At 39.9% G+C, this 72,089-nt stretch overlaps 1 protein-coding gene across 1 annotated transcript; it reads left to right on the top strand.

Annotated features, from left to right (window-relative positions):
- The first annotated feature begins 12,483 nt into the window (after nucleotides 1-12,483).
- Nucleotides 12,484-52,681, top strand: LOC127644782 (cadherin-10-like). Its single transcript, XM_052128161.1, has 12 exons — nucleotides 12,484-12,619; nucleotides 16,576-16,930; nucleotides 21,093-21,387; nucleotides 40,228-40,347; nucleotides 41,127-41,294; nucleotides 48,032-48,219; nucleotides 48,309-48,562; nucleotides 48,903-49,039; nucleotides 49,179-49,300; nucleotides 49,732-49,840; nucleotides 50,043-50,294; nucleotides 51,010-52,681. The coding sequence occupies exons 2-12, from the start codon at nucleotides 16,709-16,711 to the stop codon at nucleotides 51,498-51,500; spliced, it is 2,358 nt and encodes a 785-aa protein (XP_051984121.1). The 5' UTR covers nucleotides 12,484-12,619; nucleotides 16,576-16,708; the 3' UTR covers nucleotides 51,501-52,681.
- Nucleotides 52,682-72,089: the final 19,408 nt, after the last annotated feature.

The raw sequence follows: 72,089 nt of genomic DNA, 5'->3' as shown, positions 1-72,089 counted from the left end.
AGTCACATCCATGTGACACACTGCTGAAGTTTCATCGAGATCAGTTAATGTTTGCAGAAGTTATAACACACTTCCTTGCTATTTGCTCCCTTTATATGCTACCTTTATGAGGTTTTTGGAGCTTCAAAGATTCATTTGCAATGTGTTCCACATTCAAACCAAAATATCAGACTTTCTGTTGGACTAATGACTGTAAATTTGGAAAGTTGTCCGGCTCCCTCCCCCCCCCCCCCCACACACACACACAGACAGAATGGCAGGGGGCACTTTGCCAGAGAGAGACAGAGAGAGAGAAAAAACACAGAACGGGAGGGGTTACTCTGTCTGTCAGAGAGAGAAAAATTCCAAGAATCCACATTCAAACCACAATATCTGACTTTCTGTTGGTCGGAGCTAATGACTGTAAATTAGAAAGTTGTTTGGCTTGACGAGAACAATATACACGCCGAGTTTTGTAACTGTAGATAGAACTAACTAAGTTATAACACACTTTATGTGTCCTTTTTTAGTCCTAAATCAATTTCCTCGCCACGGCCAAACCGTTCGAGATATCAATAATCCGTCTGGAATGTAGCATCCTCAATGTCTTGACTTCATGCCGACCGAGTTTGGTGGCGATTGGATTAATTCTCTAGGAGGAATATATATAATTCCAGAGCATGTGTTTCCAAACAACCCATAATAGCCGACTTCCTGTTGGGCTGGCGTAAAACTTAGAGCACGAAAGTTGTTCGGCCCGATGAGATCTACAAGTGTACCAAGTTTCATATTATTACATGCAAGCATGTTTGATATATGGACAAGTGTTCGAATCCCATTCCAGGGGGCGCTGTCGAGCCCCCCTGCCACTCCCGGGTACCATCTTCGGCCCGGCCCCGATGGCCGCGGGTTCTGAACCGTGTGCAAAGTTTCAAGAGTTTTCGAGCACGTTAAAGGCCCCAAAACCTTGAAAAACAAAAATAAAAGCATTCTCACTCAACAGCCAAATCATCCCCCTCCCCCCAGACACAGAGAGACGTAGGGTCAGTGGGAGAGGCAGAGAAAATTCTCCAAAACATCCACATTCAAACCACAATATCTGACTTTCTGTTGGTCTGAGCTAATAACTGTAAATTAGAAAGTTGTCCGGCTCGATGAGAACAATATAATTGCTGAGTTTTGTGACTGTGGGTCAAAGTGTAAAGCAACCCCCTCACTTTTGTCAAAAGGTGGCGCTACTGAGCCCCTGCACCATGCCCGTTTCTGAAACTTTGCACATGTCTACTGGCTAATAAATGTGATGTGTCTGTCGAGTTTCATGCAATTTCAAGTATGCTAAGAGTCTCAAAAGCATCAAAAAAGAATATTCGAGTTAGAAGCGTTGCCGCGGCAACAGTATCGAAGATATCAATAATCCTTTCACATGTCTACATCTGCCGTGTGTTTACATTCTACACCTAAAGTTTTAAGTAAATCGGGTAAAAATAAGAGGGTGATTTCAAAGCATTTTGAAAGTGACACACTTCCTTCTGCCAGTTGGTGGCGCTATAACTTTGACTCACAATAGTCACATCCATGCGATCGGCCTCTTACAGCGAACACACTGCTGAAGTTTCATCGAGATCAATTAATGTCTGCAGAAGTTATAACACACTTCCTGTTTCTCTTTTCGTGCCATCATTTCGTTTCCTCGCCACGGCCAAACCATTCGACATATCAAAAATCCGCCAGCAATTTTTCATCCTCAATGTCTTGACTTCATGCTGACCGAGTTTCGTGGTGATTGGTGGAATTCTGTAGGAGGAGTATTTCAAATTCCATTGCATGCGTTTTCCAAAAAACCCTAAATAGACAATTTCCTGTTGGGCTGAGGTAAAAAGTAAAAGTATGAAGGATATATGAAACGATGAGATCTATATGTGTACCGAGTTTCATATTATTACATGCAAGCGTGTTTGATTTATGGACCAAGTTTTCGGACCCCGTTCCAGGGGGCGCCGTCGAGCCCCCCTGCCACGCCCCGGTACCAGCTTCAGCCCGGCCCTAATGGCCGCAGGTTCTGACCCGCGTGCAAAGTTTCAAGAGTTTTCGAGCACGTTAAGAGCCCCAAAAGTGCCCCAAATAGTCGTAAGAAAAATACAGCGATAAAGCTGCGAGCAGCGATGACGGGCCCAAGCCGGTGGCACCGCCACCCCTGGGCCTTTAGGGTCGCCGCGCACGACGGGCAATAACGTAAGCTCGCTTCGACCGTCGAGAAGATGTGTGCAAATTCCAAGAAATCCACATTCAAACCAAAATATCTGACTTTCTGTTGGTCTGTTTGTTCACTTGAGACATAAGGGGGTGATTTAAAAGCATTTTGAAAGTGACACACTTCCTTCTGCCAGTTGGTGGCGCTATAACTGACTCACAATAGCAACATCCATGCGATCGGCCTCTTACAGCGAACACACTGCTGAAGTTTCGTCGAGATCAATTAATGTATGCAGAAGTTATAACAGACTTCCTGTTTCTCTTACTGCCTTCTGCCAGTTATTATAGGCTTTGTACTTTACTCACGCTGCAATACAGACGTAGAAAATCATCCTCTTTACATGCGCAAAAATATGCTTGGAAACATCACAGTGGAGCGGTGCTTACTGTGAATGATACGAATTGTACTACTGACTATTTAAACAGAGTAATTTTTATATGGTAGGTTTACTATTTTATTATTATATTTTATTGCGGCTATAATGAACAGGCTGCAATGTCAAGATTGCAATGATGGAGTGTGTGTGTGTGTGTGTGTGTGTGTATATTTGTAACCTTAAAGGGGTCATATAATGCCATTTTTGTACAAGTTAATATGAATCTTTAGGGTCTAAATGAAAACTTTGTAATATACTTTTATTAAAAATTCTCATTAGTATTTTAAGAAAACACTAATTTTAACTGCTGAAAAACAGCTCCGTTTTCAGCACGCCGTTTCAGTGCATATGACTTTAAATGATAATGAGGTTTGGTCACCCCGCCCCTCCCTCCGTTCTGGGGGAATTGTAGTCTTGAATCATATGCATTTGCGAGATGTAAACAGTATTTTGCCAGTATTGTGTTACCATTCATCTTCATGCAGTTATAACTGTTTTTTTTACATTACTTCTTAATCAGTAACATACAAGTAAACCAGGTGTAACTTAGTGTTACCATGTTAACTGTAACACCTGCGTACACAGTTTTTAATAACACAATAACCATAACGCGTTGTTCATAATAAACGTGTGATTATGAATTATATTGAGAACGTCGTAACGTTATGGAAAACATGCCGTAATGTACCCTGAGTGTAAACATTAGCCACATGCAGTTTAGCGTTGTTTTGGTTGAACTCACCTCTGTGTGCTGCTTTACCTGCAGTTGAGCGTTGTTAAACTCACCGATGAATGGTGTTGTACCCACAATGAGCGTTGTTAAACTCACCGATGAATGCGGTTGCCTATGAACGCGCTAAACCTTTGCTGAGAGGGCACTTTGATATCAGATTGTGAGGGTTTTTAAAAATAAAAAAACTGTTGGAGGGCCAGATAAAGATGATCTGGGGGCCACCATTATACTAGCCCTGCCATAGATCATTCATTGTAGCCTATTCCTTTTTATTTTTATTTATTGCAGTCTCGACCCATTCGCAGCAGACGAAAAGCGTACGTGCAGGTCCAGCTGTTTCGTTTTGGTGGTGCGATGAAGACTTTCGTCGAACATCAGCACGAACGGTCCCGTGATTTTGGAAATTAGTCATCATCCGCTATTCCAAAGCGCGTAATGGCTGATGGCTGTAGTTTGCTGGAGACCCTTGACAGCAGTTAGATATTTTTCACTTTTTGAATGAGACTCCAGCGCCCGTACACCCAACATTCCCAATTTAATAGCTTTCTTGCATAAGCAGTAGGCTTCAAATGCGTTATTTGCAACTGGCTTTAACCAAGCACGAAATTCAGATTTTTCAAGCCAAGTATCGCTAAACTTGCACTTCCTCATAGCTGAATAAAATCCGTTTAACGTCTTTCTGTTGTATCCGAGAGACTCGCGCCAATAACACGAAAGCTCAAAGCTGGCTGTTGCATGTTGGTCTATTTTGTAGTCATAATACAGCGAATTATATTTGGACTAGCGAAATAAGAAACTACAACAGCACGGAAGTAAAAAAAAGAAACATTCCAAAGCGCTGCGGGAGCATTTAAATTAGATTTATAGGGACGTAGGAAAATTAAGACCTGTTAAAAATTATTTAAGACCTAGAACACAATACTTCAGCAAATTTAAGACTTTTTAAGGCCTTAAATTGTGATTTTGAAATTTTAGACTTTTTAAGACCCCGCGGAAACCCTGTTTTTTTTTTTTTTTGTAGAGTATTTTTTATTGTATCACCAAAGCAATGACGCTCACGACTCCCGTTGAAGTATCCAGCATCTCTAAGGTCTGCAAATAACTCCATCCAGAACTGAGACCTATATACATTTTGAAGAGTCCTCAAGCTGATGCTTACACCGTGTACAGCGTCACGAGTGGCCCTCGTTAAAATATTGAACGCAATGATGCAGTATGTCTTGTTTTTCCGTCTGGTCCGCGTCTTTTAAAATCTCCAAACACCGTTCTCAACAGTCAACACGTACAAGTGTTCTTCTTACGTTAAAACAACGAGAATACAGAAAATGTGCTTAGACCTCCATCTAGTGGTTATATTATAGAATTAAAGGAGAAATTACATATGAGACAGCTTTATAACTGAAATAGACAAGTTTAATATAACTATTCTGATAAGTGTATATTTCCAACGTCATGTTTGTGTTATCCGTTTCTGTAAGTTTTTGTGACGTGTTTCAGAAAGATAATCGCTTAGACAGAGTAATAGTTTATTTTCATCTTAACCGGACATCACAGTTGATCAGTGAAATAATTAATAATTCAATATATTGATACCGATTTCTTTATCAACTGTTTGTTCAATTGAGACATAAGGGGTGATTTCAAAGCATTTTGAAAGTGACACACTTCCTTCTGCCAGTTGGTGGCGCTATAACTTTGACTCACAATAGTCACATCCACGCGACCGGCCTCTTCAAGTGAAGAAACTGCTTAAGTTTCATCGAGATCAAGTAATGTATGCAGAAGTTATAACACACTTCCTTGCTGTTTAAGCTTCATTTATGTGCTTTTTTGAGCTTCAAAGTTCTTGTGCAATGTGTTCCACATTCAAACCAAAATATCTGACTCTAGGTCAAAGTATGAAACCAATACCCCACTTTTGTCTGAAGGTGGCGCTACTGAGCCCCAGCACCAGGCATCAAAAAAGAAAATTCAAGTTTGAAGAGCTGCCGCGACAGCAGTATTTAAGATATCAATAATTCTTTCACACGTCTACATCTGCCGTGTGTTTACATTATACACCTAAAGTTTGAAGTAAATCGTGTAACAATAAGTGGGTGATTTTAAAGCATTTTGAAAGTGACACACTTCCTTCTGCCAGTTGGTGGCGCTATAACTTTGACTCACAATAGTCACATCCATGCGATCGGCCTCTTACAGCGAACACACCGCTGAAGTTTCATCGAGATCAATTAATGTATGTAGAAGTTATAACACTCTGACTGTTTCTCGTTTCTCGCCATCATTTCGTTTCCTCGCCACGGCCAAACCGTTGGAGATATCAAAAATCTGCCGGCAATTTTTCATGGTCAATGTCTTGACATCATGCTGACCGAGTTTGGTGGCGATTGGTGGAGTTCTCTGGGAGGAGTATTCCAAATTCCATTGCGTGCGTTTTCAAACAACCCTAAATAGACGGTTTCCTGTTGGTCTGGGGTAAAAAGTGAAAGTATGAAGGATATATGAAATGATGAGATCTATATGTGTACCGAGTTTCATATTATTACATGCAAGCGTGTTTGAGTTATAGACCAAGTTTTCGGCCCCTGTTCCAGGGGCGCTGTCGAGCCCCTGCCACGCCCGGGTACCAGCTTCAGGCCGGCCCTAATGACCGCAGGTTCTGACCCGTGTGCAAAGTTTCACGAGTTTTTGAGCATGTTAAGAGCCCCAAAAGTGCCCGTAAGTCGTAAAAAAAATAATAATAATAATAATAATAATTAAAGCTGCGAGCAGCGATGACGGGCCCAAGCCGGTGGCACCGCCACCCTGGGCCTTTAGGGTCGCCAGCGCACGACGGGCAATAACGTAAGCTCGCCTCGACCGTCGAGAAGATGTGTGCAAATTCCAAGAAATCCACATTCAAACCAAAATATCTGACTTTCTGTTGGTCTGTTTGTTCACTTGAGACATAAGGGGGTGATTTAAAAGCATTTTGAAAGTGACACACTTCCTTCTGCCAGTTGGTGGCGCTATAACTGACTCACAATAGCAACATCCATGCGATCGGCCTCTTACAGCGAACACACTGCTGAAGTTTCAGTCGAGATCAATTAATGTATGCAGAAGTTATAACAGACTTCCTGTTTCTCTTACTGCCTTCTGCCAGTTATTATAGGCTTTGTACTTTACTCACGCTCCAATACCGACGTAGAAAATCATCCTCTTTGCATGCTCAAAAATATGCTTGGAAACATCACAGTGGAGCGGTGCTTACTGTGAATGATACTGAATTGTACTACTGACTATTTAAACAGAGTAATTTTTATATGGTAGGTTTACTATTTTATTATTATATTTTATTGCGGCTATAATGAACAGGCTGCAATGTCAAGATTGCAATGATGGAGTGTGTGTGTGTGTGTGTGTATTTGTAACCTTAAAGGGGTCATATAATGCCATTTTTGTACAAGTTAATATGAATCTTTAGGGTCTAAATGAAAACTTTGTAATATACTTTTATTAAAAATTCTCATTAGTGTTTTAAGAAAACACAAATTTTAACTGCTCAAAAACAGCTCCGTTTTCAGCACGCCGTTTCAGTGCATATGACTTTAAATGATAATGAGGTTTGGTCACCCGCCCCTCCCTCCGTTCTGGGGGAATTGTAGTCTTGAATCATATGCATTTGCAAGATGTAAACAGTATTTTGCCAGTATTGTGTTACCATTCATCTTCATGCAGTTATAACTGTTTTTTTTTACATTACTTCTTAATCAGTAACATACAAGTAAACCAGGTGTAACTTAGTGTTACCATGTTAACTGTAACACCTGCGTACACAGTTTTTAATAACACAATAACCATAACGCGTTGTTCATTATAAACGTGTGATTATGAATTATATTGAGAACGTCGTAACGTTATGGAAAACATGCCGTAATGTACCCTGAGTGTAAACATTAGCCACATGCAGTTTAGCGTTGTTTTGGTTGAACTCACCTCTGAGTGCTGCTTTACCTGCAGTTGAGCGTTGTTAAACTCACCGATGAATGGTGTTGTACGCCACAATGAGCGTTGTTAAACTCACCGATGAATGCGGTTGCCTATGAACGCGCTAAACCTTTGCTGAGAGGGCACTTTGATATCAGATTGTGAGGGTTTTTAAAAATAAAAAAACTGTTGGAGGGTCAGATAAAGATGATCTGGGGGCCACCATTATACTAGCCCTGCCATAGATCATTCATTGTAGCCTATTCCTTTTTATTTTTATTTATTGCAGTCTCGACCCATTCGCAGCAGACCAAAAACGTACGTGCAGGTCCAGCTGTTTCGTTTTGGTGGTGCGATGAAGACTTTCGTCGAACATCAGCACGAACGGTCCCGTGATTTTGGAAATTAGTCATCATCCGCTATTCCAAAGCGCGTAATGGCTGATGGCTGTAGTTTGCTGGAGACCCTTGACAGCAGTTAGATATTTTTCACTTTTGAATGAGACTCCAGCGCCCGTACACCCAACATTCCCAATTTAATAGCTTTCTTGCATAAGCAGTAGGCTTCAAATGCGTTATTTGCAACTGGGTTGAACCAAGCACGAAATTCAGATTTTTCAAGCCAAGTATCGCTAAACTTGCACTTCCTCATAGCTGAATAAAATCCGTTTAACGTCTTTCTGTTGTATCCGAGAGACTCGCGCCAATAACACGAAAGCTCAAAGCTGGCTGTTGCATGTTGGTCTATTTTGTAGTCATAATACAGCGAATTATATTTGGACTAGCGAAATAAGAAACTACAACACCACGGAAGTAAAAAAGAAACATTCCAAAGCGCTATGGGAGCATTTAAATGAGATTTACATGGACGTATAGGAAAATTAAGACCTGTTAAAAATTATTTAAGACCTAGAACACAATACTTCAGCAAATTTAAGACTTTTTAAGGCCTTAAATTGTGATTTTGAAATTTTAGACTTTTTAAGACTTTTTAAGACCCCGTGGAAACCCTGTTTTTTTTTTTTTATTTTTTTTTTTTTGTAGAGTATTTTTTTATTGTATCACCAAAGCAATGACGCTCACGACTCCCGTTGAAGTATCCAGCATCTCTAAGGTCTGCAAATAACTCCATCCAGAACTGAGACCTATATACATTTTGAAGAGTCCTCAAGCTGATGCTTACACCGTGTACAGCGTCACGAGTGGCCCTCGTTAAAATATTGAACGCAATGATGCAGTATGTCTTGTTTTTCCGTCTGGTCCGCGTCTTTTAAAATCTCCAAACACCGTTCTCAACAGTCAACACGTACAAGTGTTCTTCTTACGTTAAAACAACGAGAATACAGAAAATGTGCTTAGACCTCCATCTAGTGGTTATATTATAGAATTAAAGGAGAAATTACATATGAGACAGCTTTATAACTGAAATAGACAAGTTTAATATAACTATACTGATAAGTGTATATTTCCAACGTCATGTTTGTGTTATCCGTTTCTGTAAGTTTTTGTGACGTGTTTCAGAAAGATAATCGCTTAGACAGAGTAATAGTTTATTTTCATCTTAACCGGACATCACAGTTGATCAGTGAAATAATTCATAATTCAATATATTGATACCGATTTCTTTATCAACTGTTTGTTCAATTGAGACATAAGGGGTGAATTCAAAGCATTTTGAAAGTGACACACTTCCTTCTGCCAGTTGGTGGCGCTATAACTTTGACTCACAATAGTCACATCCACGCGACCGGCCTCTTCAAGTGAAGAAACTGCTTAAGTTTCATCGAGATCAAGTAATGTATGCAGAAGTTATAACACACTTCCTTGCTGTTTAAGCTTCATTTATGTGCTTTTTGAGCTTCAAAGTTCTTGTGCAATGTGTTCCACATTCAAACCAAAATATCTGACTGTAGGTCAAAGTATGAAACCAATACCCCACTTTTGTCTGAAGGTGGCGCTACTGAGCCCCTGCACCAGGCATCAAAAAGAAAATTCAAGTTTGAAGAGCTGCCGCGACAGCAGTATTTAAGATATCAATAATTCTTTCACACGTCTACATCTGCCGTGTGTTTACATTATACACCTAAAGTTTGAAGTAAATCGTGTAACAATAAGTGGGTGATTTTAAAGCATTTTGAAAGTGACACACTTCCTTCTGCCAGTTGGTGGCGCTATAGCTTTGACTCACAATAGTCACATCCATGCGATCGGCCTCTTACAGCGAACACACCGCTGAAGTTTCATCGAGATCAATTAATGTATGTAGAAGTTATAACACTCTGACTGTTTCTCGTTTCTCTCCATCATTTCGTTTCCTCGCCACGGCCAAACCGTTGGAGATATCAATAATCTGCCGGCAATTTTTCATGGTCAATGTCTTGACATCATGCTGACCGAGTTTGTTGGCGATTGGTGGAGTTCTCTGGGAGGAGTATTCCAAATTCCATTGCGTGCGTTTTCAAACAACCCTAAATAGACGGTTTCCTGTTGGTCTGGGGTAAAAAGTGAAAGTATGAAGGATATATGAAATGATGAGATCTATATGTGTACCGAGTTTCATATTATTACATGCAAGCGTGTTTGAGTTATAGACCAAGTTTTCGGCCCCTGTTCCAGGGGGCGCTGTCGAGCCCCCCTGCCACGCCCGGGTACCAGCTTCAGGCCGGCCCTAATGACCGCAGGTTCTGACCCGTGTGCAAAGTTTCAAGAGTTTTTGAGCATGTTAAGAGCCCCAAAAGTGCCCCGTAAGTCGTAAAAAAAATAAATAAATAATAATAATAATAATAATATTAATAATAATAATAATCCTAACGAAAACAATAGGGTCCTACGCACTTTGTGCTTGGGCCCTAATAATATTAATCCTAACGAAAACAATAGGGCCTTGCCTTTTCAAGGCTTGGGCCCTAATAAACAAAACAAAACAAAACAAACATCTTGGCTCATGTGGTACATTACAAACATTCGTATTACATTGACTAGAACTTCTCCCAACATCTGTGCCTTAGGAAAGGCACATCAATGTGGTCTTTGATCCACCTCATATAGCACATCAAAGCAGGACTCAAATGAAAAGCTGTATTTGCCATCCCCACCTTGGCTCTTTCTCACTTTGAGAGAGTTAGAATCTATTCAATGCACTCACATCTCCACCACTTATCCATGGTGACACTTATCTCGAAACTGCATACTGTACATACAGTAGAAACCTTGTATGTAAATTGTATGCAGTTTTTTTATACAAAGAGAATGAAATGTATGGATCCGTATGGACTGAATATTTTTTTTTATATAGTAAAGGGACATAATACACTGTTAAATGCGAAAATGTGCAGTAATTTCTTCTACATCTAACCTTCAAAAAAGTCCTTTTGTTGGTGCAACTTAATGTTGTCAGGTTGATTTAGTAACGTAAAACACAGTAAAATAGTTTAATTAAATGTAGAAGGGTTAGTAGAATCCAAAATGAAAATTATGAAAATCTTTTACCCTCGTTTCTTTACAAACATTTAGACTTTAGAAACTGAAAGTCTCAGTCCACATTAATTTTCATTGACTACGTTGGTATGGACACCAGAAAGAGATAGCTGCTTAAGGCTCAAAATCGATATATAGGTTTACATGAGCTGTGTTCGTGGCTTTCTCTTTACTCCTGTATACATGTGGCTCAGTTAAGAAACAGCGTTCTCCAAGGCAATGTAATTTTCCTTCGACACTTGTGTAAATAAACATGGGATCCGAGGAAGACTTTGCTATTTTATTATCTGTTTCTTTGCTTTATTTCCAGATTTTCTGGAGTTGTTGCTGTGGTTGTTCCATTAACTTTCCATCATGACCTGCAGTGGAATTGCACGGCAGTAGTGGGGTTTTCCTTTTACATAAATCTCTGGGATTCCCCCTATATACAATCCTAAACACACAAACATAAGGGACAGTCTGTATTTACATTGGTGTGTCTAAATGGGTATAATTTATAGTTTATGTGATTTTTCCACTGTTCTTCCAGAAATGCTGTATTCTTTCTGCTGTGTTGACATGTTGTTGGGTTCCATCCTATGATGTTTGTTATCCAGTCTGTTTATGCAAATGCACAGTCCTCAAAAACCATTTAGAACACTGCTTACGTGTTTACATATATTAAGCTGAGTTCTTCGGGAGGAACCAGGGTGTGTTTAACCACTTTCTCTTAATCCCTTAAAATGCGTAAGTAAATCAAGGTTCTTGTTTACATGATGTTTCAGAACGTTGCTTTCTGCCAAACCCTGGAATAAACAGTTTACTTAAGTGCATGTAAACATGGTCATTGTAAACAAGATCAATGCAGTGAAACTGAAAGGTGACAAACTCTCTGTCATTCTACCATACATCTCCTCTTGTCTTGAACAGAAGAAAGTCGTTCAGTTTTGGAACAATATAAATGTGTGTAAATGTTGACAGATTTGTCCTTAATTTAGATCACATAAAGTAATTTTTTCCAAGTTAGTTTACTTGATCACAGATTTTATCCAGTATTCTTTGAATTTTACTTTAAAGTTATTTATATTACTCAGTATTCCCTGTTTTTTCTTTCTTTCACTAAATGTACTGTCCTCTCTGTGTCCTATTTAGCCACTTGCCGTTCTTGAACTCCTTTTGTTGAAAAAGGCTGCAAAATCCACTGAGCGATCTGAGTAATGTGCCCTGCAGAGAAATCTGACAGTTATATTTGTGCTTATACAGTATGTGCAATGAAAACAATTGTCCTTTCAACAACATACTGTGGTTACCCTGATTTAGGATTTGCAGTGTTAAGCATATCACATATACTACTGGGGTTGCTAGCTTTTAGCAATGTTTCACTCCAAGATTTAATTCTTGAAAGTCATCATGCCTACTGTGTTAAACCAACTGTCCTCATTTCAATGCCCTGGTCTGCATCCAGCATCTCTCTCTCTCTCTCTCTCTCTCTTGGTCTCGGTCTCTCTCTCTCTCTCTTAGTCTCTCTCTCTCGCTCTCTCTCTCTCCTCCCTCCCCCCAGTCAACTCCATCCCCAATCACAATGTTATGAATGGCAACCAATCAGAGCCTGCTCCCCTCTGCAAACTGCATCCTTGTCCAGCAGAGCAAGAGAGAAAGGATAGAGTTTTTGTGTGAGGGAGTGAGTGATAGAGTGAGAGAGAAAGAGATAGAGAGAGGCAGCTGGAGTCTCGCACACAACTGTAGTCAGTCTTGGAATCTGAGCGCTGCCAAGAGACAAGCATAGAAGCCAGCGTCGTACTTCCATGACGATGACATGTTCTCTGAAGTGCTCAGGAGGCTGTTTTCTTAAGGTAAGAACCTTATGCATTTTACAGTTCATGTGAAGGGGGCTACATTTTTTGATATCTTAAACAGCATTAAAAGAACTCACAATTGTATTATTAGTTATTCATTTTTGTGTCATCATTGCTGCAATGCTCAAAATCACAAAATCTAAATTGAAATACTTTGTAATGCTGCATTTGAATGCAATTACATTTTGTCATGGAAATAGCCTGTACTGAATTTGTAATGTAATACATTTTAATGGCTTCTGACTTCTGTCATATTGCTACACTCTATTTAACTGATATAATATTAGACAAAATGCTAGTTTAATAATTGGTTGCTTTTAATTGTTGTGTTATTATTATTATGGAATTAACAATGTCGAAACTAAAATGTACACTTAAATACTTTGGAGTGCTTGTTTTTGAAAGGGATAACATTTTGTAATAACCTGGATTGGATCTATCTACTGTATATATAATATATGGATTTTTAAACTGTATATATACAGTTGTGCATCAATGTAGATTTTTGTATCAATTACAAGATGTCATTAAACATGACAGTCTTCAAATCTTCAATGTAGTCCATTTCTTGTTTAAGTTTACCACCCACAGTCATGATTGCAGTTGAAGTTTCTTACAGTATATCCTCCCTCTCCCTATCTGTTTAATTGCACCCAAGCTTTTTTCAAAAAGGCATATACATGTGTCTAGAGATCTGTGTGTTTGATCATTGACATTAAACAAATCAGAGCTAAGAAATGGGAATTGCTTTCATGAGGCACTGTGTCTGTTTGTGATCGTTAATCCAACATTTTAACTGAAGTGGTACAAATTTTGGAGTTTGTTGACAAAGCTGTAACACTAAACCTGCATAAGCAACTCTCTAATGTTGGAAAGTGTTCTTGTAGATAAGGATAAAAGAAAGTCATAGGCCAAGAGCATTTTCAAGCTTTATATCTGCTTATACCCCTTGTGACTGAGTGCAAATGTGGAACTCAAATTCAAGACCGTAGACAAATCAATGTGAGCTTAGTTGCCAATCATTTTTCCTTATTGTCTCTGTATAGCCTATATATTACCATAGAAATGTCTTTAGATATTTTCAATGTAAAACTTTGTTGTCAATTAATTGGTATCAAATACTTTTGCAGTTCACTTTTGCAGTTCCATCGGATGTTTAATTTTAATTTAATTTTTTTGCTCCATGTGCTTCTGACCAAAGAGTTCCTCTCAAGCAATTATATGCAGACTGTGATTTATACATGTGACATGAACACATATTGGCATGACTGTTACACAAGGTAAACCACACACTTCCTCTGAGCCAGTGTCACATATGTATAATTGCCTTTCAATGCAGAGATAAAGCCCCACATGCGTCCTTTCTTGCTATCAGTTTCTCTATTGAATCTCCCTCTCTCTCTTTGTGCCAAAGAGGTGGGTCACATAATGAGGCAAATGATACAATAAATGTATTTCTTCTGAGGGAGGTGATAATATTCTTGCCCTGACCTGAGGGAATGACCTTTTAAATTTTTTTTTTAAAGGGATTGTTTCCTAAAAATGTATGAGGAAAAGATGCAGTGAAAGTGAATTCTGCATAGCATCTCCTTTTTGTTGTATGAAGTGATTTACTGTATTTTGGTGAACTATCCCTTTAAAAGGTCAAGGATTTGAGAACAAAAGTTGCCTTCTAGCATCAGTTTGAATTCTTCATTCAGTTGTAAGTCAAGCATTTCCAGTATCCGCAACTGTTTAAGCACCCCGTCCCACCCTCCATTGCTTGTTGCCCTTCTCTGACAACACACATATTTTTTTTTTAATCAGTCGAGACCCCCATCAGCTCTTGCTGCAACTCACTTTTGAATTAATTAGATCCTCGCAGCCACACAGAATCAGAGAAAGTGTTCAGTCTAATAACGCAGGGTGTAAATTATTGGCTTGAGTCTGTGAACCTGGCAGAATCAAAGCCAGTCCTCCAGGCAGGCAATCAACATGGTGCATATCTGATCTGTAACAAAGAAGACAGTGCATTAATATTGCAAGGGAGAGGCCAGCTGTGAGAGCCGTCCAGCACAAGGGATGGAGTGATGGGGAGATTGATCTAGAGAAGGGAAAAAAAGGACTTGGGCTCCACCAAGTGGTAACTGTTGCATCCTTGGCTTGTTGCTAATTCACTGAAAGGCAACACTCAACTGAAATATATGCAGTTATAGAAAAGTCATGGACATTAAGAATGTTGATTACGTTTGCATATAAACATGCATATACCTTCAGGATTATAAAAAAAAAAAAAAGATTTATCTGTCATTAGGGAGCCCAGATTCAACACCATATTTCCGTGGATACAATGACTTAGCGTATTTGACCTGGACACCAGTAATGAGCTGCAGGCATTAATGGTACTGTTCTAATTGATAGGTCATATACGGCATGTCCCGTGAGTTTATCTAATGCCCATCTCGCTCTCCTTGGCCAAATCACTGTCCACTTATCCCTATATCCTGTCAAGGGCTGCTTATTATGCATCCAGTGCATCTAGGATTAATATTCTAATAAGGCTCATGGAAAGAGTTTAAATTATAACTATAGCATTTAATCACAATAATAATCAAAGCGGATTACATGTTCCAAAACAGAAAGGGTTTTATGCCAGCCCGGGGCTAAAAGGGGAATTAACAAGCACATTATTAAATAATATTAAACAGTCAAAGGAATATTTGCAAACAGCTGTATAGTCCTTGTTGTCATACTGAATGAAAAATACAGCTTGCAGTTTCATGCATCCTACAAAAATGTTGAACTGGAAGGTATTCAAGTAAAAATAATTCCTACTCTGTGTTGAAAAGATGTATTTGGAAACAGATATTTACTATAAATATTGAAAATTGGTTAATCGGAATGAATTGTGTCTATCTCTCTTCTACAAAACAAAGGCAGTTGGAATGCCATGAATGCATTGAAATGTTAGGGATCAGCAATGAAATGGGTTATTGTATGTACGTAACATCCCAATCCACATTCCTGACAGCTAAACACACTCCCTGCAGCCCACTGGCCACGTAAAATAATGGTGCGTTTGCTTGCAGTGGGTCAGGAATTTAATAGCAGGGTTAAACATCTCTCCAGACAGGCATTAAAAGATTTAGGGGCATTTAAGGAATTGCTTGTGAAAATTGTTCTCTAAAAGGTGAAAAAAGAGGTGAATAATGTTTCACTTAGTCCCAGTTAATTGAATGTATCGCACATCGGCTGTCATGCTTAAACACTCAGCCTGAAAGCTTGAGTATAAACACAGCGGCAGGCCACTCTGCCAGCAGCAATCACTATTTGAGGCAGCAAGCAAGAGCTTTTACTTAGTGTGACCAGCATTTGAATCCATCCCTAGTCATCCTGTGACATATAAACAAGGTCTGCTATTGATCCTGCTGTGTATGCTGATTTCTCTGTGCTTAGATGTAGTTACAACACCCATACCATAGTATTCTCTCACTAGAAATCAATTTGTATGTGGAACATATTAAGAAGACAATAAGAAGATGACATTGGAACAAGAATCGATGCTAGAATGAGGGTTGTCACAAGACTTAATTTACTCGCAGACTTTGTTTTTAGTGTTAAATTGTTGTTTTTGTTGACTGCAGAAAATACTCTGCATGAGATGCTAAATGTTATCTCAGTCGATAATGATGTTGAGGACCCTTACTCTGCCCTGAAAGTTACTTAGAATGCCATCTTGCCCATGTTTACTGATGTTGGCACTTCTGTTAACTGTATTGGCATGTAATATGCAAGATATTATGTGAGGATACGTTTTTGATCTTCACTTAATAGAATACTACATGAGGGCCCGGTGGGATAGACTGAGTGAACAACAAAGGGATTACAGTGTATGAAGCGGGTGTTACATTTTGACAAGCGCTGCAGTGACCTCCAACACACTGTAACATTTTTGCTTCGGTTATTTTTTGTAGGGAATCAAAGGAGGATCAAAGCCAGTTCTACAATGTCAGGGCTTGCCATCTCCATCATTTTCAATTCAACACTGCCCACCTTGTTAGCTTATTCATAAGGAGTTGCGGTCGTGTTGAAGATCGATTGGCTACAATGATAATGAATCACTTGCTCTGGCTGCTTCCACTCATCTTTCCCCACCTGAGCTCTCCAGTCATATTGCTAGAGAGGACTGATGGGAATATACTTCACACCTGGAACCATTTGATGGAGGGAGATAAAATGGTGCTGCTCAGATCAAAACGGGACTGGATGTGGAGGCAATTCTTTCTGTCAGAGGAATACACAGGAAGTAACTATCAGTATGTTGGCAAGGTGAGACACTATGATAACATGGACCCAAAATTAGCTTTCTTATATTACAAAACAGTCCTCGGAGAAGATGTTACATATGCAAATGCTAATTTTCTGAGCTGTATAGGGTTTGCCACTGGATTTGAAGACAGCACTATGTGGCAGACACTTTGAAATTTGATGCCATCATCAAAGATAATAAAGTAGTGCAAATATGAATTAATCAGTTACTGAGGCATACATATTCACAGAGAATGGTGAGGTGAAAAGTCAGAAAGAATAGTGTGAAGACAGAATATTTTGTACCAGGGTTTAGTTTTTTTCTGCTTCAGGACAAAGTGGCTCACCAGAGTCCTGACAGGAATCAACAATTATGGGCAATTTCACTCACTCTATTTGGGCTTTTTTTTATGTCTGTGCATTGCTTAGTGATTTGCAATATTTTATTCTGCTTTGGCTTTGTTTGAACTATTTTCATAAGTGGAATAATAGCAAAAATAGACAAAATAACTGACCATATTTTGTACATTCAATTTTTTTAATAAAATTAAATCTAGTTAATTAGAATGAATGCATGTTTTCCAAAATTCTAAAGTACTAAATTAACACAAGAATGGTATTTAATATAATATAATAAATACCATTTATATGCACCAATACAGTAATAAAAAAAGCAATTTTTACATGCATATATTTTTATAAAACATGTTTTTGTAAATTAATAGTGTGTGCAAATACTACAACTTCACTCACTTATATCTTGGAACAAAGATGTATATTATGTATTGTTGTCCTGCCAAGTTTATTAATTTAATATGATGCTGAATTATATGTATTTTTAGGATATGTTTTATACAATAGTAATATATTTATGTTGCATTTACTTCACCTTCACCTGGAGCTTTTATTTTAACATTGATAGTGCACTGCAGTGTCAAACTCTTTTTTTTCTATGTTTCCTCATTACAAATGTGGTGAAATGCTGTCACCTCCTACATTTCTGTGATACTATGTCACATATCAAATGTTTGCAATTGCGTGAATGGTTGCACTTGCAGTGCTTTACCTTCATAATGCAAGTGTACCACTCAGAGAAAGCTAAAAAAAAAAAAGCACAAGAACACCCATCACTCCTTGAGCATGTTTTGACTGGACATTTTGATCAACGATTTGAGCTTTGTAGTGTATTATATGACCTTTGCATTACATAATTTTGTCATCAGACAAGCTGAATATGTTTGAGGGGTCAGCTGCTGGATTCAGACCACTGGCTCTTTCTAAAAACAGCCCAGGATAAATGCATTAAATGGTCATGGCTCGCTCTAATGTTGTCCTGCATCTGCACTCATGAAACACCTGTTCATTAGATTTTTTTTTTCATTTGTGCCCGATTGAACCCATATAGTCCTTAACTTAATTAAGCATCATGTGGTTACAGTTGGACAGCTTGAGGGCAAATAAACTAATTTAAGTGAAACTGAATGAAACTAACCAATGGGATGTATAAGCAAAGCTGTGATATTTTTATAAAGATAATATTTAGTCAGAGATGTGGTCTGGTGGCTACATGCTCCAACATGTTCTGTTGCATTGTGGCACATGTGTGCAACCTGAGTTTGAATCTACTGTAGCTCAGGTCATATACCAATACTGATCCTCCTTTTCCCCATTGTTTCCTGTTTCTCATTGCCTCATAAACACTGCCGGTCAAAAGTTTTCTTTATGTTTTTTTATTTGATTTTTTTCACATTTTAGAATAATAGTAAAGTCATCAAAACTATGGAATAACATAAATGGAACAATGGGAATTATGTTGTGACTAAACAAAATCCAAAATAAATAAAAACTGTGTCACACATTGTCTAGAATTTGCAGACATGTACTCTTGACATTTTCTCAACCAGCTTTTTGAGGTATCACCCTGGGATGTATTTTAAACAGTATTAAAGGAGTTCCCACCTATGTTGGGCACTTATTGGCTGCTTTTCTTTATTATTTAATAATCCATAAAAAAAAACTTTTGTTTGTTTTTTTTTATTTATTTTTATTATTAAATAAATTAATATGGTGGCACAATTATATTTTTTTCTACAAAACTAATTTCAAACATTTGAGCATATACCTTCAGATCAAAATATTTTTAAGATCATTAGAAACATTTCAGTCAAGTGTTTCAAAAGTTTTGATCTGCATGTACAGTGTACAGTGTTGGCAGTATAGTGTTGACACAATTCAGTGTATTATTTGTTTCGCCTCTAACAGCAATCTATTTTACTGTAATCTAGAGGAAAGTGATGAGATCCCTCACAACAGTCAATTGTATAAAACAGTGGTAGGATGATGGTGAGGACAATTCGGGCATAATAATTATCGTTCTAATTATTACAATTACCTTTAAAATGAAAAGTTTGCAATTGGAAATCAGTCATGTTCTAAAAGGCCTGGGAACATTTCTTATTTTTAGATATGCCAATGGCAAGGCAGTGACAACAATGGTGAAAATTTATAAAAGCCTCATTCGTATTTAATGGAATATTTTCTAAAGACTTGTACACTTAAGACTCTGTGGCTTTTATGAATTTCTATTGTCCCTAGAGCTTTCACTCCAAGAGCCTCTTCTTTAAGTTACTAACCATAATTGAAAACAAGATTGTGCACGTGCTAAAAGACCACCAGTGAATAAAAACATGTCAGCACATCATATTAACATTTCAATTTATATATTCACTAAACTTTATGTAACTAGTAATTGATTAAAGGTATAATGACAATACCCAACTTATATCCACAGGAAATCTACACATTGCTTCCGAAAGTTAATGTCCATTGAAATCAACCCCAGTCAGCTGAATTATTGACAGGTGCCATCCGCCATTAAAGGTTTTTGAGTGCACATCCCCAGAGACACAGGTCTGGTCCCATGGGAACCAGGAAATAATTGCATTCACATAAACAAAGTGAGCATGATTCAGAGTTTACATTTTCACTCTAAAATGTAAATTTTTACTTCACCGATGGTTAGGTTTTGGGTTGGGGTTTGGTTTAGTGGGTAGAGTTAATAAATGTACAACCAAAAGCAAAGTTCACGTTTGGCATCTTTCTGTGGGCATATCACCCAGACACTTGTCGGTAAGCTGAGCAAAATGCTCAAGGGGTGAAGAGTGACACCTTGTTCTTTGCTCCTTCTCGGAGCGTTTCATGTGCATTGTTGAAGGCAAAGTGCTGCAGGTGTATCCTGAAATATTAAATATTATTGTATTGGTGTTCATAAATTATACTTATTATATTATAAATTAAAATATTTTTTTCCTTGTGTTAATTTAGTGGAAAATCTGTAGAAAACATGCATTCATTTTCCTTAAGTAGATTTTTAGTTCATTAAACATGTTGATTGCATTTGACTCCATTGACTGTTAGAAATGAATTTAAAATGATTATTTAAAATTATTTTATGTGATTTACCTTGGTGCCTCAGAAATCGTAATCCTGCCCCTTGCCACTGGTGGAGATGTGATTTGAATTTTGGTAAGCACAGACCGATTTCAGAAGCAAAATTTTAGATGTACTGTTGCCAAATCCACAATGCGATCAGTCTGAAATACGCACTAGGTCTAATTCACTAACCGTGAGTACACACACATTTTTAAGTAAAACCTGAGTGCAGGACTTTTTTTATTATTAATTTATTATTTATTTTCAGAAATGAAGTTCATACTCCATTTACTCTAAATTTAGGATAAAAATTTGAACAAACTGAAACCACAAAAGTCAGTAAACAAAAATAAGACTTCCGGTTGTGTTAAGGAAAAATGTTTATTTATATAATTCAATATTAACATATTCATATATAAACATTTTACCTTAACACAACCGGAAGTCTTATTTTTGTTTACTGACTTTTGTGGTTTCAGTTTGTTCAAATTTTTATCCTAAATTTAGAGTAAACATTATTATTATTTCTGGATAAATAATTTAATGAAATGAACAAATTAAATTAATTGCGTTATATGATGATATTGATCTGAGAAAGGATTTTTTTTTTAATAAAAATGCAATTGATTTCTGTGCACATAAATACAAAACTTATATGAATGATACCCACCATGTGCCAAATGTCCAATCTGTGCTTTACCACTCACTGTCGAACTAGGGTTAAACCAACGTCTACTTTCTGTCCAAACAGCTTCGCTCAGACAAAGATAGAGGGGACGGCACTGCCAGATACGTTCTCTCTGGGGAAGGAGCAGGCACAGTTTTTCGTATCGATGAGAAGTCTGGGGATTTACATGCTACTCAGAGACTGGACAGAGAGGAAAAGTCCTCATACACACTGCAGGCCCAGGCTTTCAACAAGATCACAGGTCTCCCTCTGGAGCCTGCCACTGAATTCATTGTCAAGATACATGACATCAATGACAATGAGCCCAAATTTACCAAGGCTGTCTACACAGCCAGTGTACCTGAAATGTCAGACGTTGGTGAGTGAATGAGAATTTACTGTCATGCTAGAATTCTGCAGTGTGTTTAGAGATGTCAGTTACTGCAGTGGTTTGAAGGTCAAGATTATAGTTTTATAGATTTGTTTTTGTTTCTTTTTAAATAGTGACATCCCTGTATTTTAAATAAATAACAGTATCGTCATGGTTAATGTTGTAACCTCCGTTCCCCGATGGAAGGAACGAGACGTTGTGTCGATTGTAGAGACACAAGTGGTCTCTTCTGAGAGTCTCACGTACCTCTGAACTTGAATTTGAGAAAAGGCCAATGTCAAGTTGGCAGACAGAATTTGCATGCCCCACCCCCGGACATACGGGTATAAAGGAAGCGGGCAAGCGAATGCCATACAGGTTTTCACTGAGGAGCCGAGAATACGGTTATTGCGCATTACAGTGGTAGGGATAGTGACGTGGCAAGGGGAACACAACGTCTCGTTCCTTCCATCGGGGAATGAAGGTTACAACAGTAACCATGACGTTCCCCTTCTGTCACTCACTCGAGGTTGTGTCGATTGTAGGGACACAAGAGGTCCCACTTAAAGGCTACTGAGCCAGGTGCAAGCAGGCTGTTGCGTGCTATAAGCAGCTGGGTCCAACGCCCCCAATAAAAGGTGTCATATATCGCTCTTAGGTTCCCCGTACCCATACAGAAACAGGCGACGTGACTGCATGGGAGCCAGCCGGCCAGCCTCACCTTTTCTCGCTCTATGTTTCTCGTCATAGAGTTAAAAAGCGGCTGGGGCTATCTTAACGCTATAGATGCGTCAGGGAAGGCATCCTTTCCCATTCCTATTCTTTCAGGGGGAAAAGGCCCTGCAGAGACCACAACCTGCCCAAACTGGGGGGAGGTTACTTGTGGCTAATACACACAGGGGTTGTCAGGCCAATCGTGGACATGGTGCGGTGGTAGATCCTGCCTGCAAGGGGGGGGGGGCAGCGAGGACTGCCCCAGGGAGATGCTGGTCCTGACAGTGGGGGGACCGTACCGCAGAAAATATGTCACAGGGAGTTGCCTGAAGCCGGAACTATGCCTGTGGAGCCCAAGCCCAACACGGAGCACTCCACTTGTGGTGGGTCTGGCGTCGAATTCCTCTGCTGAATCTGCGGCCAGAGGGCTAGGGAGGCATCCAGGGAGCGAGAGCTTGCTGGCTCACCTGGGAAAGAAGGCACACTGGATCTACTTGGTGAAGGGTGCAAGGTGCAAGCGGAACACCCAGTCGGTTGTTCCGTATTACCGAGTTCTACCGGCTCGGACCTGTCAAAACACGGGACTAGACCGACTCAACCCTGCGGATGTAGAACCTAGCAAAGGTGTGCTTGCAGGTCCCAAACCCTCTTGATGGAAGCGACCGAGATCAGGAGGGCGTCTTCAAGGAGAGGGCTTTGAGCTCGACTGACTCAAATGGCTCAAAGGGGAGTCTCTGAAGGCCTGAGAGGACCACTGAGGGATACCAGGAGGGGAACAGGCTTGGCCAGGAAGGATTTAACCTCCAGGCGCCTCTAAAGAACCTGATAATCAAGTCGTGCTTACCTAGGGACTTACTACGTCGTGGTGGGCCGCGATAGCAGCGACATACACCTTCAAGGTGGAGGGGACAGCCTCCCCACCAGACGCCACTTGAAGGCGTAAAGTTGCCTTATAGAGGGAGCTCTGGCTTGGTTGATTGTGTCCACAACTGCAGGTAGTAGACCACTTAGGTCTTCCGTGTCCCGTCCAGGGGCCAGACGTGGATATTCCAGAGGTCCGGACACGGGTGCCAGAGGGTGCTCCGTCCCTGAGAAAGAAGGTCCTTCCTCAGGGGGATTTGCCAGGGAGGTTCTGAGGCGGACCCCTGTCCGCAGAAAACAGAGGTCTGTCCAAGGGTTGAAAGTGTGTTGGCAGGAAGGGGTGAAAAACACACGGTATGTGCCGCAGCGCCATGCCCATCTCGGGACTCGAATCTGAAGCCAGTGCTGGAGCGGTCTCATATGCATCAACCTGAGCGGCACGACCGCGGCTGAGGATGCCATATGGCCCAGGAGCCTCTGGAACTGTTTGAGAGGAACCGCTGTGCCTGGCTTGAAGCGAGCAAGGCACGTAAGCACTGACTGCGAGTGCTCTATCGTGAGGCGCACTGACATTGAGACTGAGTCTAACTCCAAACCGAGAAAGGAGATGCTCTGAACCGGAGACAGCTTGCTCTTTTCCCAGTTGACATAAAGCCTTAAACTGCTCGAGCACCTGGTCCCTGTGGGCACATAGTAATTCTCAAGAGTGTGCTAGGATGAGCCAGTCGTTGAGGAAATTGAGTATGCGGATGCCCCTTTCCCGCAGCGGGCAAGGGCTGCCTCTTCGACCTTGGTGAAGATGCGAGGGGACAGGGACAGGCCGAAGGGGAGGACCTTGTACTGATACACCTGGCCGTCGAACGCAAAACCGCGTGGAGACGTTGAAGTACGCGTCCTTCAGGTCTACCGCCGCAAACCAATCTTGATGTCGAACTCAGGTTCAAATTCGCCTCTGTATGAGCATTTTGAATGGGAGTCTGTGTAAAGTCCAGTTGAGAACTTGCAAGTCCAAGATTGGCCGCAACCCACCGCCTTTTTTGGGTACAATGAAGTAAGGCCTGTAGAAACCCTTCTTCATCTCGGCCGGAGGGACAGGCTCTTGAGTAGCAGAGTGGCAATCTCTGCTCGTAGAGTGCTGGTGTTTTCACCGCACAACAGAGTGGAGAGAATACCGCTGAAACGAGGCGGGAGCCTGGCGAATTGAATCGCATAGATGAGCCGGATGGTCCTGGCCAGCCAACGCGACGGGCAGGGAAGCGCAAGCCATGCGTCTAAGCTCCTTGCGAGGGGCACTAACGTGACGATCGTTTTGGATGTACCGCGCGGGGGGAGCAGGTAATAGTGCGTCGGGAATCAAACACACGTTCTGAGACTTGGGTTCTGAGAAAAAGCTCAAAGCACTTACCTCCCTCCGCACACCCATCAGGGGGCGGGTTGTAGACAGAGGAGGGGGTCTTGTAGGGACGTCCTCGAGACTGGTCAGTGCTGGCCTGCCGGGGCTGGGCAGTCATGGGTCCGGAGGCGAGATGGCTGCGTCCGGGGAGCTGGGACTGCAAGGTTTTGGTGCCGGGGTGCTGTGAGAATGGCGCGCATCGGTCTGATGACCCAGAAAGTGAGGAAATCGCTCTTTTATTGAAAATTTGGGTGAAAGAAAAAGGGAGAACTGAGGATTCTCCTCCCGGCCCTCCACCGGGGACGGAGTGGTCATGCTACCATCTCCAGAGCAAACGTCTGGCTTCCTGGGTGTGCCATCTCAGGAGTGTTTAGGGGCTTTACGGACCCTAGAAAAGGTCTTGGAGACAGGGAGCATACGCCACCTGCGGGGCGCTCGACGCTGGGGCTGAGATCTTGGCCTCCGCCGTCCAGGGTAGTCCAGAGGTCAGGTCCGGGCAGTAAAAGGTGCCCTCCACAAACTCTTCAGCTCGTCATGCTCTTCCGGGAATAAAGGGGGGGGGGCTTGGCTGAGAGCGGCACCCAGAGCCAGTTTCATAGTGGCCCGGGAAAGTATGTCGGCCATCTGCGCGTCAGACTCTGACTGGGCAGGCTGGCCCGAGGACGGGGGTCCAGTCAGGTCTTCAGTGTCAGACGCCTGTACGCGCTCTGATGCAGCGCCGATGTCGTCATCCAGACCTGGCTCCAGGGATGAAGCAAACTGGCCGTGAAGCGAGCCGCCATCGTCCCGAGCGCGGACAGAGGCAAACGAGCGTGCCCGTGTGGTTCGTGGGGCTGTGCCCGGTGAAACCGAGCCCGCTGCCATCCCCAAATTGCCTCCATCGTCAGCCAGGTCGTCCTCAATCCCGTGGGAAGAAGGAGCGACGCGGGGGGCGGCTGGAGTGGCGTTCGTTTTGAGAAACGAAAGCCGACACAGAAATATTGCCATGGTAATGTCCTCGCAGTAAGAACATGAACCATCCACAAATGCTGCCTCGGTGTGATTGCTACCCAGGCACACGAGGCTGCGTCTATGACCGTAGGATCTGGAGAGATACCGGCCACATCCAGGAACTACACAGCAGCGGAAGGGCATCTTTACAAAGACACGTCCTGAAAAGGACGTTCAACACCCACTTGTGTATGTTGATCTTTACCAGAAAACAAACTCTTTGAGATGAAAAATAAACTCTTTCAGAGAAATCAAATCTTTTATGAGAGAAGCGCTGTTGAAGTGCCCAGGGGCAGAGTGTGCACAGCGTGCAGAGAGGAGAAAGCCACTGGAATGCGCCGTCAGTTCCAACCGAAAGCTCTCTTGCAGAGGTGGGTGAAGCATTCGTGACACACTGCTCGCTGATCACAAAAACGTTCGGCTGCGAAGAAAAAATCTGTCTGGCATTCGCTCGCCCGCTCCCTTTATACCCGTATGTCCGGGGGCGGGCATGCAAATTCTGTCTGCCAACTTTACATTGGCCTTTTCTCAAGTTCAAGTTCAGAGGTACACGAGGCTCTCAGAAGAGACCCCTTGTGTCACTGCAATCGACATAATGTCGAGTGAGTGACAGAAGGGTAAGGACTGTTTTGGAGTGAACCCCCTTAAATTGTCATGACATTTCTAACTATTTGTATTACCATGAACTAACACTCTCATAAATGGTTAGTTCAGCCAAAACTGAAAATCATTTACTGGCACTCATCTTGTCATTTTTCTTTTTTTCTCCCCACTAAATATAAAACAAGATGTTATGCAGAATGCTAGCCTTTGTCACCTTATGTATAGGAATGTATAGAAATTGAGGTATAGAGGCTGGCAGTACAATCTGCCTAATATCTTCCTGTGTTCTGCAGAATAAATTCATGCATGGATTTGGAATAATAACATGAGGGTGAGTAAATTATAACAAAATGTTCACTCTTTGGATAACCATCCCTTAAAGTATTACATAATGCTAATTTATGTTTTCAATCCCTGGTTTGGCTGAGAGTCTGGGTGGGGAGTCCCTGGGTCTGTATGGTTTCAACCCCCCTGATTTAGTTAAACTGTGATATTGAATATTCATGTTTTGCCTGGACATCAAAAACAAATAGTTTTTTTTATTTTTACAAAAGGAAATGTATCACAGTTGTTTCAGAGAAGGACCCAGTTGCAGAAATGAAGGCAAAAAGTTGCTTTTATTTAATAAAGACAGAATACAAATAAAATCTCAATGGAGGAAAAGGTGAACTAAAAAACAGAACTAGTATTATACTAGAACCAACAGACTCAAGGTTAAGACTGACAAACACAAAAACATAAAACAATTCAGCACAGGAATTAACATGAAAGGAGCTAATATAGGGAGAGGTAATTGGGAGAACAGGTGCCGTGGATGATCAGTTGATTGGGGTAATGATTGTTTCCAAGGCAACTGGAGCTGGCAAACTCAATGTGGCACCTGCAAGACACAAATGAGAGACACAGGCAAACACTCAGACGAGACAGACAGACAGACAGTCAGGGGAGGCACAGTCATGCCAGACTGTGACAGAAAGGCATTTTGCACATGTATTTTGTGCAAAAAATTGCTGATTGCAGGTTTTAAAGATCCTGTTGGTCAGACAGGAGAAACTGAGGCTGTCATGAGGCCTAGACTTTAGAGAATCAGAGTATTTTTCAAATGTGTATTGACTTTTTCTTCAGAGAGAGCTTAGCTTATTGTTATATGTTGCTTGTACTTGTTGCAACTGAAATTGGTAAGAATTACAAATAAAACTTGCACCCCGGTTTTATTAAAGATGAAAACAAGTATATTACCAATATGTTGCAGTTTTCTAGGAACATGCCCACATCCAGTATTTTAATAAAATAGGTAGGCAGTCATATGCAAAGACACCGATCATCCACAACATTAAAACCAGCTGCCTAATATTGTGTAGGTCCCCTTCGTGCTGCCAAAACAGCACAAACCTGCATCTCAAAATAGCATTCTGAGGTGATATTCTTCTCACCACAATTGTACAGAGCGGTTGTCTGAGTTACCGTAGACTTTGTCAGTTTGAATCAGTCTGCCCATTCTCTGCTGACCTCTCTCATCAACAAGGCATTTCCGTCCACAGAACTGCTGCTCACTGGATGTTTTATGTTCTTGGCACAATTCAGATTAAATTGTAGAGACTGTTGTGCATGAAAAGTCCAGGAGATCAGCAGTTACAGAAATACTCAAACCAGCCTATCTGGCACCAACAATCATACCACTGTCCAGATCATTAAGATCACATCTTTTCTCCATTCTGATGGTTAAAAGGAACATTAACTGAAGCTCCTGACCCATATATGCATGATTTTATGCACTGCTGCCACACTGATTAGATGATTAGATAATCACGTGGATGATTGTTGGTGTTAGACAGGCTGGTCCGAGTATTTCTGTTACTGCTGATCTCCTGAGATTTTCACACACAACTGTCTCTAGAATTTACTCCGAATGGTGCCAAAAACAAAAAAAACATCCAGTGAGCGGCACATTTTTGGGCGGAAATGCCTTGTTGATGTGAGAGGTCAACAGAGAATGGCCAGACTGGTTCAAACTGACAACACCTACGGAAACTCAGATAACTGCTCTGAACAAATCTGTTTTGGCAGCACAAGGGAGACCTACACAATATTAGGCAGGTGGTTTTAATTTTTTGGCTGAGTGGTGTATATGTAAACACATACACAAATGCCCATGAGGAACGTCCTCTTGTGAGCCCTGAGTAGAGCCTGATGGAAGAGATTCTATTTGCTCATCTTATCACATTTTCTATTTACATCTAATTCCCATTCCCACATCATCTATCACCACTGTCTCACACAATCAGTGGCCCTATTCTAGCGATGACACTTCGCCATACATATTCACAGTGCATGAATATTCAAGAGGTTCATGCTGTGTCTCAGTAATATCATAATAACCTCTGGTTATCCTGTTTCTAATCAAGTCAGTCCTCCAGCACTATAAGGCAGTCTGTTTGGTATCATCTCCCCAAAGAAAATCTAATGATAATCTTCCTTCTCTGATATGAGCTCTCATGTTCATCTGAAATCTAATATATGAGAATATACATCTTATTTATGAAATTATTACCCTCAATCCACCATATTATGAGGTACTCGTCTCACTGTTGAGACACATATCGTAAGCCTTGGACAAAACCAATTTCATCTGTGTTTGGAATGGTGGTAAATCAAGGTTCAAGGTACTATACAAGGTTCAACACTTTGAACCATAATGCATTCAAATAATGTACTTCTGAAATCAAAACAACAGAACATTTTTTATTTTATTTTCAAGACTGTACTTCTTGCACAAGTCTTTACATTTGAGAAATGTAATTGCCACAATATTGTAAATATTGCAGAAAATAATGAATAATGAAAAAACATTACTAAAGTAACTATATCTTCTCCACAACTACACAATATATATTGCTCAGGGTTTGCTCTTTAATAGTTCAGGAGGCTTAAATAGTTCTCAGTTGTTATATATGAATCAAATTATACAGTTTTTAAGGTGACAAAAATTAAGAGTAGATAGAGCTATAAAATGAATATAGCTATGCCAAAATAGTTTGGTTTAGCAAGAATTAGAATGAAAATGTTAAAAGTCATATTAAAATATCTCACTTCTGAAGGTTGGCTTTTTTTATAAATGGGTCCAACGTATTAATGCAGGCATACATGGAAATATGGAACTTTACTGACTTATTTTATTTGTCAGAGCTCATATGGTGAGACACACACTGCAGTCACATTCGCTTCAACTCCTCCTTTTCTCTCTGCACCTGTCCCTTTTTTCACACATAACAATAACTGCTCATGTCAGTGCGCCAATTCCCCATACATATTAATAACGTCACCATTGCATTACCCATAAACAGCTAACCAAATTACCAAATGTACATAATAAAAAATAATCACAAAATAAATCTCACATTTTTCCCCCCTCAGAAAAAGGAATGTCCTCATTTCAAATATACAAGGAATAAATAAATCTCGCCTTTTTTTTTTGTCACATTGAACAGAACATATAAGGAATACAACATCGCATAGCAGACAATATTAAATGGTTCCTAACCATTGAACAAAATAAAAGTTATAACCTTGTATGGTGCTGTTTTTTTCAACACATCATACCACAAACAATCACAGATTTTGTGCAGAATAGGGAAAAAACTAATTACACAATGTGAAAATTCAAGTGTTCTTACATTGTAAAACTTTGAAACCAAGAACAAAAGTACAATCTATGCATATTTTCTTTTCTAACAAGAAAACTTCCTAAACTTTTTAACAACACATCCTGAACGAGTGACATCACCTTCCGACGCCTGCTCTCCAACTACTGAGGAGGCATGTTCAACCAATTGAAGTTGCTGCCGGACAGAATGAGGAACTCGCGCCATGCGACCTGAAGGCCTAAATACATGAGGAACAGAGGAGAGTACAGGAGCCCAATTTTCACCAACCAGCAACCCTCCTGATGACAAAGGGTGAGAACCAGACAAAGCTGTGTGTAGTGGTCTCAACCCCTGAACCCATTTGTCCACATCTTGACCATTACATATGGGAGTGAAAGCTGGTTCCTTCCATCTCGACCTGTAAGGCTTTAAATGTTCACAGAAAACAACCTTAGGTTCTGCATTTACATTTCTCATGTCCACCACGGTGTGAATAAAACCAGCCATGTCCACCATAACCACCCAATATGGTCCAGTCCATTTTGGCTCAAGTTTCTTTCTTTGTGTGGTTGGATCATTCACCCACACCAGGTCATCAACTTTAAAAGGTCTGATTTTTTTTTATACCTATTAAAGTTGTACTCACGCTTGAGTCTCTGATCAGCACTAGTGTTAAGCACTTCTTGAAACACCGTTTCCATAGGATTGACTAGAGATGAACCGTAATTCTGTGGAGTGTCCACAGCTCCACCTGAAGGAGAATCAAGCTGCACATGTGCCGGTAAACAAGGTTCAAGACCATGAGCCAAGAAGAATGGGGAGTATCCAGTGCTAGAATGAGTTGTAGCATTAAATGACAGTACAACTGCAGCTAAGTACTTGTCCCACTCGCCATCACTATGAAAGAGAACCTTCCTTCCTAAATCATCCTTCAAAGTTCTATTGAACTGTTCTACCATTCCGATACTATGAGTTTGGTAAGGTGTAGTTCTCTTCTTTTTTATTTTTACAGATGTCCTGCAAAATTTCTGACTCATACTGACATCCCTGAATTCCTCCTGAACACCGTGTTCAGGTATGTACTGTTCACACAACAACCTTGCCACTGTACTTGGTCCACCATAGGATATGCATTGACATATTTAGTGAAACGATCTTGCACTACAACACATACTTATTACCACTGGACATGACAGGAAGTTCTGTGATATCAGTAAGCACAAACTGAAAAAGTCTCACAGCACTAATAGACTGTAGTGGTGCCCTTCACTGAGGAATAGGCTTTTTCTGAGACTCACAAGCTTCACACGACTCACAATGCTATTCAATGACACTTCTCATTCCTTGCCAAAAACACAAACTCTGAGCTCTTTTATGTGTGTGTTCAGCACTGTATTGTCCAGCACAGGAATTGCCATACAAATAATATAAAGTGTCCTGAATGAAAATATCAGGAATGATCAAATGATAACTTTGAGGTTTTCCTGAAGCACTACAGGCCATACGACACAGCACTCCACCCTTCAACACCATACGTGTAACCTGCAACCAAACTTGTCTCAATTTCCATTTTACCTGCCTCGAAAATAGACCTAAAATTTAGATCTAGTTTCAACCCAACTATAGACCTGTGAGAGCAAAGGATCTGTTTTCTGATACTATGCCATGTCTTTTTCCTCATCACCCAAAGTGGTTCAAAACATTTTACAGTAGATATATTTCACATTTGGTCAGATAAATTTGTGACTCCACCTTATGCTGACCGTTTGTACTGTTGGCACTAACAGAAACGTCTGGGAAGTGACAGGTAAGTCATCCGTTTGCATGGATACTATCTGTGTGAGGGGTTGCGGCATTGTAGACAAAACTACAGGAATTCGAGACATGGCATCCACATTAGTATATATCTTGCCATCTTTGGGAATGATCACCCATTCATACGGATTGAGCTCCATAGCCTACCGACCGGTGGGATCAATGTTCCCTCAAAGTTCAATTTCCTCAGGCCAACAAGAGGTTTGTGATCAGTGAATTATAAAAGGGCAGTTACTCAAGTAGTAACGAAAATGCCTGAATGACCAAACTATTGCCCACAGTTCTTTGTCATAAGTGGACAATTTTTGTTCAGTCGAGGTAAGTACATGACTAGCGTATGCAACAACCCGTTCTTTGCTGTATTGAATTTGATACAGGACATCACCAATCGCTGTATTAGACGCATCTGTATCCAGTATAAATGGCTTATCAAAGTTATGGAATGCCATGACAGGAGGAGATGTCAGAGCTTTTTTCAGCTGCAGAAAGGCTGCTGAACACACATCAGTCCACTCAAATCTAAGGTCTTTATGGGTTAGTCTGTGTAAGGGTTGAACCTTAAAAGCATAGTATCAAAGAAAGAGCCTGTAATAACTACACAAGCCCAAAAATGCTTTTACCTCAGTAGCAGATTTAGGAGTTGGCCAGTCTCTTACTTTCTGGCTATTAGCTGGATCAAGAGCCAACCCATCCTTTGAGACAACATGAGCCATGTAAGTTACAGATGCCTTGCAAAACTGATCCTTCGTAGGGTTAAGCTTGAGACCTGCTTCCCTAAATCTGGTCAAAATGTCTGTGAGTCTTTTTATGTGATCCTCAAAATCTTTACCCATACAAATGATGTCATCTAAATAGATGACACACTTTGTCCAGTGCAAACCCATCCAGCCATCCATCCATCTTCAACCGCCTATCCGAAGTCGGGTCGCGGGGGCTGCAGCTCCAGCAGGGGGCCCCAAACTTCCCTATCCCGAGCCACCAGCTCTGACTGGGGGACCCCGAGGCATTACCAGGCCAGTGTGGAGATGTAATCTCTTCACCTAGTCCTGGGTCTTCCCCCGAGGCCTCCTTCCAGCTGGACATGCCTGAAACACCTCCCTAGGGAGGTGCCCAGGGGGCATCCTTACCAGATGCCCAAACCACCTCAACTGGCTTCTTTCGATGCAAAGGATCAGCAGCTCTATTCCGAGCTCCTCACGGATGACTGAGCTCCTCACCCTATCTCTAAGGGAGAAGCCCGCCACCTTTCTGAGGAAACCCATTTTGGCCGCTTGTACTCATGACCTAGTTCTTTCGGTCATAACCCAGCCTTCATGACCATAGGTGAAAGTAGGAACGAAAATTGTCCGGTAGATCGAGAGCTTTGCCTTCCAGCTCAGCTCTCTTTTCATGACAACGGTGAGATAGAGTGAGTGCAATACCGCCCCCGCTGCCCTGATTCTCCGGCCAACCTCCCACTCCATTGTCCCCTCATTCGTGAACAAGACCCAGAGGTACTTGAACTCCTTCACTTGGGGCAATACCTCTTTCCCTACCCGGAGTACACACTCCATCGGTTTCCTGCTGAAGGACTAATTCCATTAGCCTTTGGAATGTAGGCAGACTATTTTTCAGGCCCATAGGCATCCCCTTAAAGTGATATAATCCATCTTAAGTGGTAAAGGCTGTATTTTTCCTGTCATCTGGATCTATTTTTACCTGCCAATTACCCGAAGACATGTCCATGGCAGAAAAATACTGAGACCCTGACAACGCATCAAGACTATCGTCCACCCGAGGCAATGGGTGTGCATCACTAATGGTTACGGAATATAATTTGCAATAGTCAACACAAAATCTGTAGGTATTGTCTTTCTTCCTCACCATCACTACTGGACTTGACCAAGGACTATCATTATCCTCTAGTATATCTTGTGCTTTGAGTTTTGCTACCTGATGGTGAATTTCTGCCTTGAGAATAGGAGAAGTCCTGTACGTTTGCTGGGAAATGGGAGTGTCATCTATGGTCCTGATTTTGTGGGTAACCAAGCTGGTTCTACCATAGTCCTGAGCATGCTGACTGAAGACATCAGAGAAAGAGGTTAGAAAGTCAGTCACTTGACTGCACCCAAAAACATTTTGAACGCTCACATTATTCACACTTTTACCAATTATCACATAACCCTGAAATGATCACCCTCAGAAATGGAATGTAAGGAATACATTGGAGTGTCACAGTACAAGGAAATGTCATTTGCAGAAGGATTGACCACTTTTAGATAAATTAACCCCTTATCTGCTTTTTTCACAGTCCATGCAAATCCTACCTTTGAGTCTTCATGACAGTGAGGCTCAAACACAACAGTGTAGGTTGTAACCCTGCTTGATGTGATGCAAAGTTTTGCAGAGATTAAGGAGTCATCACCTTCAAAAGACATGTTACACATGTTAATCACAATTTTGTGCTTAGACAAAAAGTCCCAACCGAGTACAACTGCTTTTTAAGCAATTTCTGATCACTTAAAATGAATGTGACACTGTTTGTTTACCCAAAGTGACATTAGCTGACATAGTACCCACTGAATCTAAAGTGTCACTGTAAATAGATGTCAGAGGTATGAACTGTTTCACCAAGGGTCTTTGGGGTAAAGTGGGAGCATATATTCTGAAATCTTCCCTTATAAGAGAAACATCAGCATCAGTATCAACAAATGTATGACCTACTGTGTCTTCGACTACAAGTGACACATTCTGCATCACAACCTGACCAGTGTCTGAAGTCACATGATGTTCAAAAACATTAACAATGGGTCTGGTGTCAGTAGCAGTTGGCAATTGTGATGGCCATGTGAAGGAGACTGGACTGTGTCCAGGACTTGGAAATCGATGACGCTTAGTCCTGTTACCCCGACCAAGGCCAGAATGAGAAGAATGATCCAGAGAGTCTCAAGCTGTGATGCTTTGGCCATGTTCCTGTGACATCTTAGGACTTTGATCACAATAGTCATCATGTGCTTTGTGATAGTCCATATCGCTACTAGTGTCTCTGTATAAAGGTCTACGTTGTTCAGAAAAAGAGTCACAGTCAGTATATGACTGTTGGACATACCAGCGATGTTCAGATGCTCGCCCTCGTGAATAATCCTGGGTAAGGCTGCACCATTGACGATCCGGTGAAGTAGTGTGTCTGTTGGCATACCTCTGTCTGCTGACCTCAAGCTCAAGTTGATCCACTCTGTCAAACCTTTCAGGGTCCGTTGAAGTTTCATGAAGTCCCCTGATGTAGCTGAGTGAACTGCAGGAAGTACTGTAGATATTGTAGAACAGGAAGAGATAGGTACTGTCTGTGGAATAACGTTGTAGGTAGATCCAGGAAAGGCTCATACTGTTGAAGAAGTCCACTGTTGTGTGCTTGATGTCACTAGGCAAACTGTCCCAGTAGCTAAAAGCAGTACAACCAAGGCAGGTTGGTAAAAAGTTAGCTAATCTGGCATTATTAAAATCTGCACTAGCTTCCAAAAAATTGTCTTTCCCATCCCCCAAAAAGATGGATGGGAAATGTCCATGGAAACGCTGGACCCCAAGCGAGCTACTCGTGCCAGGCAAATCGCATGCTAAATCTGCTTCACTCATATTACAAAACAGTTACATTTTCTTGGCATCCAAAAATAATAAAATGTCCCAAAAATTCCACAAAATTAAACAAGGATTACCGTTCCACTCGTCCTGTTTCTTTGAAGTTTGACACTGACAATGCTGTGAAAACGCACTTGTCCACGGTTGAAAACACATTTACATTTACATTTATGCATTTGGCAGACGCTTTTATCCAAAGCGACTTACAGAGCACTTATTACAGGGACAATCCCCCTGTAGCAACCTGGAGTTAAGTGCCTTGCTCAAGGACACAATGGTGGTGGCTGTGGGGTTCGAACCAGTGTCCTTCTGATTACCAGATTACCAGTTATGTGCTTAGACACAAAGCAAAATAGACGTTGCGGATAACAGAAAGCTGAAATAGCTCGGTATCGATGTCCACCGTCGTGATACCACATCCAATGCATTTAATACCTGCCGAAGAGAAAGTTCACTCACTCAGCATGCATGTTGTCCAAACCCGCTGCCACCAGAAATGTAAGAGGGGCTGTGGAACATAGAAAGAAGCTCCAGTCTCTTGTAAGGAATTTGGTAGTATAAATGTTGACAGGATCAGTTAATGTGCCCGCATTCTCACACCAATATACGTAGGGAATTTTTTTATGCAGATGTACATGGTATGGATTAATGTGCCACAATTCTACACCATTATAAGTAAGGAAACAGTATGTGTGAGCTAGGAACTAAATTAAAAAGTCCTTATTCTACATTATTACGTAAGGACATTTATAATGGTTTTACTCACGTTTGACAGCCATTATAAATTAGATAAATGACAAATAACTAGATTATTGGTTTGAATAAAATCCTCCACCAATAAAATCAAAATACAACGTCTCGTTTCCACTACTGTAAGGAATTAGCTCCAATTAGGTATTATGATTAATTATCTTATGGAGTAATATTATTCTCATGGCTTATTGAAAATAATATTACACATATTTAGGTACAGCTTTGAAGTGAAATCTTTTGAAAACAGGAATGAGATTATTTATCCAAATTTACCACAGTCAAATTATCTTTGAATACAGACAAACTTTATTGCTATTCTAAACAAAAAAATAATCTAACACATATGACATGAAACGTGTTGGTGATTAAAGTGACAGAATGTGAAATAAATACAATACAGAGTCTGCAGACAAAACAAATTATCCTTCTTTGATTCTATATTGATTTGCATTCAAATTCCCCAAAGTGTATCAACTAATACACCAGCACTTTGAGTCTAAAAGTCTGGAGATATATTTGCGTGTTGTTGCGTTTCCTTGCATTGCGTTCTTTGGCATTTAAAGAAAGATTATTCCGTCTATGTTTTGGAGCATGATGATCGTGGAAAGTTATTGACTGGATGAAGTAAGGCCTTCTGCAAGGAGGACTCGTGACTCCGGTTGGGTGTATGAAATGTAGAGAAGAGAGTGAGAGGCTTCTTCGGGACTTCGAGTCCCAAGCATCCTTGGACTCTACATGGCACAGAGGATCTGGAAGCAGCAAGTTATGAGCTCAGTAGAAGAGAGGCATGAGAGGAGCCGGAGATGAGAGAAGAGAGAGTGTTCTTTCTGTTTGTAGACATTTGAACTGAAATTGGCCGCATCCCAAAGGTGTCCTGCGGCAATCAGAAGTGACTTTTCAGAGTCACATTGTCAACTGGTCTGTTCCTTTTTAGAATTGATTTACGACCCTTTGTTTGGGTGATTCTTGGGATTTCTCGCTCAAAAATAGTGCATAGTTAATCATGAACTTTTATATCTTGACAACAGTACAAGAGACATGACATTCGTTGTCATCACCATTTTCTCCTTGCCCCAGCAAGCGTTTGCATACTAAATATGACATTCTTTCACGAATATTATACTTGTAAGTAACAAAACATGAAAATCCCTAGTTAGAAATTATACTGGTTAATTCATTCATTTTACATCATCGATAATACATTACACGTTATGAGAAACCAGATCGGCAGGGTTTAACATCCAGTTGAACCTTGACGATACCATACAAGATTAAAGATTATAATCATCCAGTGGTGAATTCTCAGGGCCAGCAAAGCCTTCTCTGCTGGCCTAACATACCAAATAATAAATGTTTTTCATCCTTACATTCTCAGTCACCTTTTTGCCTATGTATTTTTTATTGCTTTCCACTCTTAATTAATCTACAAACAAATAGAGAAAAACTAAAAGTTTATCCAGTCATAATTTATTCCTTGATGCTTACAAGCAAAGTGTGACAACTGTTTCACAAATCACATGCTGGAAGCAGTGTGTGAGTCTTAGCTCCACCCCCTCAGGCCTTCAGAATTTACAAAGAATCCTTCAACAGTGTAAGTGAATGAGCAACTAAAGTCAGATTGGGAGTGATCTTTAGTATATGTCCTGGTCGAGGCCTTCTAGCTGGCCTTGAGTGACGCAATCATGCTTCATGCTTTAAGTGAAGTAATTTGAAAGCGAAGAGTGCGAGATCGTCATCACTGCTGCTATCACCACTGAGAAAGAGATCCTTATGGATTTAAAAACACAAGATGTTCTGCATGACCGTGTGATTGCTTAATTTATAAAACAGGAAAGGAGGACTGATTTTCACTTCAAGTAAATTGGTAACTGCTCTTTGTATTGTTATTTCTAAGTGTAAATTAGGCTGCTTGAGCATTCAGTGTTTAATTATTTTTAAACACGATAAACAATAGTATTTTATCTAATTACTCAATGATGATTCATCGACATTATAGAAATTACAGTTTTATTGTCTGTTAATGCCTGATCTTCTGTACAGCTGCTTTGAAATGATGTGTGTTATGAAAGGCGCTCTACAAATAAAATTGACTTGACTTGTCAGTTTTGAAAAGTATCGCTATCTTCCATTCAACTCGGAAAGTCGGATTTTCCAACTTCCTACTGTAACGAAGACTCAGGCAAGTTGGGATCCATCTGCGGTTCTTTATTGAATAGCAGAACACAAGTCGTACAAGCAAGGTCGTGGGCAGGCAAACAGAGAATATAACAGGCAGGCAATAGCATAACTAGAACAGGCAGGGGTCTGGGCAGGCAGCAAACAATCGTGGTACGAGACAGGTAAGAGGTAAACAAGGCAGGCTGCAAACGGGCAAGGTCTAAGTAACAGGCTAGGTTGGCACACAGAATAACTAGAGAAATAGACAGAGTTTTACTTGCTTGGTAATGTCGCCGGGGCTAACAAGACTTCGCAAAGAAGGATTAAACAGGCATGGTTAAAAAGGGCAGGGTAACACAAAACAGCTGGGGATTAATCAGACCTCGGTATGCGGGCAGTAGGGAAATGTAGTTTAAATGATCAGTATTCGGGTGAAAGCGATCTCTGATGGCTGAGGGAGGAGGCGCCTTCACTGCAATGGATTGCATTTTGAAGTCAGACTTACAAATTGTAGGCTTGTGCATAAATTCTCAATTCTTATTTTGCCAAGATGCAGGGGCATGATGTCACACAAACATGTCGACACTCATTGAGAGATACAAAGTAGGTTTTATAGTAAGTAAGATAAACATTCACTTTATTAATTAATATTGATAAATGAGTTTGTTTCCACATTACATGATATTAAAGCATGTTTAAAAATGCCTGCAGAAACAGGTGTATAAAACATTATGATCTGTTTTGATAATCGTACACCTGTAGTACAAATACTAGCGCTGCAGCATTGTTTATCAGTTGCGTTGCTAGTAGACATCTCTAATGAGAGTCAAACCCCTGCTAAGCTAAAGGGAGCATTGCAGTTGTGTTTCCTTAAATTTCATCTTTTGAATATCGGGGAAGGGAATGCATTTATGGTCTGAAATATCAAGTAGGAATATCCCACATCCAACTTGGAATGGAACGGAGCATAACCATGTACCCTGACGAAACAAAATTTTTGCAAGCAACATTTAAATCACAAATATTATTAGATAGATTTTTGCAGGATTAATAGACCTCCTTGGCAGATTCCTATGAAAAATTATGATTGTTGACATTAATTTCACAAACAGTCATGCTGCAGTTAAAATTAGCTGCAGCATGGCTTTTGTGCATGGACGTGTTTTTAAAATGTCAATTTGTATAACTAGTTGTCTGCCACATAATGTATGATGGCATCTTATTCATAACTGTTTTCTTTATGGCATGAATCACACTGAAGGCCTAGACGTAAAATGCACGGCCCACGGCTGTAATCATCGATTTGTTAGTTAGAAGTGATAACAAATCATTACACAGATTTTAAAAAGATAATTCAGGCTATAATCATTCATTTGTCAGTTATAAAATTTACCACAGTTCAACGGCATTTTCAGAATGATCTAGCAAGGCTAGGTATGGTGTAAATTGGGGGTTTAAATATATTCTGTTTATTTTATAGGGTTAACTCTACTGTGACTTTGTGTCAAAATGTTCCTGGATGATTCCTGGATAATAACGGTGTCTTTTTTGAGAATTCCAGGATTGTGTGTTCTCTGTCTTTTATTGCTTGTGACCTTTGCACTTTGGGCCTCTTTGCAGAGAAGTTCTCAAGTCATGTGCATTCTAGACAAGTCTCTTTGTTAGTTTTATTGGCCAGATGTGTGACTGGTTGGCGCCTTCTTTTAATTTATGATATTGAGGAATTCTAATTCAAAGGTTGTGGGTTTTTCCTAGATTCAAATCATATTGCTGCAATTCTTCTGCATGGATAATCCTACACTCTTGTAAATGGGTCCAATGTGTTAATGCAGGCATACACGGAAATATGGAACTTTACTGCCTTATTTTATATGTCAGAGCTCATATGATGATGCACACACTGCAGTCTCGCTCGCTTCACCTCCTCCCTTTCTCTCTGCGCCTGTCTCTTTTTTTCACACATAACAATAACCGCGCATGTCATCGCGTCAATTCACCATACATATTCATAACGTCACCATTGCATTACCCATAAACAGCAAACCATATTACCAAATTTATATAATACAAAATAATCACAAAATAATTCTCACAGTATAATGGCAAATCTGAGCACATTTAATTTTTTTTATATTGTTGCTTGTTAAGAAACTCATTATGGATTAATGTCTTTCTCAGCATAAAAATCTGTAAAGCAAACGCCTCCATTTTCTCTTATCTCCTTTAAATCTCATTCCTCTCTGGAAGAAATAATTACATTATTAAAGTGATCTCATTTGTGATTTTTCTGTCCTATGGCCCCAGGTACTTTTGTGATAGAAGTCAATGCCACTGATGCAGATGATGCCACCTATGGTAACAGTGCTAAACTTGTCTACAGCATCCTGCAAGGGCAACCATATTTCTCTGTGGAGCCTGAGACAGGTGAGTCCTCCGAAACATATGGTTGAAAACAAATTACATACTTGTACGATATGCCTGAGTCTGTTCTGACTAGGTGAGACAGGCCTGACCAGCATGGCTGTGACTTTTTATGAGGAATGTCTGAAGCATAAAGATCATACAATGCTGTCTGGTTAACTTATAGGTAGATTATTTTCTCACACTGATTGACACCAAACAATTGACAAAACATGGATATGGAGCAAATTATTATACTACGGTTATGTTATATTATTAAGATTATCAGTGACAGACCTTGAATGTTTTTGTGAAGAATGTAAACTCAGTGTGATAAATGTAGCAACATTAATGTTATGGATTCAAATATTTTACATCTTAAAACCAAAACACAGGACATAAAATCATGTATTTTTAAATAAATTAAAAAAATGTTTTTAAGAAAAACAAATATTAGTAAAAATGGTAACAAACATATATGCAGTATTTTACATTAGATACAATATGTTACATATAGTATAATATGTGCACTGGATTGTGCAAAATAAGTGGGATAAATTAATACATACTGCGCAGTATGTACAGCTTTAAATTACACAGAAGATTTGCTTATTTTTTTAACAAATGGAACAATCATTTATTTTAATGAATATATATGATAATGGATTTGTAGTGTAAATGTAAATATGACATTAAATGCTTTCAACAAAGCTTTAAATGATTTGCTTTATGTGCTTTATTAATTTTGCCTCAACATGTGCATGTTCATTATGCTTGATGTTGACCAGTATTTTTCTGTGTAGGAATTGTCAGAATAGCCCTGTCCAACATGGACCGAGAAGTGCGGAAGGAGTACCAGGTGGTTATACAAGCTAAAGATATGGCAGGACAGATGGGTGGTCTGTCTGGAACCACCATGGTCAACGTCACCCTTACAGATGTCAATGACAGCCCGCCACGTTTTGCTTACAGTACGATATCAATAATTATTGCTTTTAAAAGTGCTTTTGAATGCCATCAAGTCCATAGTATTATGATTTAAAGGTGCACTAAGTAACTTTTTGGACTTACAGTGACACCTAGTGGTGTGGGTGCTGCATCATTCAAAATCAATAGTGCACTATTCACGATCAGCCATGATGTATCTAATCCAAGAGTGAAAGTGTCCAACAACAAGATGGTTACTGAGATTAAGCAAGTAGTATTTAGCTGGTCATGTGATTCTAAAATGGCAGCCCCCATGAGGGTGCCTCTGCCCCATTTAGAAGGAAACAGCTTTTATAAGGTTACTGATATGACTAGAGTCCTCATCTCATGTGAGTGGTCATGATTTTATACATATTTTTCAAAATTACAATACATTTCTTTAGGAGTAAACATTTTTAATGGGGAAAAAAATTAATCTGTGCAACAAAAATAGCTGATAATCAGGTTATAAGCACATGCTTTTTGCCCTGTCCCTCACACAATATTATCTCAAATTAAAACAAATAAAATCCCTTTATTGTCACCCAACCATATACACAAGTGCAACAGTGGATGAAAATCTTGGGTGCAGTTCCAAGCACCATAGCAGTGTTACAATTACAATAAAAATCTTATTTACACATAACAGAGTTTACACATCTTGTTACACAACACAATATACACAACATAATATACAATATTTAGGTAAAATGCTACATTTACAATCTTGTTAAGGCATAATTCAATTGCAATGTAACTCTGCTGATAGAGCATTGCACTTGCAATGCAAAGGACCAGGGTACAAGTACTGAAGTGGGAATTCAACATAAGTATCATAAGCAACACAAACTGACATGGTTGCTTCAGAGATTTTCGTGTCACATATACAGTACTTTTTATCAAACTATTGGTTAGGTTTAGGTTTAAGGTTTGGAGTAGTAAGGTAGGTTTTGTCAATTTAAATCTTGATACAGCATTAACATTAACAATTTTAGTAATACTTTACAATAAGGTTCCATTTGTAAGCATTAGTAGGCTAAACAACGTTGTGTCGAAGAAGCGACACTAGGGGTCTCTCTTAAGCGCCGAATATAACTCTGAACTATGAAAAAAGGCCAATGAGAAGTTGGCAGACAGAATTTGCATGTCCCGCCCCCGGACATATGGGTATAATGGCAGAGAAATGCGTCTGTTATATTCAGGATTTTTCTGAGGAGCCGGAAATTGTCCGGCCACAACAGTGGCTCGGCTCAGCGACGTGGCCGGGAGGACACAACGTCTCGTTCCCTCCATCAGGGAATGGAGGTTACATTCGTAACCTAGATGTTCCCCGTCTGTCGCTCACTTCGACGTTGTGTCGAAGAAGTGACACTAGGAGTCCAATTTAAATCACGCCATGTGCTGAGCCGTGTACATGTACTGCTGACACAGGAGCGGGCAGGTACTTGATGTGCCGAAACGACCAGCTGTATCAGACTGCACGTACCCTTCGCCAATGCCCCAAAAAGTCGTCGGAAACCCTTATAGTTACCCTAGACAGGGGAACAAGGCGACACTTGCCAACATGGGAACAGGCTGAGCCTAGCCGGGCCTCTTTTCTCTCTATATTTCAACAACGAGCAAAACGGCTGGGGCCCTTTCACGCATCGTGGGAATCGGGGGATTCTTTCAGGGGGAAAAGACCCTGCGGAGACCACACCCGCCCAGACAGGGGGAGGTAAAAGTGGGGAAATACACCACATGGGCCTTTAGGTCACATGTGAGAAGTGGCGTGGTAGTAAATCCTGCCTCTTCGAAGGGAGGAGTTGCTAAAGACATGGCGACTGGGGGGCAGCGGGAACTGCCCAAGGGAGACGCGGGTACACTCGTAAGGAGACCGTACCACGGAAAATACACACAGGCGGAATGTCCACGTAGGAGCCCTAACCTGAGGAGCACCTATTCCAGTACAGGGTAGATTTGAGTACCCGCAGTGGATTGGGTCGCCGAATTCCTCAGCCGAATTGCGGACCAACAGGGCTAGGGGGGAGTAATCCAGGGAGCCGAGGGAGTGGGCTCTTCTGGGAGAAAAAGCACACAGTATTACCTCAGCCGAGGGAAAAGGGGCTAGGTGCAAGCGATTCACCCGGTCATTTCGTCAGCGTGTTACCGAGTTCTACCGGCTCGGACCTCAGAAAACACTGGACGAGACTGACACAACCCTGAGATTGTAGAATCTCGCAAAGGTATTAGGTGCTGTCCAACCCGCTGCTCTGCGGGGACACCTGCTGCAAGGGGACTCCTGCCCTCAGAAAGCAGAGGTCTGTCCGGGGTTTGAATGTTTGGCGGCAGGCGGGGTTGACCCTCACACGGTGTGTGCCGCAGCACCATGCTCGTCTCGGGACTCGAGTCTGTAGCCAGTGTTGAAGCGGTCTCATATGCATCAACCCCGGTGGCGCGACCACTGCAGAGGATGCCATATGCCCCAGGAGCTTCTGGTAAAGTTTTAAAGGGACCGTTGTGCCTGGCCTGAAGGTGGTGAGGCATTTCAGCACTGACTGTGCGCACTCGTTGGTGAGGCGCACTGACATTTAGACTGAGTCTAACTCCATGCCGAGAAAAGAAATGCTCTGAACCGGGGCGAGCTTGCTCTTTTCCCAGTTGACCTGTAGCCCTAAACGGCTGAGGTGCCTGAGCACCTCGTCCCTGTGAGCGCATAGTAACTCTCGGGAGTGGGCCAGGATGAGCCAGTCGTCGAGGTAGTTGAGTATGCGAATGCCGGCTTCTCGGAGCGGGGCAATGGCTGCCTCTGCGACCTTCGTAAAGACGCAAGGGACATGCCGAAGGGGAGGACCTTGTACTGATTCGCTATCCTTCAGGTCTACCACTGCGAACCAATCTAGATGCCGGACGCAAGTTAAAATATGTTTTTCTGTGAGCATTTTTAACGGGAGTGTGTGTAAGGCTCGCAAACTCGCAAGCTCCGTGCTAGGGGCCTTAAAGGGACGATTATTTTGATGTACCTTCACAGCGGGGCGGAGCAGGTAGTATGGCGTCGGGAGGCGAAAGTGCATCCCGAGGCTCTGGTGCTGAGAAAAACTCGAAGCATTTACCTTGCTCCGCACACCCGGCAGGGGGTGGGTTAGTAACTGAGGAGGGGGTCCAGCATCGGCATCCTCTAGACTCGTCAGAACCGGCCGACTGGGGAACAGTCGTGGCTTGGCTGTAGGAGGGGGGTCCGCTTCCAGGGGACTGTCGAGGTCTGGTGGCAGAGAGCAGTGAAAACGGCATTTGCGGGCCAGGTGACCCAGAGACAAAGGACACTTCAGCGGCTTTCTCCTTCTCTGCACGGCAGTGCAGTTTGCCCCATATAAATTTTTTAAATATACATTTTTAATAAGCCGTATTTATACTTTTAATATGTAGGATACTTTGCACACATTCTACCAAGTCAAATCAAGTTGTTCTACCATATACAGTTAGTACAGTACACAGCGAAACAAGACAACGTTCCTCCAGGACCATGGTGCTACATAAAACAACATAGGACAAACCCAGAACCACATGAGACTACAGACTAAATAGCATAACTATATAAAGTGCACATGCAAACGTGTGCAAAAAGTACGGGATAGTACAATAAATTACTGACAATGAACAGGACAATAGACACATTAAGAGACAGTGCAGCGCCAACAGTACACACTAGTGCAAAAGATGACAGTTTCTAAAAGTGCCAAATGTAAACATAACATACTATGAAATAGTGTTCTATGCACATAGCAGTTATTAAGGTAGCAGCCAGTTATAAAGTGACAAAATTAAAGTGCAACTCAGGACATGTGTGTGTGTGTGTCAAACCAGTCTCTGAGTATTGAGGAGTCTGATGGCTTGGGGGAAGAAGTGTTACACAGTCTGGCCGTGAGGGCCCGAATGCTTCGTTACCTCTTGCCAGACGGCAGGATGGTGAAGAGATTGTGTGAGGGGTGTGTGGGGTCATCCACAATGCTGGTTGCTTTGCGGATGCAGTGTTTTTTGTATATATATAATTGTACATATAATGGAGACTACCACCACTATATGTAAGGATATTTGGTATGTGACATTTAGGAAGGAATTTATGGTCTCGAAATCTGTGAGCTATGGACTAGATTAAACTGTCCTTATTGTACATTATTAGGTAATGAAATGAATAATGGAATTAGTCACGTTCGACAACCATTATAAATTAGATAAATTACAAATAACTAGATTATTTGGCTTTAATAGATTCTCCACCATTGAAATCGTAATACAACGTCTAGTTGTATCAGCTCACAATTTCTACTGAAAGGAATTAGCTTTAATGAGTGAATTATGATTAATTCTCTTATTGGAATGATATTATTCTCTTGGGTTATTGAAAATAATATCACATGTATTTAGGTACAGCTTTGAAGCGAAATCTTTTAGAAACAGGGATGAGATTATTTATCAAAATATATCACAGTCACGTCGTCTTTGAACACAGACTTTATTACTATTCTAAACATAAGTCTAATCTAACACATATATACATAAGACAGGTTGGTATAAAGAGCGATCAGTACAGTGAAAATGAACTTTACAGAGTCTGTTGACAATACCTTAAGAACCATTTATCCTTATTTGAGACTACATCAATTTGGTATCGGATTACCCAAATTATTTAATTAATACACCAGCACTTTGAGCACAATATTGGCGATGTACTTGCGTGTCTTTATGGTGTTTCCTTGCGTCCTTTGTGTTGCTTGGTTCTTGGTCGAAAGTTCGTTCCGTTCATGTTTTGACCTCTGTATGATCAAAGTTTTTTGTCTGTATGAATGATAATTTTGAAGCGAAGGCCTTAGAGAGTGATGAGTTTTCTCGGGACGTCGAGTCCCGAGCTCCCTTGGACCTCACATGGGGAAGAGTCAGCACGAAGTCTAAGCAGTCAGCGGAGCAGAAGAGAAGAGACAGAGAAGAGGCAAGAGGCCTTGTTCTCCCTGTTTGGAAATATTTCAACTGAAATTGGCCACATCCCCGAAGGAGTCCTGCGCCAATCAGAAGTGACTTTTCAGAGTCACATGGTCGACTGGGCTGTCCTTTCTGATAGCTGATTTATAAGTCTTTGTTAGAGATTCTCACTATTTTTCCGCTCAAAAATAGTGCATATTTCATCTTGAACTTTATATCTTGCAAATGGTACAAGAAACATGATATTCCAACCAAACAAATGCTTACATACTAAACATGACCTTTTTTCATGGATGTTATACGTGTAGGTAACAAAACATGAAAATCCCTGGTTACAAAATAATACTGGTTAATTAAGTTCCAAGCAATTTCAGAATTACCTATCAAGACTAGGTCTTGTATAAATCGTGGATTTAAATGCATTCTGTACATTCTTGAGGGCTAAATTGGTAAAGTATTTTGACTTTACCAATGTTCCTGGATTATGATGACATTTCTTAGATTCATGCAAATCTGATGGTCATTGTAACCTTACAAAAGAGAAGCCTGCGTTAACTCTGTGTGGAAGATCAGGAGATCAGGTTGCGAAGTGGCTTTTCTGACCAATGAGGACGCCTGGGCCGTTTGATTTATGACGGTGAAGAATTCCAGGACTGCAAAGGTTGAAAACTCTAGATTCAAGTCATATCGTTTCAATTCTTCTGCATGTAAAATACTACATATACATTCCATATACACTTGGCCACATCAATATGTCTCCGTCAAACGATAAATCCTATCTTCAATTTCCACGCTAAATGCAAATAAATCTGCATCAAATAAAAAACTAAAATAACTACGTGCATCCATTTTTTAATTTATGTATTGTGCGATGCAAGCCATATGCAAATACTAGATAACAGCTGTTATATTTTCCCTGTGCTGATTTAGTTCTGTTTGGGCAGAGTAAAATTTGCATATGTGGCTTGAACATCTATGATGCATTTACACTTAACCAAGTTTCAAATCCTGCATATCCATATTTGAGGGCATTTACACTTGGTCTTTTCATGATCGGAGAGCAATCCGATCAGCAATAATGCATGAAGTGACCAAGTGTAAATACCCCCTTTGTTAACATTTGTTAATGTACTATGAACTAACAATAAACAATTTAATTTTTATTAACTAACATTAACAAAGATTAAAACATGCTGTAAAAAATATATATTGTTCATTGTTTTTTCATGATAGCTAATGCATTAACTAATGTTAATGAATGGAACCTTATTGTAAAGTGTTACCAAAATTTTATCTATTTGGGATAATTTTTAACTCGCCTTTAGCGCAACACAGTGGATATTTATCCCTGGAAATGCCTTGATATATGCAATAAACCAAGTAATTAAATTTTGCAGAAATGTCACCACAGTCACATAATTTTCATGAGATCAGACAACATACAGTATAAACGCAAATTATACGCATTCAAAATTTCTCTTCCGGGAAAACGGACCAAAAATTTGATGACTCATGTTACACTACATAAATTTGTGTCCAATAAAATGCTCTTAAGAATCAGAATGTCCCTCCCCATAATTGAGAAAATAATGGTTTATGGCTGTGATGTAACTAAAGCCTATTGGTTATTAAAAACAAAGGACAAGCCTTTTGACATGTCTTGCCCAAACCTCCTGTTTCAACAGAAAAACACCTAAACAGAAAAGAAAACTGTGCTCATCAATCAACTTAATGGGGTCTGTAAAGGTAAAAAATGTGATACTTGAAATCAGCTCTCCTTTTACAGGTTCTTACCACCTCAGCACATATGAGTCAGCAGAAACTGGATCAACAGTGGGTCGAATCAAAGCCTATGATGGTGACGAGGGCGAAAATGCTGAAATGAAATACAGAATTGTGGATGGAGATGGCAAAGAATACCTTGATATAATTACAGATGACATTACACAAGAGTGTGTTATCATTGTTAGAAAAGTAAGTCAATGTATTGACTTTTGTGATGCTTTACAGATAACACTGTGCAAATACTGCATATACAACAATTTTCCTTGATCTTCATCCAGAAACTAGACTATGAAAGCAAGCGAGTGTACACTGTGAAAGTGGAGGTGACTAACACACACCAGGACCCCATCTTCTTTCATCTGGGCCCATTCTTAGACACAGCCATTGTCAAGGTCACAGCTAAAGATGTGGACGAACAGCCTGTCTTCAGTAGACCCCAGTATGTCTTTGAGGTCAATGAGGACACACCGAAAGGAGCAGCAATTGGAACCATTACAGCCTGGGACCCCGATGCCACAGATTACCCAATCCAGTAAGGATTTTAATTATTCAATAGTTCAACAATCCTGTGGTGAATTCACTAAACAGTTGTGTCACTAATGTGCACAGCAATTCTGCATCTTATTCACTAACCACCTGCACCATTTCCTAAATGCGCTGAATGTTTACACCTTTTTATGATTTGAATAATTCCTTTAATGTATTGGGTGCTAAAACAATATAGACATTGCAAATAAATGGCAGTATAGCAGATGCAATTCAGCCTTAGTGAATTCCCTATTCTGAATTGTAATGGCCTATCATATCATGTAAATATAATATCTGAGGGTTCTATTTTTGTTGAATTTATTTCTTCTCATACTTGCCCATAGATTTGCCATAGATCAGCACACAGACCCTGAGATACTTTACCACATCGATCCCAAGAATGGAACCATTACAATTCTGAAGTCTCTTGACAGGGAGGTGTCAAAGTGGCACAACATCTCAGTCCTGGCCAGTGAGATGAGTAAGTGAATATATTTATAAAGAAACAGTTTTGCCTAGTAACACACCACTTATTTTTTAGAAATACAGCTACACTATAGCTACAGCCTTATAAGAATGCTTATCCTATATAGCTAATATTCTTTACATGATTCCTGTAGATAACCCTCACCAAAGAAGCAGAGTTCCTGTCTTGATAAAGGTTTTGGATGTGAATGACAATGCTCCAGAGTTTGCAATGCTTTATGAGACATTTGTTTGTGAGAATGTGAAAGCTGGGCAGGTATTTATTTTATTTGTATATACATTTGTTTTTTACTGCATGACCATGAATGTTATTTATTGATCCATAAAAAATAGAGATGATATTTACCACACTAAATCCAAATCGTAGTAACTCCACCAACACTGGTACTGAGAAAATTAGTTTTAAAAGTTTTTTTGTTATATTTTATTTCTCCGGCCAAATGAGGGTTATAAAATAGTCTCTGTCAATTTTCTCTGAATATGAGAAAGCCTGTCTGTCACAGGGCAGACCAAAGATATGTGTAATAATATAATTCGGTCTAAGAGACCCGAATTTGGTCATTACAATTTTGACAAAATGTGTATTTACTGCATTTTGCCATTGAATGGCAGTTTATATAAAATGACACGGTTTAGCACAGTAGGTACTGTAATACTCTTCATGAAAAACTATGTCTACCTTTCCAGCTTATACAGACAATCAGTGCCATCGACACTGATGAACCTCTTGTGGGTCACAAATTTGTATTCAGTTTGAGTTTCCTGAATACAAACTTCACCATCTTTGATAATGAAGGTGAATAAATCTTCCCTTTGACATATAAATCTTGAAGCTTATGTAAAATTCATGTGCTTAATCTTGCTCTTTTTTTTTTTCTTTCTTTTTTTTTTTGGCACTAGGAAAAACAAATTTATATTTTCTGTTGTTTGAGTCAGCAGGAGATAGTATCTGCAGCTCACACAGTTTGTGTGTTCTCTTAACGCCTTCCCCCCTAAAGATAACACAGCCAGAATTTTGACCAGAAGAAGTGGATTTAACAGGCGTGAAATGAGTGTCTACTATCTGCCAGTGGTTATCTCCGACAGCGACTACCCCATCCAGAGCAGTACCAGCACGTTGACCATTCGCGTGTGCAGCTGTGACGCCACAGGCAACATGGGTTCCTGCAGCGTTGATGCATTACTGCTCTCTGCTGGCCTTAGCACTGGGGCGCTTGTGGCAATACTACTCTGCATCTTCATCCTACTCAGTGAGTTTATGCCCATTATATGCTTGAACACGGCAACCATTTTCTTGATGATGCCCCAGAATTGTTTTTCATAATCCATGTCTCAATGGGGGCTCAAAAGTCTGAGGACTCTTGTGAAAATATTTCTATTTTTACAGCTTATTTGTACTTACAATTTATGTTATAAGCATAACAATTTGAATGATGATATGAATTGAACTATAAATGTGAATTCTACAATGTTTTAGTATTTTGTATGTTCTCTTTTAATTTGGGTTTTGTTAGCTGGTGCTACCCAAATCATAAAGAAATATTAGATGCTGCTAAGTGATTTTATGAGTGTCATATTGTTACTTTTTGAACAAAAAAATCTTCCTTTGAATGAAGCATGGTGGCATGTGACACAAGGAAAAAAAAAAAATAAATAAATAAAATTGATTCAGAACCAAATTCAGAACCAGTGTGCATTGTAAATGAAGACCAGAAGTAATTAAAAAACATTACCATATGTTTAAATTTGTTGATTATTTATCATTTATGGCTGCATTTAGAGTAGAAACAAAGCATGGCCTTATTTTTATTTAAAAAAAATACTTAAGCTTTGTTTATTCCCAGGTATAAATTAAATTTTAAATCCCAGACTTCCTATGTCTACTCAGACTTTTGATCCCCACTTTATCAATTTATCATGAGAAGTGAAAAAAGTCTCTTCTTCCATCTTCTCGCTCTTTTTTAGTGTTTGTGGTCCTGTTCTCGGCTCTAAAGAAGCAAAGGAGGAAGGAGCCCCTGATAATCTCCAAAGAGGACGTGAGGGATAACGTGGTGAGCTATAATGATGAAGGAGGTGGCGAAGAGGACACCCAGGCCTTTGACATCGGCACATTGCGCCACCCAGAGGTGATTGAGAGCAACAAGCTAAGGCGTGACATCATCCCCGAAATGTTGTTTCCATTTCACAGACCTTCACCCATAAAGGAGTGCGCGGATGTCAGAGACTTCATTATTAACAGACTGCAGGAAAATGACAAGGACCCTTTCTCACCTCCCTATGACTCTCTTGCCACTTATGCTTATGAGGGCAACGGATCAATTGCAGAGTCACTGAGCTCACTGGAGTCTGCTGTGACTGAGGGAGACCATGAATATGATTACCTCTCTAACTGGGGCCCACAGTTTAAAAAGCTTGCTGACATGTACATTGGGAAGGATACAGGAGTTGCCAACTAGGCTGCAATTCAAAGACCATTCATATTCTCTGTATGTAAGCTTGCCTCTCAGTCAGGTCTGTGAGGCATAACTTGAAACGGAAAAGGATATGCTTCAAATGAAGTCTTTTTTTCCATGTTTTTCTACCAACACAACCTGAAATATACTTTTATGATGGATTTGTCGTGGACGTGGTGAGATGACTTTGAGTTAATAGGAGAAGTGATGGTGATTTTGTTTTTGTTCACTAGCAGAAAAAGAACATGACTGAAAGGAAAATTAATGGATGATTTTATAAATTAAAAAAGAGGAACAGTGACAAGACTGCCTTTATCTTAGACAGATTGTAAACCACACTTCCCATTCCTCATCCTTCATAGATTGTGTCTTATACCACCATACAGCATTACAAATCATGTGCTATGTTACCACATTGTGTTTCATGATTCCATGCAGTCATGACAAATGAAATTTTAAAAGCGGGAGGAACAAACAAACAAATAACAAAAAACAAAAAAAAAGGAACATTTTTACTGTAATTAGCGTCTATTTGAAGTTTGCACTCAGTATTTATTATTTATTTTTTATGTTGCCTTGGACGATATGGCAGTTGTCTTGGACATATACTGAAACCTGCAACATCAAGCAAAAGTACTACTATTTATAAAGGGATTCCAGTTACATATGCTACATTTGAATGTGTGTGTATATGTGTGGAGGAATGTTTCATTATATAAAGTCTTCTTAACTATACAAAGCCTCTCTACACAAGTGGTGAATCACTCAATTTTTGAAACATTATTTTTAAATATGTATGAGATGTACTGTAGTTCAATTCAATTTAATTTGCTTGTGTGAAGTTTGCTTAATTTACAAAACTGCAGATTACACTGAGATCAAATAGAAGCATCACCAAGAATGCTGCAGCACACTGAGCTTGTGTGAATGAATTTTGTTAAGTCAAAGTGTTTTATATCCACATTTTTAAGTATATATTTTAATAATAATAAAGAAAAAGCCTCCTTGATCATTTTTGTACTCTTTTGCCCTGAACTAAGTCTTAGCAATAGCACTCTTGAGATCTGTGACAAAGCACTATTGATTGAACATTTCCCCAGTGTAAATTAGTGCTGCTTTGTCTAGAGCACTTTTTGTAAATGGAAACTTTTGGCAAATGTTTCATTTCTATTGAGGCTGTTGTGTTGAGGGCTAATTGCATTGTGTTTTCAACTTACGTTAGCTCCGCAAATAATGCTGATTTATGTCCCATGGGACACCTTTGAACACAGCATGAACTCCCTTTATCAAATATTCTTTCAAATTCTTTGTAGTTGTATGGTTTTAAAGAGAAACAACATGCACAATGTAAATTTGCTCCAATTACAAATAGAATAACACATACATTACAGTGGAGGCAAACGTAACAAAACTTTTCCACCAAACTCATGTTTGGTTTAAAAAAAAAAAAAGCTTCTCCACAGAATTTGGAATACCCTTGTGACAATTTATTTGGGCATTCTTGTGCCTAACTAACTGGAGAAGTTAAATTACACCCCGTTGTCTCGCAGTTGCACTCAGTGTGGACAAAGAGTGTCCAGAGTGTTTAATTCGGACATTAAATTAAATGTTGCCTCGAGCATATGTCTGAACCCCAAATTATGTATCAACAAGTCCCCTTTTTGCTGGTCAGAGTGGATTACTACACGCAGTGACTTATTTGAGAGTGGAGTGTTGAGATCCAGTTGTGAGGGTTAAATATTGATTCTGCTTGTTATGTTTTCCTTTTCATTGTTTAATAGATGAATCAATAAAAAATGATAATCACAAAAAAAAGAAAGAAAAAAGAGTGGAATCAGGAAATCGGATGGTAAAAGAGTGTAGCAAAATTTGATTCGAAGCTGTCTTTACTCCTCACACCACCACAACAACACCTTTTTTGTCGTATATTTCACAGCTGCACTGTGTGGCAGATGCTAATTACCCCAGGGTGCAAATAGACACATTTAAGAAAACAATCCATCAAACTATCCAAACAGCAAACATACATTTAGAAAAGAAAGCATACATTTAGGAAAACCGAGAAGATTATAATAATGTCATGTTCTGTGATAGTATTTCATTCCTTGACTCAAAAATCTTCTCCAAAAAGCAGTTAATTCTGATCAAATTATTAAGAATATAAGACACAGAACCTGTTGCAAGTGTGTTGCAAGGTTTTAAAATTCTAATGACCACTGACCACTGAGGGTGGAGTAATTTGCAGAACTAATTTCATTTCAGTTGGGGAATCATAAATAATCCACTAATGCAATATTCTCTCATTGTAAATCATTATAACTCATAATTGCTAGGCATGTTAATTTGCTCTAATCTACATGGTTGTTTGAAATGCCTCATAATATATCTTTGTTATTTTTATTTATGCTATATAATTATGGAGCCAGAAATATGCCAAAACAATTTGAATTTGAATTGTGTAAATCTGAATTATAGACTTTTGAATTTGAATTATAAGTGTGATTTTGCCAAATTTAATATCACGTTGTATTTTAAATAGGTTTGAATTATAATTTTTTAAACTCCAATCCTGGACATTTCATATTTAACCAAATTGAATTGTTTTTTTTATGGTACAATTTTATAAATATGTATTTTCAAACAGCAAATTTTTGGATCTGAATTCTTACACTGTAAATATCCCATTTAAACAATACAGCTTCAAGTTTTCAAGATGAAGAAGAAATTCAGAACACCAAATTCAATATTCAGAAATTCAGATCTACAGAAAGTGGGTCAGAGATCAAGCTTCCGAATGGAGCATTTTGGCCAATTACAGGTCGAGGTGCAATAATTCTCTGATTATCTGAATTTCTGATTCTCTGGCAGGAGTATGCTATACACTCATATCAATGCATTATCATTAGTCTACATTCTGCTGCACTCAGGGCAGGATTATTCTAAAGGCTCATACCAGTGCATTATCATTAGTGTACATTCTGCTGCTCTCAGGGCAGGAGTAATCTATAGGCTCATATCAATGTGTTATTATTAGTGTACACTCTTTTATATCTATCTGTTATTATTAGTGTACACTCGGCAGGATCATTCTATAGGTTTATATTAATGTTTAATTATTAGTGTACAGTCTGCTGCTGTAACCCTGTAGTCCCACAAAAACAACAGTTAAACACAACTTTACAGCTTTAATATTCACAAGTTTTAACAGAAGAATTAAATGTAAATGCTTTTATAAACGTATAAGCTTCACATTTCTGCCTTTAAACCCTCCAAATATTTACCCCATTCACTTCTATTATAGGTGCCTCAACTGTAAAAAATGTTTGTTTGTTTTTTGAAAGGGGTTAATCAACATTATACCACAAATGCTGTCTATTGAAACAACTTGTATTAAACCCAGAATATTCTTTAAACATCACTTTACAATGTTGTGAGTTTCCTTACAGGAAGAAGAGTTTAACAACATGTCATCTAGGAAGTGCAAAGAGTTGAATACTTGTCTTGGTAGTTCACACGTATCTGCCAATTTGAATAATCTGTGGATTTATTTTGGAGAGTTGTGGTCCAATTTTGCCAGATCATTCTATCATCATAACAGTGAAACCAACAACAAGGTGAACTTCTTTTAGGATTACTATTAAAATGATTATAACATCATGCCTTCTGGCAGCATTTTAATATGTAGTATAAATAACATGATCATTATAACAAATGTTTATGTATACCTGTATGTTCGGGGGAGTGGCATGCAAATACCACTCACCAATTCCCATAGGCCTTTTATCAAAGATCAGAGGTGTCTCTGGCTCCCAAGAGTGACCCCTAGTGTCACTTCATCAACACAACGTCTCGTTCCCTCCATCAGGGAAAGGAGGTTACAGAAGTAACCTGGACCTTTCTCTTTACAATGAAGTAGGGCTGCAACTAAAGATTCTTTTGATCATCGATTCATCTATCAACGATCTATTATTCAACGATCTATACACGCAAGTTTTGCTTCAGCAGAGCGGAGTGGCATCTTCAGCTCCACTTATTCTGGATGAGGTGGATGACAGCGTTCCCTTTCTGCTGTCCACCAAAGCAGACAAAGAGCTGCTCAAAGCATCTAGAGCTCTGCGTGAAAATTGCCTCCAATGCCAGCCAAGCCAGCCTTGTACCCGTATGTAGAAGGCACGGTGGGGGGTGGCTAGAGATGCTTTCCCGTGGAAGAAGGAAAGCCGCAACCGCAATGTTGCCATGGTCATGTTCTCACAATGAGAACATTAACCATCCACGAATGCTACCTCAATGTGTTCGCTGCCCTGACACATGAAGCAGCGCCCATGGCCATTGGAGGCGGAGAGATAATGACCGCATCCAGGAACTACACAAAGATGGAAAGGCATCTTTAAAAGGACATGTCTTTAAAAAGATATTCACGTCAATGTGCTCTAATAGAGAAAATATACTTTCTTGTCAGGAATATATACTCTCTTGGTGCTGTCGAAGCACCTGGGGGCATACTCTGCACTGATCGCGCAGAAGGAGAGTAAGCCGCTGGAATGCACCATATATCCAACAGCATACGCTCACTACATTGACACAACGTCGAGTGAGTGACAGAAGGGGAACACAAGTATACAACAAGCTGAATCAACAGAATTTCTGGAATAATGTCAAAAAGAAAATAAATAGTCTTGAACAAAATTAATAAGCAAATAAATAACTTAATTAAATAAATAAATACATTTAATGGTTAAAAAAATAAAAAATGTAACCGCACACTTACTTTACTTAGCTCTTCAATATCAATGTATGTATGATGAAAGTGTAGACACTTCCTCTACGTTAACTATGCTGAAAGTGCATCACACAGACAGTCTGTCTTTGTGAATAATACTTGTGTCATTGATTATTCTAAAGGTTATTGCCATGCTTCACTGCAACTTTAAATTACCTACCTGAAACTTATCTGTAAAGAGAAAGGATGTTATAAGTCACGTTTTCTTGGTGACATTTGGCCCTCTACTGACTTGATTGGCCATCACATCAAATGGCTCAGTGCATTTAAAAATGAGGACTTTCCTCAAACTATACAGACATTTTGCAAGTTTGATTGTAAATTGTATACAAGTATGAATATACTGTATGTTTCTTTGGATTGTGCATGTCAGAGGCATTTAGATTGCAATGCAACTGTTTAATTATTTGTGAACATGCATAGAGATGCATTTCCAAATTAACAATAGCTTAGACAATATAAATAAACTGCTTAATATACAGGTGTATAGAGAAATATTCTCATATTTCCATACAAGTATGTTTACCATCCATGGAGTAACCTGTGCGATAACTTATGGATACTGATATGATATTAGTGTCAAATGTTCTGCATCCAAACAAAGAGTCTGCAAGGCAAGCAGGTGGAATAAGATCATTGTCTCCATATATGTTATCTTTTATTTAAGATAAAGTTACTGTCTGAGATTGTGTAGACTGTCATAAGTGAATGTATCCATAGCAAATCCAATGCATATTGCCATGTCATACAGCAAACCAAAATTGCCAGTGGAATTTTAAGCAGTGTAAATGTGTATTCGAATGATTTACATCTAATCTATCTTGAAGTCTAAACCCTCTAACAGGGAGGCTGAAATGATCAGCATGAAATATGCATAAGACACTTTAATATTTTCAGGCTTGTTTTCAAAGTTATGGGGAAAAAATAACCACTTAAGTCAGGCAACATTCCAATACTTTTCTCATTTTTAACCAGGAAAAAGGCTTAGGTATATCAGAAAATTATATGGTATCCATCTCATGTTGCATAGAGAAATCATATCCATTCATTTAGGCTATCACTTGTGTGAGGATAGATAATGCATAATTAGAATCTACATCTGAATTTCTGAGAGGTAATTTAAAAACATTGGTTAAGCTCTCACCGGCTTCAATGAAAACAACTAGAAGAACCAGTGACAACACAATTTATCTCAATCCACCCAGTAAGGTCAGTCACATTCAAAATGTTGTCAATTTCCCATGACATTTCTTGCTATTTCATGTGTAATTTGGAAGCTTGATAAAATTCGTTCTTTTAGAGAAATACAATGAGTGTGTCAAAAACAACAATTTTGAGTCAGAAATAACAATACATTGGTTGATTCCTCCTGTGAAAGGTTTCCATGGGAACATAGACTCGTCAAAGGCCATGTATTAATCTATTATTCATGAGAAACATTACTACTACAAAGTAATGCTTGATAGGAATTATAAAGGTCATATGGTTGTAGTTTCACACAATGAAAAATAAAATGGGCAAACTGAACTGTGCATTTGTAAAAAGAAGATATAACAATTTTATTATGGAATGGCATGCACAAAAAATAAATAAGTCTCTAATACCTGACAGATATCACTGGGTTTCCACACACATATTTGATGTGCATATATCTGGGATATTGCATAAAAACTTCTGGATGGAAACATTAAGATGCAAATAAAATCTCCAAAATGTGCAAAATAAAAAATATACGCTCACTTGAAGTGGATACATTTTTTATTCGATAAGAAGAAATATGCATAAACTATGCTGGAAACACATTTACAGCATAAACAAGATGCGCATCAAAAAAGTATTGTGACTGAATCATTTGTTCATAACTGGACTAATCAATGAACCAATCACCATATCTGAAATGTTGCTCTGGTCATCCGGAAATAATGGTGTCTAGAAAATCCAAAGACTGTGTAGAGTTTATAAGTCGAACATGATCTGTGCAGAAGAACCGGTTTACTGACACTTTTGAAAAATATATTATAGATCTGCACGTTAAAGTCATAGGGATGGAGGAACGCACACGCATAGTGCTAACAGAGCTGTGTGAGGTTGCTCCAAGATATGAGACAAAATGTTTTCAGTGTTTTGTCTGCTTGTCCTAAAAGTATTTTATTAAAGAGGCCCAATTATGCTTTTTGGGATTTCCTTTATTGTGAAAATAGCTGTTTGTGCATGTAAATTGTCTGCAAGATTACAAAGCACAAAGTCCATGCAAAAGGGAGTTATTCTCTCCCACAGACAACACTGCTCGAGAACTACAAGAAACAGCTGGATTGTAGTCCAGTATTGTAGTAGATTGTAGTGGTGGGGGAGCGTTCCCATTCCTCTGTCCACCAAAGCAGACAAAGACCTGCTCAAAACATCTAAAGTTCTGCATGCGATCCACATAGGTACGCAAAGCATGCATCAGACACAGCAACGAAAAGGCTGTGTCTGCCTCCTCCCGGGGCAGCGCTTGCAGGTTCACTACCTGGTTCCTGAAGGGGGTTGTAGGAACCTTGGGTATGTAGCCCGGTCGCGGTCTTAGGACAATATGGGTGTCTGCCGGAGTTGCTGACAGAGAATGCAGAGAACCCTCTTGATGAACTACCCAAGTGCAGATCTTTGAGTGCCTTGGCCTGGTGAACTTGCAGGAGGGCCATGGCATGCAGGGCAGAGGCGGCCTGTCCAGTGGCACTGTAGGCTTTGGCGGTCAGTGATTACGTTATTCTACAGGCCTTGGAGGGGAGCACCGTGGCGATCCTGCCTGGTGGCGGTGTTCACGGGGCACAGGTGGATTGGAACCGCTCTGTCCACCTGGGGGACCTCCGAGTACCCGTGTACTTGACATCGAGGGTGGTGAGAGTGGATGAGTGAGGAGGTTGGTTGTGGGCATTGCCCTCCACAACCTCGTCAGCTCATCATGCACCTCCGGGAAGAAAGGAATGGGGGGAGGGGGGTTGGGGCATGGCTGTGAGCGGCGCCTGGACCCAAGAAACCAATGGTCTAGCGTTGAAGGCTGTGGGGATGACAGAGGGTTCCAGTCCAACCCCACGCTGATGGAACAGTAAGTTATCTCAGCTCGCTGATCGCACAACCGCTCGGCTCCGAAGAAGAAATCTGAATGAACAGAGGCATGATTCTGTCCCTTTATACCTGTATGTCTGGGGGAAGCACAGGCAAATTCTGTCTTTTCTCAAGTTTCTGAGGTAACCGAGGCCTTCAAGAAAGTCCCCTAGTGTTGCTTCACTCGACCCAACATCGAAGTGTGCGACAGATGGTCAGATTCTTTGTATAGCCAATTAGAAAATTCTGAGATGCTTTCTACCTGTCAATAATTTTGTATGTTCAAAGGACAGTCCATATATGAGAAGCAGGAAGCTGAGGGAGTGAAAATCGATTCTCTGAAAATAGACATGTACCGATGTATCTGTCAAACATCGGCCAATAAATGCAATTATCTGCACTATTGGATATATGGCAATTTTTTAAAACAGCTGATGATTAGGGCTAATAATTACTTTGAACGTTTAAACTTTTATTTTGTTTTATTTTTGTATTTTGTCCCCAACTTGGAATGCCAAGTTTCCAGCGCTCTAAGTCCCCATGGTGGCATAATGCCTCAATCCGGGTGGTGGAGGATGAACCTCAGTTGCCTCCTCATCTGAGACCATCAATCCGCACATCTTATCTCGTGGCTTGTTGAGTGCGTTATCATGGAGACCTAGCACGTGTGGAGGCTTTGTGCTTTTCTCCATGGCATCCAAGCACAACTCACCACGTGCCCCACCGAGAGCAAGAAACACATTATGGCGACCACGAGGAGGTAAACCCAACGTGACTCTACCCACCCCAGCAAGTTGCTTAGGTAGCCGGACTTGAGTCACTCAGCACCCCCTGGATTTGAACTTGCAACTCCAGATGTGATAGTCAGCTTCTTTACTTGCTGAGCTACCCAGGCCCCTGGCGTTTAAAATTTGTATCAAAACTAATTTGATTACTCACCTTATAGCTCGACACAGCAAGGAATTTGATGATTTTGTTAAAGCTAAAGCAAAGGCTAATTCAGATATAAAGGACTAGCTTCGTCAATAAGAATTCAGTTAATGTGAGTTAAGAAAATGAATGTGTTAATAATGTGCTTTATGTTTCATGTTTTGTTCATAACTGAAACCAGCTATGCATGTATACATGATACATTATTTTATAATTATAGATGTATTATTTAAATCTCTTTCCAAGTTGTGTAATTAATTATCAGTGATTTGAAAAAAAAAAAAAGTGGAAATTTGTTTAAGAATACTTTGAGATGCATATGGATTGCATGTATGGAGTGCTGTAAAAATTTACGTGTTAATTTTTGTTATGAATTTGAAATATTTAACCCGTTAAAAAAAATTAGCACAATTAATGCAGATGTGTTTGTTTACATCCTGTGTATGTGTCAGTTAACATCCTGACCTATAACTTAGGACCACGTGTGTGCTGCCAAACCGAAACATCCTGGCTAAAGATGGACAACGAAGATGTTTTAGATGGAAAGTTTCACTTTAAAAGTTTCTCAATGGATCTTTGGAGAAAACAAAAGTAATCTGCACAGTTTGCAAAACCGAATTTAATTACCACAGAAGTAATTTTTCTTGTATGTATCACCTAAAAGCAAAACACCCTAACGAAACTATCTCTACTGGGCCTTGCCAATCTAAATTACAAGAGTGGGTTACTCGTGGGCGTGTGATGAAACCTATAAGTGAGAAGGTTGCTAATGATTTGGCTAGATACATAGCTAAAAACTGCTGCCCAATTAACAAAGTAGATGATGACAGACTGACAGAAATTATTTGTATTGAGTTGGGAGACACCTCTTATAATCTGCTCTCGAGAGGAACCATTATTTCAAGAATACACGGTTTGTATGAAGGTGAAAGTGCATGGAGGATGAACAATCTTGAGCAAGCAAAGCACGTTGCTCTCATAGCGGACCATTGGACTTCTGTGAGCAATGGCATCTACTTCGGCGTCACAGCGCAATCGTTTGCACTAACTGTGAGTAAAATAGAAGAGTGACACTATGCTGTGGAATGTGCTGATAATTTTCTGGATGTTGCAATAGAAAATCAAGGAAAAGTTAACCATATTTGGCACTGATAGTGCTCGTAACATGGTTGTTGCACTGCACGCCCTACATTCTAAAAAGAACGTCACGGTTTCCCTTTATGACAGTGGATTTGAAAGTGTTCTGGCCAAATGTCACAAGATTGTTGGACACTTTAAGCATAGTCCATCAAACGCTAAGGAATTAAGAGAACAGCAAGTTGAACTTGGACAGAAGCAAGAATCACTAGTTCAGGACGTTGCAACAAGACGGAATAAGACCCTAGAGATGGTCAAGTGAATCCAGCAAAACAAATCTCCACTAACCACTTCCCGGCTCAGCAAAACAGCAATGTTGCCATGTGTTGTGTCTTAAGAAAACAAGGAATGCAAATAGGTCGTCCTTTTAAAAATTGTAACGAGTGCTCAGAACTACCATTGCAATACACATGGTCTGCATCACTTCTACTCTTCTCACATGCCTAATTACAAAATAAAAGCTTGAGTGCTATCTAGTGGTGAATCAATGTAAGGACACCACATATTCCCCTCTCACTTAAATTAATTCTTCCTGTAGTCACATAACAATTAATTAAATAGGAAAAAAGAGCATTACAATTGCAATTAAGCAATTAAGAATGTATGTGAAAGAATACACTAACAGCACATTAAATGAATGCGAGAAAATATTTATTAATAATAATCAATGTGAACATAATGACAATATGTGAATGTTTGTATTTGTGTTTGCGCTGTATTTTGCGCCATGTTAATTTCTGTAACTAGTATACATAGTCCTTTAGCCAGCCAGGTTCACGTCTTTGATGTTTCTCATGTCAAAGACATGTAAGGGCCAACTTTTTTCCTAACCTCAGCTGGAGGAGTGAATTTGGGATGAGCTTTTGGAACATGTACTGGTTTCTTTATGCACACCTTATCCCCTTTTTTGAAAGAAGAATGGCATACTCAATGTTGGTGATCAAAGCGAGCTTTCATTTCATCTTGCCGTGCTGAAACACATTTATAAATCTGTGTAGGCTCATGGCCAGAAGGTGGGGGTGAAAGAACATTGAGGCGTGTGCACATTTTCCTTCCATGAAGTAACTCAAAGGAGGAAACACTTGTCATAGCATGCAGTGTATCTTGAGGAAATCAGTCACTGTTGCTTTCCATGGTGCTGATTTTGAATAGCTAACAGAATCGTGCTTTTAAGGAGCTTTCAATAGCTCATTTTGCAGCAGATTGATAGACCAATGTGCGAATGTGTTTAATGTCCCTTTCCCTCAGGAATGTAGCAAACTCAGGTGAAGTGAACTGAGGCCCATTGTCACTCACTAGAGTTGTTGAGTTGCCATGTTTACTGAAGATAGAGGTGAGAAATGCAGTCACTTGTTTTGTTGCAACCGATGTAGTTAAGGTTACCTCGGCCCATTTACTATAATAGTCTATGAGCATCAGGGCATACCGACAGTTTTTCCCTGGCTGCAGAGGGCAAAGGAATGGGCTAGAGTGGCACAGCAGAGGGTTTGTCACTGTTATACAAAGAAAGACAAAGCTGACAGCCAGCAACTTTTTCTGCCACGAGTGTGTCCATATTAAGCCACCACTAGATTTTAATGCAGGTGTGGTGGTACGTACTGTTGGTACGTACTGTTGCGTCTCTAATAAAATTAATGCGCTTGGGTCATCGAGGGTCCAATTATGAACTGTGCACTACCGTATAAAAGGGGACTCTAGTCCAATGTGTGTGATTACCGTTTGTGTGATTGCCATCTGTGTGGTGCGTCATTGCCCGGGGACCGCCCCTTCTGGTTTTCTCATCTGTTTCCGCTTGGAGGTATGTGTTGTTTGGCTAACTAGTTAAAACACAGATGGGTGATTCTCGCGAAATTAGACATATGAGGTGTCATGAAACATTTTGATGATAAAAGTAAATGCTATCAAAATAAGGATACAGTTATAAACATCTCTTCATGTACTATTTTGCACATTATTTCAAATGACATCATAAAAACCAATTTTGTTGTTTTTTCCACATTTAAGGGGAAATTTTTCATTACCGCAACGTGTCCATGACTGGATTTGTGTTCTTTGAGATGGAAATATTTATAATTAAAAATTATAAAAAATAAAAAGCTTCAGTGCATGTTATACTATAAACATTTACAGTAAAGAAACATGTGGTATTTGCTGAACATTGGTAAATGTAGTGACAAAAATAAGGAATATAAATGTGTCCAAGACCAATTTTCTCATCCTCCGCAACAATTTTCAATCATTGTTTAAGTCCTCAAGGAACTAACATTTTCAAGAAATTTTGTTGGAAGGGACATAATTGACTGTGACACTCAAGATGGCTACCAGGTAAGCAGTTCTTATTTTTTCTCTCCAAATAAAAGTTAAAATTTTGTTTGTCATAGTACCTACACAACTTTTTAGTTCTCATTACTGAAACATGAGTTTGTGAAGTTTTAAAAAATGTTGCCGTTTTAATTTTTTGATTACTATATACCCCATTATGGTCTAAATATAAAAAGAGAGGGAAAGTTTAGCTAACCCTCATTTAGCTTCCACAGTTAGCAAGAATGTTTAAGCTCGCTCATCCTCCGCAACACCATTATCATTCACCGCAACAATTGAAGGCCTGTTGCGGTGGAGATACTCAATGTTTCGGTGATGAGAAACAGACTTCTGAAGGAGGGACATGCACTATAACTCTTGCTCATTTCAGTATAACTTGATATTTGCCTTAAACACTTCTTGAACAAATTGCGTAAACCTTGCAGAAATGTCACCTCCTCTGCTAGACATTTCTGCATTTTACCTGACATATGGGCAAAACATAAAAAACGCTCATGAATGAGTTACAGTTGGGGGAAAACGTGATTGGTACAAAGTAGAGATGCACCGATTGCAATTTTCTTGGCCGATTTCGATTTCCGATTTTTTGCAAGTGTGACCTGCCGATACCGATTTTTTCCGATTTTCTTTCCAAGAACTATTATTGACCACATATACAAACAAAATCTACCTTGCTTCAATGCTAAATTTTATTTTCATAATAAAATTGATTATTAAACATTACAATTTCCCCCAAACTGCACTACGTTACAGGATCTTCTCTCACTTAAACAACTCTGAAAATAAAGTGCTCTGTGACTGGAAAGAGGTAGAAATAACAATTAACTGCAAATGAGTTGCTTTATATAACAGATGTCATTTTCCACTATTTTTATAAATGGACCTTTTTCTCTTTATTACTCGTCTAACAAAACAATTCCAAAGATCTGAAAAACTGAAGTGTCCAATACGCTCAACTTACGTTAGATGTACAAATATCAGTTGTAAAACAGAGCACTGCTTCAGGAATGGCTTGCATACCGGTCAACACTCCCGTTTTTCCGGGAGTCTCCCGTTTGTTATTTCTCCCAAAAAAACTCCCGTAATTTGTATGGCCCAAACCACGTTATATGAATAATCACATCAATATATTATTCCAAGGTGGTCCAGTTGCCATGACCACAATCTGGCAACCTACAACCCATTTGCACTGTTGAAATCCGCGCAGGTAGTAGACGCGGGATGTTAAATCAAGCATCACTGGTAGATGGGAGGAGAAGAATCAGCTGGTGCTCCGGTGAAAAAACAAAATATACATGTAAATTTAACAACAGCTGGATGGAAGACTTGAATTTCATATCCCGAAGCCATATCGACAATGCCCACGCCTTTTGTAATGTATGTCGCACTGATTTTAATATCGGACACGGTGGGAAAAATTACGTTAAATCACAACGGCACAATTTGTATGTATTTAGCCTGCCTCTGCCATCCAGCACCCCCTTCCCCTCTCCCGGATTTGTGTACCCAAATGTTGACAGATAACAGGCTGCGTGTGTGACATGACACGAGATTAAACAACTCGGGCAACGCGACGTCGGAAAGTACCTCATACTCTGTATCGAGGAAATGTATCAGATTATTGAACCCTTTGTCCTCAACTATGGAGAACAGCTGGTCATCCAGGGCCATGAATTGCATAATTTTCCTTTTAATTGCTTTGGTCTTTTCGCTGCTCATTCCAAGGAATGATAGGAAGGGCTGCTGACTTGTGACTGGCTCTGAGCTCTGACAAGCTTTAGCCGCTTTCACTTTTTAGCTTCTTTTTTAAAATGGGTATTTTCAGCTGGGTGATGGTGTTATAAGTGTCTAATTAGGTTTGTTGTTCCGAAAGTTATTGTGGTGGTCCCCCCACGGTTTACGTTGGCCTTACAATTATTACACATTTCGAACTTTATATATACTTCACTCACACAGTGAAGATCTCCCACGCCAATGACATGTTTACATGCGGCTGTGACGTTATTGCCTGCGCCGCTGGCAACAAAACGGACCGGCTTGGAATCGTAAGACGTGAGGCTGACCGGCCGGTTACCGGTCCGGGCCGAGCATGCGGTAAATCGGCTAATTCCGGTCCCTGGCCGGTCGATCGGTGCATCTCTAGTACAAAGCAGTCGTTCCAGTTGTTTGTTTTAGTTGTTTGACCAACTCATAAATCGCGTTGCTGCTATTCAAGTTCTTCACATTAAATTATTCTCAGAAAAAGGTTGTGTGGTTGAACGTCAGGACCAAAGTGTTTTAGCTAAACTAAAATCTTTTTACAAGAGCACATGATGCTGTTACATTTAAATGTTTCTCAGGACCACATGATAATATGTTACATTGAAAAAGTTCTCATGAACACATGATTATGTGTTATACTAGAATGATAATATTTATACTAATGGTTGTATATTTGTTAGTACTACAGTGTAGGCTACATGACATGATTCTTTATGAGCATAACATTGTAACTTATATAGACAACACTTGTTAACACAAGGCATGGTACTGTGATGATTACGATAAATGAGAAAATGAAACTGTTCATGAAATTAATATTATTTTAAAAATTTTATGCGTTTTAAATATGTAAAACAGGGTTAGGCATCAAACCCCTTTGTCAACGTTAATGTGTGAGCTAAATCTCATTTCCGAAACATTGATTCTCATTACCGAAATGGCATTTTCATTACCGCAACATGTATCTTTTTTACAAATTAAGTAATAATTAGATAATCATATTTTGTTTTAAAATGTATATACATATTATACAACATATTATTATCATATTATACAAATATGAAAATAATCATATTTTGTTTTAAAATGTATATACATATTATACAACACTACTTATTTAAGGTCTGCTACATAACAAATGTGTATGTTATCTTTTAGTAAAACAATTAAATAAAAGAAATTGTAAATCATCACGTATGTTTCGGTAATGAGAGAAAATAAGGAAATTACAAAAAATAATAAATATGAAAAAAGTAATCTCTCCAGAGTTTTACATAGCTTTGAGCACGAGTAATAAGAGTCTACTTTAACATTAGCCAAAAATACACATTTTTAACCGTATATTTAATGTAATGTCATGTTGCGGTAATGATAATTTTTTATGGACTTCATCTAAAAATGTAAATAATTAGATAGGAAATATTTTTTTAAATCTTGTAAAAATAATGGTTATAGTAAGTTCAGACCTTAATCTTATATGTGCAAAAAGAAAATTGGCTTTAAGGGCATTTTAAAAATTCTGATGCTGGACACCTTCTAAATCTGGATTTCGTGAGAATCACCCAGATGCGTGATCTTTTGTAATAATGATTTGGTTTGTAGTTGTGAGGATAGTTCGCTGCTGTGGGCTGTTGGTGGCTGCTATTTCCCCCTTTCATGCCTCTCCCGCAGTCCCGTGCTTTGTGATGTGGTAACCTTCTGTGTGTGCGTAATGTGGATGTGCGCCTGGGTATGAAATTAAGGTACGTGAAACTACCGCTATTGTGCAGCGCTCATTTTTATACCGCAAATATGTTTTATGTTTACATTTTAGGAGGAATAGACTGTTCTGCGAGGCCTGCGGGGCAACGCTGTTTGATGCCGCTGTTTTGTATATTGTGACTCTCTCCTGTGACAAACTTTCTCGTCAACACGTATGCCGTCGATCTATGTGTGGTGTGTGACGCCTGCCTGCCAGTATTTGTTCTTGTGATCGATGGGTTCTTTTCTTCAACTAGTCCTTCAATTTGTTTGTGATTTACTCTAATTGCTTTTGGTATATTTATTTTACTTAATTTTCAGTGTATTCCTTTTATGAATGTTGTTTTTTCATTTGGCTTGTTTTCTTGTTTTTTTTTTTGCTTTATCTCAGTTTTGCTTTACGGGTGTTGTTAGAGGGACAGTGAGGTGAACATACGCCCAGCTTTGGTACCAATTGTGAACCCCATTATCGTAGTATTGTTTCATGATTTTCTGGTTTATTAATTTAAATGTTTATTATTGGTTTTTGTAATTATTAAGTGTCCTTGTTGAATGTTGAGACCAGTGTTGTAATTTTACTTTCGTTATAGGAGCCGAGGCTTCAGGGCAGGCTGCTAGTGGGCCCTCACGTGCGGTGGTGGAGGTTTTGTCACGGAGTGCTGTGCGTTCATGTTTGACCTTATTGTAGTGCGTGTGTTGACATCTGTGCACAGGGTGGTAAGAGTGATTATAGGTGCCTTGTGCTCACTAAAATAGAGTACCTCCAATGTTAAGCTTCTGCCTTCTTTTTGGTTCCTTTAAAAGTCATGAATGTTGAAGGATGAATGTTGACCTAGTTTTTTAATGTTGTTTTTTAAGATTGTTGTTGACTACTTAAATAAAGCTTTTGTATTATTTTGTATCCACATCTCCGGCCCTCCTTTCAAAAAACCCACGCTCCTGTGTGTCCTTTTGTAGGTGGTTAAATTCACCATTTCCCTGGTCAAACAGGGTGGCGTAGTCTTGCATATGTAGAGGTAGTTTTTTCCTCTTTAAGGTCCCGCTACACAGGCATTGTTTCGTTCTTACAGTTCCCTGGTGGCTTTCGTGCACAATGCTAACTAGTGTCCCATGCTGTTGTTTAGGTATCACCAGCCAAGAACCTCTGAACACAAAGTTATTTTGAACACTGAACTCATGTCTTAGTATGTAGTATGAGTATAACACAGAATCCAAAGCAACAGGATAAGGGGGCCAACCACATACAATCTGTGTACGCAGTGCAGAGTGTTCAGAACAGTGAGCAGAGGCAGCAGCAAATTCCTCACGAGATATGCCGATCAGAGCAGTGGACAGTAAGGCCACAAACTCTGGCTCCGTTTCCAGCTCAGCAGAAGTAATACATTTTATTAATTTGGCAGACGCTTTTATCCAAAGCAACTTACAAAAGAGGAAAACATAAGCAAATCATCTTAAGGAGACAGTGGTATGAAAAGTGCCATACTACAAAGTTTCACTAGCATCAGAATAGTATTCAAAACAGATTAAAGTGCAACAAGAATTCTTTTTTTTTTTTGTGACTGGTTAAGTGCTCTTGGAAAAGATGTGTTTTAAGTGGTTTTTGAAGACCGAGAGTGAGTCAGCTTCATGGATGGAGTTTGGAAGATCATTCCACCAATGTGGTATGATGAAACTGAAAGTCCGGGAAAGTGTTTTGGTGCCTCTGTGTTGGTACGACAAGTCAACGTTCCTTAGCAGGCTTCTGGTGGGCGTGTACTTCTGCAGAAATGATTTTAGGTATGCTGGAGCAGACCAAGTGACTGTTTTGAATGCCAGCATCAGAGCCTTGAATTTAATACGTGCATCAACCGGCAGCCAGTGGAGAGAGACAAAGAGTGGTGTAACAAATGTGCTCTCTTTGGTTCATTAAAGACCAGATGTGCTGCTGCATTCTGGATCATTTGCAGAGGTCTAATTGCACATGCAGGGAGGCCTGCAATGAGAGAGTTACAGTAGTTCAGTCTAGTTATGACAAGTGACTGAACAAGCAGTTGTGTGGCATGTTCAGAGAGGAACATATAGCTGTGAGGTCCCAGCTATCTTCATGTAAAGTTACCTGATGATATGCACTTTCTAATTCTATAGATGAAAAGACAGTTGCACCTTGTAATGATGTCATCATTTCGGCCAAGTGTGGCAATGTATAGCTATCTACTATAACGGCCTTGTTGGGCCCTCGCACATGCAGATCCCCCCACAATTTATTTTGGACTACAACAATCCGAGAAACCCACGGAGAAGAATCAGTTCTTTCAATTATGCCTGCATTCAGCTGATCATGCAGCATATGATCCAGGTTCTCAGCATATTCACAAGTAGTAGCCAAGTCTCTCAAAGCAGAAATTAATTGTACTACAGATTCATCAGTCCCCTGTACACATTTTCTGACTGCATGCTTTCCACTACCACATTTATTTTTGGGAGTAAAGTGCTCTTCCAAAGCTTTAATGGCATCGGCCAGATTGTTGCCGGTATTAGGCAATGTATAAAACAACATTCTGTAAATGTCAATAAAGGAGCAAGGCCTGTTTCTTGCTTCTGGCCAGCAATCTCCAGTCACATTAATGACTAGAATGTGGTTCTGAAACCTCGTCAGCCAAGTTACTAGCGGTAGAGCGGGCTTACCAGGACAAGGCTTGGAAATGGAGCACTTACAAATGCCATTCTCAGTAAATCTTGCAAAAACCATCCAATTATATTGTGTCTTAAGTAGACAAAGAATGTAGATGGATCGTACTTTTAAGAAGTTTAATGAGTGCTCAGAACTATCATATGTCATGCATCTCTGTATGATACATCATTCTTGTCTCAAATCAATTTTAGGAGCTAAGGAACCCTCCTCATGGACTGCACCAGATTTGCCAGTTTTTGCTGTGAGATGTCACCCCATTCTTCCTCCAAGGCACTTGCAAGTTCCCAGACATTTCTGGGGGAATGACCCTAGCCCTCACCCTCTGATCCAACAGCTCCCAGATGTGCTCAATGGGATTGAGATCCGGGCTCTTCACTGGCCATGGTAGATCACTGACATTCCTGTCTTGCATGAAATCATGCACAGAACAAGCAGTATGGCTGGTGGCATTGTCATGCTGGAGGATCATGTCAGGATGAGCCTGCAGGAAGGGTACCACATGAGGGAGGAGGATGTCTTCCCTGTAACGCACAGTGTTGAGATTGACTGCATTGACAACAAGCTCAGTCCGATGATGCTGTGACACACCACCCCAGACCATGATAGACCCTCCATCTTCACATCAATCCCACTCCAGAGTACAGGTCTTAGTGTAACACTTATTCCTTCGACAGTAAACGTGAGTCCGACCATCTCCCCTGGTGAGACATAACCACGACTCGTCAGTGATGAGCACTTTTTGCCAGTCCTGTCTGGTCCAGCGAAGTTAGGTTTGTGCCCATAGGGTGACATTGTTGCCGGTGATATCTGGTAAGGACCTGTCTTACAACAGGCCTACAAGCCCTCAGTCCAACCTCTCTCAGCCTAATGCGGACAGTCTGAGCACTGATGGAGGGATTGTGCGTACCTGGTGTAATTCCGGCAGTTGTTGTTGCCATCCTGTACCTGTCCCACAGGCATGATATTCGGATATACCGATCCTGTGCAGGTGTTGTTACACATGGTCTGCCACTGCAAGAATGATCAGCTGTCCTTCCTGTCTCCCAGAAGCACTGTCTCAGGCATTTCACAGTACGGACATTACCTGGCCACATCTGTAGTCCTCATACCTCCATGAAGCATGCCTAAGGCACATACACACAGATGAGCAGGGACCCTGGGCATCTTTCTTTTGGTGTATTTCAGAGTCAGTAGAAAGGTCTCATTAGTGTCCTAAGTTTTTATAACTGTGACCTTAATTGCCTACCGTCTCTAAGCTGGTAGTGTCTTAACCATAGACATAATAAATACATAGACGCCCTATTGGCCGCTGGAGCGTACGTCAACGGGCCGCCATATTGCGGAGGGCAACACTCCCATTTCTCTCATAACGGGAGTTGAGGAAAAATGCCTGCCTCATGTGCTGCTTGGGGCTGTACAAATCGCTGCACTATTGAAAACAGGTCTCCGGGAATTACTTTTCATAAGTAAGACTGAACATATGTTTTTGGTTGTATTTGGTCGTTATATAATTAGTAATAGTAACGTTAGTTGGCCACCGGAGTTAGTCAGACTAAAATAGCTTGCTTGCGAGCTGTGAAAGTTGAGACATGAGTTGACATGATTTATAGTATAGGTTTATCTTATATTTTATATTATAAAGTAAATTTCCTGAAAATCTAAATATTTTCTTAAAACCGACTTTTGACAAGTACTCGTTTCGGGTAGGCGACTGACATATTGTGAATCTTACTGTAACGTTAGTTAACAGTTAGTTAGTTGGTTAGCTAACTTTTCTCACACATTGAAGGTTTCCCAAAGACAAAGAGTTGAGGAGACAGTGGGAAGTAGCTATACGAAGGCAAGGTTTTTCCGCAAGCGATTTCTCTGTGCTATGCAGTGAGCACTTCAAGTCGGATGACTTTGACAGGTCAGACTGTCAGGATTAGGGATGGAGCTAAACCATCAGTCTTCAGTTTCCGACTCCTCTACAAAGAGTAGGATTTTCATCACTAGATTATTAGCCCTTGTGCATCCTTGTGGACATTTTTGGCTTTTTCAGTTTTGGTTTTTTGATAACTTTGTCTGTGTTAATGCTAACTGCATAAAATTTTCCACAGGTGTGAATTTTTATTGGAATTGTAATATTTCACCCTATTTCCTTTAAAAAAATATTTTTTGCACTAGT

This window comes from Xyrauchen texanus, chromosome 6, assembly GCF_025860055.1.
Source record: "Xyrauchen texanus isolate HMW12.3.18 chromosome 6, RBS_HiC_50CHRs, whole genome shotgun sequence".
NCBI lineage: Eukaryota > Metazoa > Chordata > Actinopteri > Cypriniformes > Catostomidae > Xyrauchen > Xyrauchen texanus.
This window is presented reverse-complemented; position numbering and strand designations above follow the sequence as displayed.

Coding starts and splice junctions, on each gene's coding strand:
- LOC127644782 (XM_052128161.1), top strand. CDS start 16,709: ATGATAATGAATCACTTGCTCTGGCTGCTTCCACTCATCTTTCCCCAC. Junction 41,295..48,031: donor CCCGCCACGTTTTGCTTACA/GTACGATATCAA, acceptor CTCCTTTTACAG/GTTCTTACCACCTCAGCACA. Junction 48,563..48,902: donor GCCACAGATTACCCAATCCA/GTAAGGATTTTA, acceptor ACTTGCCCATAG/ATTTGCCATAGATCAGCACA.